The sequence below is a fragment of the Cricetulus griseus genome, chromosome 4 (assembly GCF_003668045.3).
Source record: "Cricetulus griseus strain 17A/GY chromosome 4, alternate assembly CriGri-PICRH-1.0, whole genome shotgun sequence".
Lineage (NCBI taxonomy): Eukaryota > Metazoa > Chordata > Mammalia > Rodentia > Cricetidae > Cricetulus > Cricetulus griseus.
Window position 1 is genome coordinate 131708787 of NC_048597.1, and position 70005 is coordinate 131778791.

At 39.7% G+C, this 70005-nt stretch overlaps 2 protein-coding genes and 1 pseudogene across 2 annotated transcripts; all 3 read left to right on the forward strand.

Annotated features, from left to right (window-relative positions):
- The first annotated feature begins 22954 nt into the window (after positions 1–22954).
- On the forward strand, positions 22955–23515 carry LOC107977389 (putative methyl-CpG-binding domain protein 3-like 3). Its single transcript, XM_027411620.1, has one exon. It carries the CDS (start codon positions 22955–22957, stop codon positions 23513–23515), a length of 561 nt encoding a protein of 186 aa, XP_027267421.1.
- A 31097-nt stretch (positions 23516–54612) lies between these two features.
- LOC100772718 (upstream-binding factor 1-like protein 1) lies at positions 54613–55602 on the forward strand. Its single transcript, XM_027411621.1, has one exon. It carries the CDS (start codon positions 54613–54615, stop codon positions 55600–55602), a length of 990 nt encoding a protein of 329 aa, XP_027267422.1.
- A 93-nt stretch (positions 55603–55695) lies between these two features.
- On the forward strand, positions 55696–60246 carry LOC100772427 (annotated as a pseudogene).
- Positions 60247–70005: the final 9759 nt, after the last annotated feature.

The window sequence follows — 70005 nt, forward strand, 5'->3', positions numbered from 1 at the left end:
TACATAAATTGTAAAACTTGTACATATTAATATAGTACTGGGAGATTTTTATAAATATTTACAGTGTATAATATTTAAGTCTGGGTAAATATGTGCATCTCTTCATATATATGTCATTTATTGCAGGGAAAATTTGCCAAAATAATTTCATTTTGAAATTTACAGTGCATTACGATTCTAATTATAATTTTAGTGAATAACTGTTTATGTGTTATTCCAAGAGAAAATTATTTTGGTGCATATTTTACAAAATTTACATTCTTGTACCAGTCTCTGATTTGCTTTTGTAAGCTTTTAAAGATGTTGCATCAAATGCAACAATATCAAAAGATAGTAGTGATAAATTTGTCTTTTTAAAAATTTTTAGATAACTTATAGGATATACTGCCATGAAACTCTGTGATATATGAATTTGAATTAAGTTGTAGCACGTTGCCAGAAATGGATATTTACTTATACAGTTAAACAACTTTAATGAATGATGTTTATTAATTTTATCTTATCTTTAATCATGTAGTGATGAAATTTTTAATAGTGTAATCCTCATAGATCTCTAGAGATACATGTAGAGTACTGTTACTGCTTCTACTTTTGGACCACACAATTGTACTATTTAGTCACCATCTTGTGTTTCAATTGTTCTTTGATCACCAATAAGGAAAGGAAAAATTGTGAACCACTAAAATAGAGAGATGAAAAGCCTGAATGATCCATTCCACATTTTTGTAGCAGACATTTGTGTAAAATAATTTGAATAAAATTTTTTTCTCAAACGAAAGTTGCTAATTCTTTTCATAGAATTAAGGTACCTTTGGTGCTAAAATTGGAAAATAAGTAGAGATGATTTAGAGTTTTGTAGATTTGGTTTAGGATATCTGAATTTATAGGAACAGTCATTGATAATATACCAATTCAGATTCAAGTTATCCTTGTCATGTGGTAGACTGATTGTAAGGGTCCGTGGGCCCAAAACTATGCGGCTTAAAGCCCACCTTTGTAAGACTTTTAATGACCTGTAAGTTTGCGGCTTAAAGCCAGCTTTGTGAGCCTCCTATAACCTGTAATTAGATACGGTTTGGCCAAGCGGAACTGCTAACTGCTTCTGTTCCGAGAAAGGGTCTGGAGCTTTTCTGTTCGCTGTTCCAAGAAAGACCACTAGATGTTCCAGTTGACAAGAAGAATGTTCCAGTCCCAGCAAATACCTGATGTTCCTTCTATTATTCCCCCCAATTCTATTGTTGCAGGGCTATTTAAGCCCACTCTAAGCCCCAGTAAATCGAGACCTTGACATTGCACAGACGGACTCTTGTCCTTTCTTGCGCCGCTTGGTCTCCATTTCTCTCTCACCCTCATGACCCCTTTAGGTGACAACCCCCTCGAGACCCACGAATAATCTGGCCTGCTGGACGGGTCAAGTGGCGCCAAACGTGAGGCTCGAGGTACGGTGGTCTCTGGACAGCGCCAAGAGAAGAAGAGGCTAGCCGACCCAAAGTGGAGATGCCCTGCATCTCTCGTGCACCGGTCTGTCTCGAGGTAAGTACTGCTGTCTCATTATCGTCATGGGCAAAACAGCCTCTAAGGAGGCCCTCTTTATCAGAGAAGTAAAGAGTAGTCTTAGGGAGAGAGGAATAAGAGTTAAAAAGAAAGATAAAAAGGAGTAAGAATTAAAAAGGAAAAGATAAAAAGAAATAAGACTTAAAAAGAAAGATTTAGTTCATTTTTTGTTTTATTAATAAAGCTTGTCTATGTTTGATTTTAATGCGACCAGACATAGCTCCCCAGACCTGGGAAAAGGTTGGGAGAGATTTAGGTAAGATGTATGAGTTAAACCCCCCCAAAAAAATATTCCTGTAGTTATTCTTAATTATTGGGCTCTTCTCAGGGATGTCATTCAGAGCCTTGAGCTCCTTGGTGAGAGGTCTTGCCTCTTGCTGACTGTTAAGGACTTCCTTCAGAAGTCGTGACCATTGTCATGTACAGAAGCCAATGACTGACCTTCCCCTATTCCCTCAGCCTGTGCTCACCCTCCTGGGGCTCTGCATACTTGCAGGCCACAGAGGACTCACTGGTCTGCTCGTTGCTGGTAGCATTTCTTAGAGGCGGTCAAGCTTGGGGCTGCAACTTACAGCCTTGGGAGATGCCACCATGATTGATGGCTAATTAATGTATATAAATGCTATTAATACAGCCAGACAGAAACTGTTTTTGAGACTTAAAGAAAAGAAAAGGCAACATATTTAAGCTTAGAATTGTTCAAATTTTGGATGCTCATATTTCAATGATTGACTATAAGCTACTATGTTAAAATTTTCAATTAGGATTTTTCTTTTCTACAAGCTGATCATAACCTAGGCAAAAGGAGAAATGTGAGACGTATGCAAGTTATGAATGAACGGTGTGGCCACACCTGGATGCATGATATAATTGTGAATTTATGAATGCAGATGAATGGAAATGCCTAAATTGCCTTGGATATGATTAGAGATATTTACATTGCCTTGGATATTGTTTAAAAAATATAAAAATCACTTTAATAGAGTAAAAAAGAGCATCCAGTTAATAAGTCAATGTCTTAACAGGAAAAATTATGATTTGAGCCCTAGGAGATAGTCAGTTAAAAAGTTAGCAAAAGTTTATAGCATTAGCTTGAAGATATGAGGAATCTATGATACTATAAAAAATTTGGCAGATGAGATGATGTAGGTCTTACTAAAATTTTATGGTTAAAAAAGGACATCTAGAAAATAAGGGTTAATGCATGACTTTGAGAAGGATTTATGAGAAGCCTCAAAAAGAGCCAACCTGTTAGATTTACAGCTTGGCAGGTCAGCTAACATGCAAGTGAGGTCTTATCAGCTTGTCAGCCTCAAAGATTAGGTTAAAAAAGGCTACTCAAAAACTCTAAATAAATCTAGAGAACTGTTAAAGACATATGTTATATTCTAAAGAAATTGGGGCTTAATAGATAACAATTAGAAAAGATAATTTAAAAATCTTTTAAATGAGTTTTTTAGAAATTGTTATAAAATATTCATTGATTAAGTATTTTTTTTTTGGACATCTAATGATGATTTAAATCCTTTGAGTAAAATTCTATAAGGAGATAATGATCCAGATATACCTAAACAACTAACTAGAAAGGTAGACAAGTTCATATCTCTCACTCCCTGATGGGGACGCTGGAGAGACAACAATTCCATGATTACTCTATGCTGCCCTAAAAGAGGAGTGCTGTTTCTATGTTAACCATTCTGGAGTTATTAGGGATTCCATGGCCAAGCTCAGAGAAAGACTCAACCATCGGTGAAAGGAACGGGAGTTCCAACAAGGCTGGTTTAAAGGAATCTCCACCCTCTTAGGACCCCTACTTATTCTTTTACTGCTGCTTACTTTTGGGCTATACATTCTTAATCACCTACTCCGATTTATTAAAGAATGCTTATCCATAACCCAAGCCCTAGTTCTTAATCAGCAATATCAGGCTCTCAGGCAATAAGCAGGACCATGGGTTTTAGGATTAAAACCTCACAAAAAAAGATGGGGGAATGAAATATTTTAGTTTGCTGAGAGAAAAAGTTTTAAAAGATTTTAGTTCACAGAGAGAAAAAGTTTCCCACAGGCCTTGGCCCATTACAAGGGGGTTGGCCCCAACCCCGGGCACGTCCTATGGTTTAGACGGGGGCAATCGCCAAAACAATCCTCTTTGGGTCACACCTGGCTGGCCAACAAACAATCAAGGACTTCCCAGGGTACATTCTATGGTTTTTCCTTTGTAGAAAAGCAAGTCACACCTGGGTGACCACTCTAACATGAGATCATACTTTGTAATCAATCACTTCATGTTCCTTGCCTGTATGCTGATCTGTGGTTTTTTCCTATATAAGGAGCCTGTAACCCTTGCTGGGGTATGCAGCTTCCCCGATATTGCTGACACCCGAATGCGCATTCGTTCAATGTTTTAGAAAGTATTTTAAAAGAGAACCAAGTATGATACATGTCTCCTACTCTAAGCAACAGTTTAATTGATGGTTTCAGAACAATGATTTATGGGCAATTGTCTTTGCTCAGTTTTCAGGAAGAATTAATAATCAGTTTCTAGCTCATGAACTGTTACAATTTGCACTAATGCATCTTTTGTATTTCCAAAATTATAAAAAGCATTCCTATAAAAATATGCTATGTTAATTTTTACCAATGGTTCTATTGGGAGAGTCACTTACATAGGTTATTAATAGAAAGAAATAGATAGAGCAGACAGCTCTGGTTTCAGCTCAAATAATTAAACTGCAAGCTGTTATAATGGTCTTTTAAATCCTGGTAAATAATTCATTTAATTTATATACTGACAGTCACTATGTCTTCAAGGATCTTATGGCAATAGAGACAATTCCATACATAGGATCCAATATTAGATTAATTTGAGCAAATTCAAAATGTTATTCACCTAAGAGAATTATCATGTTTATGGGTCACATTGGGAACCTATTAAATAGGCCTTTCACTGATTACTAGCCAAATGGAATGAATGAACTGATTAACATAATCAGTTGATTTGCCTCAAATAGAAAAAGCTTGACAGGCTTGTAACTTTCTTCATAATAGCAAAAGTCTAAGTAAGAAATTTGGCTTAACCAGAGAGACTGCTGGTCAAATCATCAAACAATTTAAAATAGGTCCACAATATGGCTATGGCTAATTTAAGGATGAATCCTCAAAGCCTGCTCCCCAACCATTTATGGCAAATGGATGTGACTCACATTACAGAGTTTGGCAAGTTAAAAATGTGCCACTCCACAAACAGGAGAAGCCACCAGGCATGTTATAAGTCACTGTTTAAGATGTTTTGCTTACATGGGAATGCCAAAAGTTATAAAAACAGATAATGGGTCTGGATATACTAACAAAGCTTTCCAGCAATTTTGTGCTTAATTCCTGAGACCGGTGCTACCGGGACAGCCCTTGTGGCCTAGTCCCGCCCAGCGTGCGTGGACCTGCCTGCCGAGCCTGTAGCAGCTCGGGATGGCTGGGCCTTTGGGGACGCAGCATGCCGCTGACTTGGGGGAGTGAAACGCCTGCCTCCGTGCTTCTGTAGCAGTGGCCAGACATGAGGCTAGCCCACAAGCCAGGCAGTGGTGGGGCATGCCTTAATCAGCCGAGGATAGCCTCTGGCATCCATCAATGGCTCAAAATTATACTCAAGCCTTATGGAAAGATCCCCTAACTTACAAATGGCACAGATCAGATCCAGTCCTCATTTGGGGAAAAGGACATGCATGGATTTTTGATACTCAGGCCAATAATGCTAGATGGTTGCCTAAATGCCTTTTAAAAATAAATAATCCACCCAGGGGAAGCCCCTGAGAAGCCTTCTAATTCTGCTTAATTCTAGATAAAAGATGCTGTCTTTTTGGCTACTTGTGTTTCCCACCTTCAATTGCCATTGCCGCTGAAAGCCCTTATCAGATCTACAACTACACCTGGATGATCCTCAACGAAGCCAGTGATGCTGCCAATGCTTCCACAACTATTACGACCACCCCCTCCTATTCCCCCTTGATAGTTGATTTATGTGCTTTAGCCCTAGGGGCCTTTCCAGACTAGGGAACCCCTGACCATTTTTACCTTATTCTGTCCTTAATTAACCCTACTGTTCAGGCCCTTCATCAAGCCAACTACTCTCTTATAGAGGACTGTTGGGTCTGTTATTCTTCCACCCCTCCCTTTATCAGGGAATTGCAGGCACTTACTAATTCCTACCTTGCCTGTTCTACTAGATTAACTACTTAAATTGTCGCCTCTACCTTTTCAAAAACTAACCAGATTCATTAAGTTTCAGATTGACGCCATAGCTCAAAAAACTGGTTTTGGTCCTCTACCATCTCCTAGAGGCATTAGATTCTGAGCTGCCTGATGACTATAAAAACCCCCACAGTCCTAAAGGACTGGAATTCTCAGGCCTTAAATCCATGGTAAATGCTTCTGCTTTAGCCTTACCCTTAATAATTCCCACTATCAAGAATGCTGGATTTGCTTTTCCCCTAGGCCGCCCTTCTATGAGGACATGCTAACTTTCAAAAATCTTCTCTTCACTAATGAGACTTCCTCACTAAGATGGCATTCCGTGAATCATGAGGGCTTGATCTTAAGTCAGGTCTCAGGCAAAGGCCTCTGTATTAGAGGACTGGAACTCCATTTCCCAGAACCCTTACAGCCAATGTACAGCCAAACTATCATTATTAGCCAGTCATCTACATATGTAGCTGCACCTGATGGAACTTATTTTGCTTGCTCTCAGGGACTAACCACCTTTTTTCCATCTTTCAGTTTCTAGAGAGTAAAGATTATTACGTTTTGATACAGCTTTTGCCCCGCCTAACAGCACAGGCCCCGGAGGAGCTGCTCCCTAACTTGGAGGAGAGGCCCTGTCACAAGAGAGAGTCCATTTCAGCCATCACCTTAGCTGTCATGCTGGGCTTAGGGGCAGCTGGAGCCGGAACAGGAATAGCTTCCCTAATAACTTCCAAACAGCAATATGCACATTTGACTCAATTGTCCCAAGCAGTAGATAAAGATATAAAAGAACTACAAACAGGACTCCAAAAATCTAAAGGACCCTCTGGTCTCCCTGTCAGAAGTGGTACTGCAAAACAGGAGAGGACTGGATTTAATTTTCCTCAAAGAAGGTGGACTCTGTGCAGCTCTCAAGGAAGAGTGCTGTTTTTACAAAGATAACTGGTTAGTACAAGATAGTATAGAAAAAATAAAGAAAAATTGACCCGTCCAGCAGGCCAGGTTATTCGCGGGTCTCGAGGGGGTTGTCACCTAAAGGGGTCATGAGGGCGAGAAAGGAATGGAGACCAAGCGGCACAAGAAAGGACAAGAGTCCGTCTGTGCAATGTCAAGGTCTCGTTTATTGAAAGGTAAAGCTTGCTTATATGCAGGGGATTTTTACTCAGGGCGGGGTAAGGGAGCAGGAGGAATGGAAAATTTTCAAGAGGAAATAGAGGCAAGGTAAATCTTAGCCCATGGTCCCATGGTTAGCGAACCGCAGCTATTTCTGAGAAAAAGGGAGAACATTTTGCAACATGTATTGTGCAGCTTATCCGGAAAAAACATCTTGTAGTCGCAGCGGTTCTGGTCATCTAACAATGATTAACTCTTGACTCAGTATGAGGCCCCTTTTGGCCCTCGACAAAAAATCTAGAGGAGAGAAAGAAACAAAGAGAGCAACAAGAGTCCTAGTATAAAAATTGGTTTTCAACCTCCCCCTGGCTTTCTACTTTGCTACCATCTCTCCTGGGACCTCTTATAGGACTATTGCTGCTGATTTCTTTTGGCCCGTGAGCTCTCCAAAGAATGACTCGCTTTATAAAAAGTCAGATAGATTCACTTCTCCCTAAAGATTTTGTCTCCATACAGTATCACTGGATCCAGAACCCAGGTGATGAGCAGCGTGACGAGCAGAGCGAACCAGGCAACCCCTTGGGCCATCAAGAGAGGCTTAATTTTTCTAAACTGTTAAAGGTCTAGTCACAGGCTTTAGAGCCATACTTGCCATCCCTAGGCATGCAACACTGGTAGCCCCGGGTACAAATGGCCGCCTCAACAACGGGCAACTTCCTTCCCTCCTTGACTAACCTAAGACATGGGACCCCCTGGATGGCGGAATTTTATCACCCGAAGACGGGTAAAGTCAGTGAGGTGGCAAGGTCGAACTAACCTAAGACAGAGACGGTCATGAACAAAGACCCCCTAAGAATGCTACCTGTGGCCTAGTCCTCACCTCCCTCCTTTGTAAAGTAAAAAATAAGGGGGAGATGTAAGGGGCCGTGGGCCCAAAACTATGCGGCTTAAAGCCCACCTTTGTAAGACTTTTAATGACCTGTAAGTTTGCGGCTTAAAGCCAGCTCTGTGAGCCTCCTGTAACCTGTAATTAGATACGGTTTGGCCAAGCGGAACTGCTAACTGCTTCTGTTCCGAGAAAGGGTCTGGAGCTTTTCTGTTCGCTGTTCCAAGAAAGACCACTAGATGTTCCAGTTGACAAGAAGAATGTTCCAGTCCCAGCAAATACCTGATGTTCCTTCTATTATTCCCCCCAATTCTATTGTTGCAGGGCTATTTAAGCCCACTCTAAGCCCCAGTAAATCGAGACCTTGACATTGCACAGACCGACTCTTGTCCTTTCTTGCGCTGCTTAGTCTCCATTTCTCTCTCGCCCTCATGACCCCTTTAGGTGACAACCCCCTCGAGACCCGAGAATAACCTGGCCTGCTGGACGGGTCAACTGATTTCCCTATTTGAATTGATTAGTGGCCAATAAATGGGAGGACACTGGGAATTTTAAAGTATTGGTAGAGCAACAACTGGATGTCCTAACCATTTGGGTGAGTCTAGTGTGCCCTGGTTTTAACCTTAAAGTACGCCTATGAACAGACCTCTGGAAGCACTTTTCCATCTCAGTTAACAAACAAACAAACAAACAAACAAACAAAAAACCAAACAAAAAACAGAAGTGATCTGGGTTTGGTAGCATAGACCTTTAGTCTCAGAATTTAGGAAGCAGAAGTGGGTGAATTTCTTTGATTACAATATCAGTTTGGTTTTCAGAGCAAGAACCAGGTTATCTTCCACACAGTTAAGACCCTCTATTAGGTAGGTTAGCTCCATACAGTAAAACTCTCTTTATTAGTCAGGATGCTCTAAAGGAACAGAAATGAGGGGATGAATTTAAATATTTTTAAAAGGAATTTATTTACCTACTTGGCTTTTAGAGACAATGTTTCTCTGTGTAGTACTGGATATCTTGAAATTTATTCTGTAAACAAGGGTGGTTTCCAACAGATATCAACCTACCTCTGCCTCCTAAGTGATGGGATTAAACCACCATGTCCAGTTTAAGAAGGGATTTATTAGCATGGCTTACTGTCTGTCATCTTGCTAAGACAATAGCTGTCTGCTAACAGAAAGGCAAACAATACAGGAGTTGTTCAGCCCGTGAGGGTGAATACCTCAGCTGTTCATCAATATTTATTGCAATCATGAGAAGTAGGCTCTAACACCAGCTAAACATGCCTCATGAGGAGTGTAGATAAGCTTACCAAAGACAGTGAGGGAAAATTGGCAAAACGTTGAAGCTTTCTTCAAGATCCTTTTATGGATACTGCTACCAGAAAATGTAGTGCAGATGTAGGGTTGGTCTTACAACCTGAGATAACTCCATCAAGAACAATCGATCTAAGGGTAGAGGAAGCACATGCCTTTAATCCCAGCACTCTGGAGAAGAGGCAGGCAGATCTCTGAATTGGAGTCCAGCCTGAATTACACACAGAGAAGCCTTTCCTTCCTTCCTTCCTTCCTTCCTTCCTTCCTTCCTTCCTTCCTTCCTCCCTTCCTTCCTTCCTTCCCTCCTTCCTTCCCTTCCTTCCTTCCTTCCTTCCTTCCTTCCTTCCTTCCTTGCTTCCTTCCTTTTCTTTTTGTTTGTTTTTCAGCACAGGGTTTCTCTGTTGCTTTGGAGACTGTCCTGGAACATACTCTGTAGACCACACTCTGCCTTGAACTCACGGAGATCCACCTACCTCTGCCTCCCAGTGCTGGGATTAAAGGCGTGTGCCACCAAGGCCTGACAACAAACATTTTCTTGATAAGACCAAAAAATAAAACTAGTCCATCATAGTTGTGTCCTATGCTTCATTTTGGTTGATTCCAGATAAGGTCAAGTTTAGCCATCAGACCCTCTCTCTAAAAAGTAAAACAATGAAAGACTAGGAAGGATAGTTTCTTAGCAATGCTTTTTGGTATAACATGAGAGCCACTAAAATAAAATATATGGCTAACAATACTAAGCCATAACTGACTTTTTCCTGAAAAGCCCACACACTTACTTGGATGTATTTTTTTTTCCCTTAGCATCTCTGTTTCTCTTAAGTTCTGTTCTTAAATATCAGTTAAACACAATACTAAAAAGATGTTTGGGGGCATGCTCTGATCTGTCGGAGCTAACAGCTGCTTGGCTGGCCTCCAAGGCCAGAAACACACCCCAGCTGAGCAAATATGGTGAGCTGGAACAGTGCCATCTAAGTGACCATGTGTGATGCCCTCTTCATTGGATGTTTCATCTACTTTGACCGTAAAAGGCAGAGTGACCCCATCTTCAAGAACAGGCTTTGAGAACGAAGAAAGAAACAGGAACTTGCTAAGGAAAAAGCTGGGTTTTCCAAGTTACCTGGAGTAAAAGATGCTGAAGCTATACAAAAATTCTTCCTTGAAGATATACGGCTTGGTGAAGAGTTGCTAGCACAAGGTGGATATGAGAAGGGTGTAGATACCCTAAAAGACAGAATGACTGATTGGCCTACAACAGTGCTGTACACATATCTCACTTTGGCTTTGAACTCCTTTGGCTGGTCCATTAATGGTGTATGGGACGGAGTGGGGTTGGGTCCTACTGGAAGCAGAAAAGTCCATTTAGCCCATTTCAAGCTACAGTACTTTGGCTAAGGAGGGACAAGCTAGCTCTCTTGGAAGCTTGCCATCTTACTACCTAGTCATACCCTCTCTTTCTGTCTGCCTGCCTCTTAGGGTGTCTAACTCAAGTCCTTCTTTACTGGAACCTAACAGGAAAGCAGCCAAAAAATGGGCTAAGACTCTTAGTTCATGAAGAGCTAGAGAGTCGTTGGTGATAGCATTTACCTCCCTAGGATGTAAATATTGTTTTCTGTTTTTTCCTTTACATTTGTCATATTTTTATTAGTTTTTAAAATCTTTGACAATTTCATACAGGTATACAAAGTATTATGCAATGTATTATGATCATAGCAGTCCTGTTACCCTCAGATCTCCCTATCACGCCTTCTAGCCCCTTCTTCCTAATGATTTCTCCTCCTGCTCTGGGAGTGTCTCTGTGTGTGTGCAAGATTTGTGCAAGTAACCACAGGTGTTGTGTGTGTGTGTGTGTGTGTGTGTGTGTGTGTGTGTGTGTGTATGTGTGTGTGTTCATGGTTGCAAACACCATGTCAACAGTTGCTAATTGTCAGCATTTTGCCTCTTTTTTTTTTGTTACAGGGCCTCACTGTGTAGCCCTGGCTGGCTTGAAACTCAATCTGTAGACCAAGCTGGCCTTGAACTCATAGAGATCGACCTGCCTCTGACTCCTGAGTGCTGGGATTAAAGGTGTGCACCACTAACCTGGATTAATGTCAGCACATTTAACTAATTATGAGAGTTCCTGCTTTACCGTGCACTGCACTACAAACACAGGCTTCTCTGATTGAGACCAAGAAAAGCACCACTTAAAAAAATTGTCTCTGTTATCCCAGAAGACATCTCTTGTAAATATTGTTTTCTAATGATAGCCATAAGCTCAATGAGCAATTTCCTGACATTGTGTCAGGCATGGATGTCGAAGTTTGAGCCATGTATTCTACTGCTGAGCCATATCAGTCCTCTTTTGAAGATACTAATAGTTATGTGGTGGCTAATAGGCAGGAACTGAGTGGGAAATGGCAAGGATAAGGCAAGACTAATGGCTAGAGCTCTGGTCACTGGCTGCCAATGGACACCTCAGGACTCTGAGGGTTACCTTTGCTCCTCAACCATGACTGAGAACCAAACTTCACAACCACAACCTCTGCCTCCATTTTCCTTAAGCTGCTGTTCCTACTTGAGTGTATTTTTTAATTAATTGTTTGTTTGATTATTTATTTTACATCCAAACTTCAGTTTCCTCTACCCACTCTCTTCTTAGACCCCTCACCCCTCTGCCCCTCACCCAATCCTCCCCTGTTTCTATTCAGAAATATTTTGATATACTTATACATTGGTGCTAGCCCAGTAGTCATCAGAGAGGCTTCATCCAGCAACTGGTGGAAAGAGATGCAGAGACCCTCAGTCCAACATTAGGCCAAGCTTGGGGAAACCTGCTGAAAATTTCTTTTTATGTAAGTAAGTTTTCTTTCATGGTGTTTTGAAATCCTTTGATTTAAACGATCAGCCCCTTATCATGGCAAACTTAGAGACATGGCCTGGGAGAATGGCTTAGTCATTGTCTATTGCTGTGAAAAGGCAGTCTGACCAAAGTAACTTACAGACGTGTTTAATAAAAGGCTTGTTTACAATCTTTATTATCATGGCTGGGACCAGGGCAGCAGGCATGGTATAGGAGAAGTAGTTGAGAGCTTTACATACTGATTTGCAGGCAGGAGTCTAAGAAAAAGACTTTGAGCCCAGTGTGGCTTCTTAAACCTCCCAGTGATATGCCTCCTGCAACTAGAACATGCCTCCTAATCTTTCCCCAATAGTTCTACTCCGGGATGACAAAGCATCCAGAAACATGGACCACAGGAGTGAGGATGTGTTTGTTCTTCGAACAGGAGAACCCAAGTTCGATCCCTAGAAACCACATTTAAAAGTCCAGGTGCTGTAATAAATGACATTAGTTTGAGTTCTGAAGGTTCAGAGACAGGAGATTCAATGCTGTTTATTGGCTAGCTAGTCAACCCGTCCTCACTGCTGAGCTCCAGACATATGATAGACCTTGTCTCAAAGGAAGTGATAAGGCATTCATGTGATGACCTAGATGTACATATACACATATATGGACATACACATGCACCCATATTTTCAAAATGAAGCTGGAAATGAGGCTCAGAGTGTTTTCCCATGATGTCCTGGATTCCTCTGTTGGCACCACATGAAGTGAGCTGAAATCCCAGGGTGTTTGAGGTGTCAATGGAAGAATCAAGAAATTAAAGGTTATGTTCAGGTACCTAGCAATTTAGATGCTAGATGAAGTTACAAGAGACAACGTCTCAACAATCAATCAAACATAAAAACACAGTTTACCAAAAATACTTACCCTCACTAAGGAAGGAAGATGCTCCATAAATTATAACCTCAAGATAATACAGGCCAGTGTCAGAAGGGTCAGTGCTCAAGATAGACAGCTCTACCATCTTCATCACATCTTGCAAAGTTACATAGATAACAGCCATAGAAAGAATGTCTGGATAGCCTGAAGTCACAAGTCAAGAAGTCAAGGGGACTAAAAGCTGGTCACAAATCCTATAGCCTCATTCTAATGCAAAGCAACTGTCTCAGGCATTAATTGGCTTTCAGCAACTCTAGTACAAAGTAAAGCAGAGAAAGGCTGGGTCCTGGAGCCAGGTACATCATCCAGTGTCTAAGGGAAAAAATTCTAGGCATTTTCTCACCTGTGAAATGAGGCATTTGAGATAATGTTGTGTGATACACTATGAACCCACAACCTCTACATGTTCACAAGAGTCACATTCAGCCTGTGTTTCACAGGAGTTTCCAATTAAAGACTCACATGTGTGCTTCTACATGGAGGAACACATTTTCCACTGTCTTTTTTTTTGTTTTTGTTTTTGTTTTTGTCTTCTGAGACAAGGATCCTTTGTAGCTTTGGAGGCTGTCTTGGAACTTGTGCAGTAGACCAGGCTGGCCTTGAATTCAGAGAGATCCACTTGTCTCTCCCTCCTGAGTGCCTGCATTAAAGGTGTAAAACTAGAAAAGAAACCATGTGATGGAACATAAACTATAGAGACCAATTAACCAGTTTATTACAGAGCAGGAGAGCTAGGGTGGGCAGAGATGAGATAGAGACAGAGAGTGAGAGAGCAAAGAGAGAGAGAGGAAGGAAAGAGAGAGAAGTGAGTAACAGTAAGAGGAATAAGAGAAGAGAGCATATGTGAGCAGGGATCTGTCTTTTAAAGGGGTCCTTTATACCTGCATGCAATTTAGTTCCCATGGAACTCAGCACTGACCAGGGTATTGCCTGAGTGGGTTATGCCAGGTAACTGGGACAGGCCAGCATAACACCTAAACCTTTCATTCCCACCATTTCTTATTATTAAAAATGTAGGGTGGAGATATGGCAAGTTAGGGAATGAGGACATCTAGTTGCCTTATTGAACACCATAATGTTGTTCTTCTGTAAGAGTTTAAAAATTAGAAAAGTAACCACAAGATGGAAACTGGTGTAGGCACGATGGAACATGAAATGTAGAGTACATTAACCATACAGTTTTATTCCGGGTGGGAGAGCAAGAGGGGAGAGAGAGAAATGGAAGAACAGAGCAGAGCAGAGAGAAAGAGAGAAGAGATAGGGGCTGACCACCGTAAACAGAGCGAGAACCCAGAGATGTGGGCACAGGCTTAAAACGGGGAGCTCTTTCATGCACAGAGTCACAGGCAGCCCTGTTGTGAGTGACATGGCTATGCAACACAAGGCTGTTTGAGATGCCTAGGTATCTTCCTGAACCTTTCAATAGGACCAAGGTTAAAGTCATAAAACCTAAAGGTCTAAGGCATGGCTACTTGTAGGATATTTGGTCTTAGTGGTGGATGTCTTATCGAAATAGCAATAGACTTGGTCTGAGGTGTGATTACAATTAACCATCAAGACCAGATAGTGAGAGATTTGGTCTAAGGCATGGTGACTAGATATTTGGAGAATTGAGGAAGAAAGACTTTTTCTTTTTTGTATCATGAGAAAAAAGTCTTTTGCCATTTTGCCCTTTTTGGTTGGGGAATATAGGAATGTTGAAGAATGTCACCTCAAGTCCAACACCAGCAGTCACTTCAAGTCCCACTTGAGTCACCTCAAGTCCAATACCAGCTGTCAACTGAATTCCAACACCAGCAGACACCTCATTCCAACACCAGCTGTAACCTCAAATGAATAACCAGCAGTCACCTCAAGTCCAAAAGCAGCAGTCACCTCATGTCCATCACCAGCAGTCATCCCAAGCCCATCACCAGCAGTCACCTCTAGTCCATCCCCAGTAGTCACCTCAAGTCCAGCTTCAGCTGTCACCTCAAATCCATCATCAGCTGTCACCTCAAGTCCATCATCAGCTGTCACCTCTAGTCCTACTTCATTTACCTGAAGTCAGACACCAGCAGTCACATCAAGTCCATTACCAGCAGTCACCTCAAATCCATCATCAGCTGTCACCTTGTCCATCACCAGCAGTCACCTCAAGTTCATTACCAGTGTTCACTTCCTGGTGGAATCAATGCCAGTTCATTCCAGAGTAAGGAGAATACACCACCAGAAGACCCTACAAGCATCCTGCCTGAAGCCCACATTTATACCAACTAAGTGATGCCCTCATTCCTATTCTGCCTATACCATGACCTTAAGTACTCCAAGTATTACCCTGAGGGCCATAAGTACAAATTTATTTTATCATTAAATTGAAACTAAGCTTCCGATGTGTATCTTAGCATGCCATCCTCTTGAGTATAAGAGCCTCCTAGAACAACAGGATGAGTAGGATCATCTAACTTGTCTTCAAACCTGAGACTTCAGCCTCTCTAGCCTGTGCCTCCATGCCAGCTGTATGTAATTCCGTCCCAGCTGCACCTATCTGATCTTATGGTCCAACGAGTTTCCACAGAATTTAGAGCATTCTATGTACAAAGATATAAGGCTATCTTCTTTGTTGTTAAATTGAAACCTTTTGGTACGTCTGTGTGGTGGTTTGATCAGAAATGCCATCCATTGGCTCATATTTGACTGTTTGGTCATTAGAGAGGCACTACTAAGAGGTGTGGCCTTTTCAGAGTAGGTGTGGGCTTGTTGGACAAACTGTGTTACAAGAGTTGCCATAGCAGGAGGGCCTAGGCCTTGCCCCAAATGACTTGACAGATTTTGATGGGAGGGAGAAGTAAATTAGATCATTTGTAATTTAAATGAAATGTATAAAATCATTCCTATTTCAATGAAATGTATAAAACTGATTCCAATTTAAATAAAATTTATGAAGAAAAAGAAAAAAAAGAATGTTCAGTATTCACTTTAGTGCCCTTTGATTCTATCCTGTGTTTCTGTCTTTTCCTTAGCATCTTTACCTGCCATTTCTCAATCCATACTCCCCCTCTCAGGTACAAACTGGATAAGTTGGCTGGATCCAACTGAAATCCAACAAAGGTGGGTTTCTATAGATGGCTAATACAGATTTGTGCCACAGTGTGTGGCTACTACAGGGACTACTATCACTCCTGCAAACACCATCTGCTGCTGCTGATTTCTCTCTGCTTTTGTCTGATCCAAAGGCATCCCCCTCCACCCCATCCCCTCTTGCTCCTCTGTATTAATTAATATCTTTGTGCTGAGAATTTGGTGTCTGAATGTGTCCTATATTGACTCCACTGGGCCACTCTCCCTTACAACATGAACTTCAGAGAATTCTGCCTACAGATATACACATAATTAAAAGAAATAAATATGAATACAAATATACTTAACGTGGCTTAAAACAAACAAACAAAAAGCAAACACCACAGTGTTTGGGATCTGGGTGGAGGTGGGAAGAGTCCTGGCCTAAGGCTCAGGGTTCTATCCTTAGCTCCTTGTAAAATGGATGTGCTGGCCTATGAATGAAATCTTAGCACTCAGGAGCTGGACAGGATAGGATCAGAAGAAATTCTGAGCCAACAGAGCAAGTAACAAGTAGCAAGTAGCAATGAGTCTGGCCCTGTCCAAAATGAATAGATAGATAATAAATAAATAAATAATAAATTGATTACAATAATAAGAGTATAAGAACCAGAGCTTGGTAAAGGGGGGATGAGAGGTTCAGAGGCAGCGAGAGAGTGGAATTGCTGGATCTTGTGGTAGACTGAATCCCATTTTCTTGAGGAGTTACCATACTGATTTCCAAAGTGGCTGTAAAACTTGGCACTCCCACCAGCATTGGAGAAGTGTTCCCCTTTCTCCACAGCTTCCCCACCATAAACTGTCATTGGTGTTTTTGATTTTAGCCATTCTGACAGGAGTAAGTGTGGTTTTGAATTTCATTTCCCTGATGACTAGGGATCTTGAACACTTTCTTATGTGTCTTTCAGCCATTTTACGTTCCTCTATTGAGAATTGTCTATTTAGTTCTGTACCCCACTTTTTAATTGGATTGTTTGGTGTTTTGGAGACTAACTTCCTGAGTTATTTATATACTTTGGAGATCAGGCTCTGGCAGATGTGGGGTTGGTGAATACCTTTTCCCAGTCTGTGGGCTGCTGTTTTCTCATGCTGACTGTATCCTTTGACTTACAGAAGTGTCTCAGTTTCAGGAGGTCCCATTTATCAATTGCGGCTCTCAGTGTCTGTGCTACTGGTGTAATGCTGTTGGATAGGCAAAATCAACATAGTAAAAATGGCAATCTTGCCAAAAGCAATCTACAGATTCAATGCAATCCACAACAAAATCCAAACACAATTATTCACTGACCTTGAAAGAACAATTCTCAACTTTATATGCAGAAACAAATGACCCAGGATACACAAAACAACCCTGTACAATAGAGGATCTTTTGGAGGCATCACCATCCCTGACTTCAAGCTGAATTACAGAGCTATAGTCCTGAAAACAGCTTGGTATTGGCACAAAAATAGACAGATAGACCAATGGAATACAGTTCAAAACCCTGATATTAACCCAAACACCTACAAAAACCTGATTTTTTGACAAACAATCCAAATATATATGCTGGAACAAAGAGAACATCTTCAACAAATTGTGCTGCTATAACTGGATGCAAACACGTAGAAGTCTACAGACAGACCCAAGCCTTTCATGCTGCACAAAACTTAAGTCAAAATGGATCAAAGACCTCAACATAAACCCAGCCACACTGAACCTATTAGAAGATAAAGTGGGAAATACCCTTGAATTAATTGGTACAGGAGACCACTTCCTGAACATAACACCAGTAGCACAGACACTGAGATCAACAATTAATAAATGAGACCTCCTTAAACTGAGAAGCTTCTATAAGGCAAAGAACGCAGTCAGGAAGACAAAACTGCATCCCACAGACTAGGAAAAGATATTCACCAACCCCACATCTAACAGAGGGCTGACACTGGATTTTTGTTTGTTTGTTTGTTTTTGTTTTTTGAGATAGGATTTCTCTGTTTAACAGTCCTAGAACTCACTCTGTATACTAGGGTGACCTTGAACTTACAGAGACCTGCCTGCATCTGCCTGGATTAAAGGCGTGTACCACAAGCACCCAGCAAGACACTGGTTTTTTATTTAGATTTTGAGGTGAAAACCTAGTCCCTTTAATTCAGATCTGGGCCACACCTTCTGCTGCAAGCCTATCAAGGGCAATGGATAAAAAAGGTTCATTCTCTGCCTGCTTGCCCTCCTCTTATCAGAATCTGCATTCTTTCACTGGCATTGGAGCCTACTTGTTTGTTATTCCAGCATATACAGAAGACCAGCTGAGACAAACCACATTGTGGGACTGAGTGAGTAACTACTGGGTTCTTAAATTTCCATTCACAGATAGCTATTGTTGGACTATAACCTGTAAGTTATTCCAGTAAATTCCTATGTATGTATATATCATATAGTCATATGTATTCATTCTATAAGTTTTGTGACTCTAGAGAACCCCAACATGGTATGTTAGGACTCTTCAAAGGCTCTCAGTAGTCTGACTGGCTGCTCTGGTTGCTAGTCACTCAATCAAGACAGCTGTGACTGCAGGAAATTGTTCAATGACTGTCAGTGAGGGAGTCAAATTATGGCAGCACCCACCATCTTATGAGGAACACATTGCATTAAACGGGGCCTTTAGAGTAAAGTCTTATCACACCATCAAAAGCAATTATTTAGTTCTGAGTACTATTTAACTCAGAATACAGCTAACCCAGGACCGCTAACAAGAGGTTATTCCCCTCTATCCTCTCCCAGGTAAAGTTTTTGTGTTTGCCCTATCATTAGTGTAAATGAGGTAGAAGTAGAGAGAAGGCAAAGTCAAGCGTGAAGAAAGATACTCCAGTGTGAAGGACCAGAAAAGAGAAACATGGACGGACCCCTGACCTTTGGAACATCTGCCCCCACTGCATGTTAGATGTTTCCTACTGCTTGTGTAAATTATGCTGTTTGAGGCTGTGTCCATTGCATATACTTCATTTTAAAAATTCAATCTCTTGTTCAGTATTTTTATTTAAACTATAGTTCACAGCTAGTATGATTCTAGTTTATAAGACCAAAGTAGAATAGAATGTGTACAGTGTTGATAGAGATGGTTCACTGTGTGCAGGGAACTATCATATTAGTTGTTTTCTTTTTTGAAGTTTTGAGATTGGATTTCAGTATTTAGTCTAGGGGAAATTAGAGTTTGCAACCTGCCTGCAACATCTTCCAGAGTGATGAGGTAACCATGCCTGGTACAGTTGACTTATATTGTGTATACAGCTTTTATAAATATTACTCAGGTGTTCTCAGGGTATATGGGCTAACTTCAACTCCCAAGAGCCTCATTTGAATGATCTTCTCAACACCTATGTTTGCTGTTTCCAATTTACCTACATTCTCTGTGTATAATAGTGTTTTGCTCTAACTTTTAGAACAATGTTCACCATGAATTAATGAAGTTGAACACTGACCATTTGTCTTAACTTCTTGTGATTAATGATTACCAAATTTCTCACCAGTTTTCAAAATGTTTCTAAGTATATAAGTTGATATAATTTAATGGATGTTTTGTTCTTCTGTAAAAGTTTAAAAATTAGAAAAATACAGTGTGAGATGGGGCTAGCCCTGGCTGGATGGAATATGAACTATAGAGATCACATTAACCAGTTTATTACAAGGCAGGAGAGATAAGAGGAGACAGTAAAGACAGACAGAGAGAGTGAGAGAGCAAGGAGAGAGAGGAAGGCAAGAGAGAGAAGTGTATAAGAGAGAACTAGTGTTCAGCCACTGGAAGAAGAGGGAGAGAGCAGACGCAAGAGGATGCAGGTTTCAAAGGGGGTTCCCTATGTAGTCCTGGAATTCACTCTCAATAAACGTTTCCACTTTAAAAACAAGTTCAGAGATACTTTTATGTGATGGTAATAGGATGCCAAAAAGATGTGGATGTGAAAGATGCCCGGAAGCTTAGGACCCCAGGATCTCGGCCCAGGACAGTCAACCCCTATCACTGGGCAGAGTCAAAAGCTTGATGCAAACAGCGTGAGGTTTTATTGCAGTCTTTTAACCAGCTAACTCAGTGTTAGCTCTGGCTATCATTGATCTGCCATGGCAGATGGCTAAAAAAAGACCTGGAGAAACGAAGGCATAGAGATCTGCCTGCCTCTAACTAACTAGTACTGGGTTAAAAAGCATGTGCCACCAACTGTTGACCTGAAGACATTTTCATGATAATGGCTCCTAACTTTACCACATTCTTCTTCTTCTTTTTTTTTTTTTTTTTTTAGTTTAAATTAGGAACAAGGTTGCTTCACATGTTAAACCTTACTTCCTCTTCCTCCATTCCACCCAAACTTGCCCCACCCCAGCCTCCCAACTCCTCTGACAACATCCAGCCTCATCGCCACATGGTGCATAGTGATTTTACCAAAGATCCCCAAAGTCCACCACATCATCCTGGGACGGGCCTAGGCCCTCCCCCATGTGGCCTGGCTGAGACCTGGGATGCGCTCTCAAAGTCCTTTCCTACTCCAAGATAAAACAGGAATCTAGTACCAGGGGACCACTAGAGTACAGAGACCGCCTCATTGACATCCATGTTCCGGGGTCTGGATCAGTACCGTGCTGACATGCCAGTAGGCAGTCTGGGGTCGATTTCCTCTCCTTAGTTCAGGCCACTCGTTTCTGTGGGTTTCACCAGCCTCATTACCCTGATTCATTTTGTTTTCAACAAGGTTGGTCTTTGTAGCTTTGAAAACTATCATGTCACTCACTCTGGACACCAGGCTGGCTTCGAACTCAGAGATCTGCCTGCCTCTGCCTCCCTAATGCTGGGATTAAAGGCCTGTGCCCCCAACACCTGGCTGAGAGAGAAACTATTTCTTGAAAAAACATAGACATATAATTCTAAATTGGATTAAAGAAAAAGAAACCGAAAGCCTCAGAAAGGATGTGATATAAGCATGATTAATCAGAAATGACATGGCTTTTTATTTACGAAATAAAAATTTCTGTTTTAATACCTATCTATTGTATTATAACATCTACTTGTGTTATTTCTATGAAGGACATAGTTTAACCATTGTATATTTACTAATAAATCATTTTAGTTTTCATTTTACTTTCCTTTTCATTCTTTTGGGAAAGCATCTAACTTTACAACTTTGGCTACCATAGAATGTACACTGTAGAACAAATGGCCTAATTTTAGAAATCTGCCTGTCTATGCTTTACAAGTGCTGGGAATAAAGGAGTGTACCACCTCACAGAGTCTTAATGAAGGAGTAAATAATCTACAATATTTTTTGTACAAAAGGTTTGATGCATGGGGCAGTGGTGGAACTTGCCTCAAAAGCACAGAGGCAGGCAGATCTCTTTGAGTATGATTCCAGCCTGGTCGATGAGAGCCGCCAAAGCCTAGAGAAACCCTGTCTTGGAAAACCAAAAAAAAAAAAAAAAAAAAGGAAAAAGAAATGAAAAAAAATATAGTTATTCTGGGTGTGGTGAAGCACACCTTGACTCCCAGCAAAGGAAGGCAGAGACTGAAGGTTCTTCCTTAGTTCCAGGGCAGCCTGATTTCTATATTGAGAACCTGTCATAAAAAAATATGTGAACATTAATCTATATAGAAACATCGAAAGTTTTTGGAAATAGGAAAGTATTGATTAAAAACAGGGATACATTTAACATGCTTCTATGAAAATCAAGGTAAGATTCAGGGTAAGCTTGTTATATAAGTGGTGTCTCCATACTCATACACAGATCAGAATATACAACTGTTTTTTATCCACAGGCTTCCGTTGTTTTTTTATTTTTTATTTTTTATTTTTTTGATACTGGCTTTATCTTTGTAAGAGTTTCATCTCTCATGGTACAGGCTGGACTCCAACTCACAGTGATCAGCCTGCCTCTGCCTTCCAAATAGGGGATTAAAGGGCTTAAAGGCGTGAGCTACCCCTCCCAGTTAATAAGGTGTTGAAAGGGTAAACTTTGATTTGATTATCCACCTCTTTTCCTATATAAAAGGAACTTTGGAAGAGAAAGACACTGCCATTTCCAGCAACCCAGGCCTTGACTGCATCTCTGTAGTGAAGCCATTAGGAGAATCTCTACAATCATGCAAGGATCTTTGGGAAACTCATTTCCAAGCCAGCCTGTGCTAGTGAGTACTTAATTTATACTTGTTGTTTAATGTTCATCCCTCTCCCTTTTTTGTATATTTTTTTGAATTTTGAATTTCTTTTTACTTTAAGTAATGATCTATAAAAGTTGATTTGTGGTGCTATGAAATTTTTCCTCCATTTTGTAAATTTAAATTATCTTTATATTTAAATATCCTTAATTTTTGGCATAGTTCTACTGGGCATAATAAACTCATGTCCCATGGAAAGCTGCTAACTAAGTACTTGCTAAAATTTGCTGGAAGTAATTTAAAATGGACTTCATCGACCCATAATGTCAAGGCATTATTGGTGAAATGCATTGCTGGATGATTTTGGTCCTTGCAAGAATATCCAGAGTGTTCTTGTATGACATTAGATGGTGTATTTCTGTACTAGTCCTAAGTGTATGTCACTGAGGGTACTTTTGGAACATCAACATGCAGTGACCATAACAAAGAAAAGGAAACAATAGAAAAGAAAAGAGTATCACTCTTAAAGAAGATGGTGGGAATCTGCATAACTGGCTTAGTAGAGACCCTGGGCTTCCTATCCTTGATAGTCAAATGAGCTAGATGTCCCAGAACCCTGCTAACTAGAGCCTTTATACAGTAACATTGGGGATCTACTAAAATTCAAATTCTGGGCTCCAATCTACACATTTTTGAATTTTAGAAACTTTCACAGATGACTTAGCCCAGGCTCAGATTTGATACCTGTTTGTTCAGAGAAAATGGATGGTAGAAGTTCCATGAACAGAGACCATTCTGCAAAGCTAGTAGTAGATTCCATCCTCTGTTGTTTACATTTGGTTTGTTTTCAAAGGGAAGGCTCCGAAGAAGTATGATGCCCCAGCATTTACAGGACAAGAGGATCCAGCTTGCCCAGGAGAAGGTGAAGGCCAAACACCGCCGTCGTGCAACTCCTGTGTTTCCTCTGAGGATGACCAGTTGCATCTTCCCACGTCCTGTGACAAGAATAACTAGCCACGCGAAGAATATCATCAAATGCAGGAAGATGCTTGAAGAGATGGTGGAGAAACCCAGGCCGCTCTGTGCATTTAGGAGACTGCACCAATATCTCATGGAAGACAGTAAAGGGAAAATACAGGCTGAAGCCAAAGTTCAAAGTGGTCTTAGTAGTCTGCACACTTCCCCTCACTTCCCCTCGATCCCACCCTTGAGTTCGGAAAAGATGGCACAAGGGACAGTTGAGTTGTGTCCATCTTCCTTTAGTCAAGAGGTAACAAGTTCCGTCGCTCTTCAGTTGTTGCCATCTTTGAGCAGTCGAGTGGTAACTACTACAGACATCCGAAGACAGGCCCAGAAGGTAAATAGAGCCCGGAAGAGACTGGCTGCACTCTTAGAGGCAGATAGGCTTGCCGGGCAGGCTGAGAATATGTCATAATTGTGAAGACGACTATTCTGAAAACTGAAGGAAAACAAAAACAAGCTGGAAAATATGAGTGGTGTGAACTCTGCAAGTTGTCCATGAAGAAGTTAGTCCTGTGAGGCTCCTGTGTAGCTTCAATTTCATTAAGTATTGTTCAATTTCATTAAGTAATTAACTTGTGAAAACTTCTTAATCAAAGCTGCTATGTGTGCTGCAGTTTTAGACACCACTGTCATGGACTTATCTTTTTTGATTTTGTGGAAATCTCTGTAATTCTAAACTATCAATAAAGGTTTCCATTTTAAATACAAGTTCAGAGATTCTTTTATGTGCCGGTAATTAGTTGCCAAAAATGACATTATTATAGATGTGCTTGTGAAAGACAACTCAGGAAGCTCAGGCCGCCAGTTCTCCTACCAGGAACCAGGCAACCCTAATCTCCAGGTAGAATCATAAGCTTGATGCAAACAGCATGAGGCTTTATTGCAGTCATTTAACCAGCTAACTGCATAATAACCCTGGCTTCATCCCTCTACCATGTTGGATGGCTACGAAAGACCCTGAGAAACCAAGGCATGGATATCTTTTAAGTCAGCATAAGGGGATTGTCTGGGGTAGGCTTAGGCTCAGGATGGGTGTGACTCCAGGCTTGCCCTGTGTTGATTGGTCAACTGGTTGTTATTGCCCCTAGACGCTCCCAGGGCAATTGCAATGCTCTGCACATCATTGCTGTGCACTTGTACATAAAGCTACCTGTGCTGCAGCTTTAGACACATGTGTCTTGGATTTCTCTTGTTTTTTTTTTTGTTATGTTTTGTTTTGTGGAAATCTCTGTAATCCTAAATTATCATTAAATGGTTTCCATTTTAAATACAAGTTCAGAGATTCTTTTTTGTGCCAGTAAATTAATGCCATAAAGATACTCTTATAGAAGTGGTTGTATCTATCATTTATCTATCCCTCTATACTAGCTATCTACGATGAGCTACACCAATTTCAAAATAAATTAATTATTTTTACTATATAAAGTTACATAACGCAATTTACACTTGAGAATATATTGCTGCTCTGCATGCTAGCACACATCTTATATTCCCTCTGAGGCAAACTGTTTATTTTTTTGGAGGCAGGATTTCTCTATATAGTTCTGGAACTCACTCTATTCCAAGTGTTCTTGGAACTCAGAAATCTGGCTGCCTCTGACTCTCTAGTGCTGGGATAAAATGCAATTGTAACCACCTTTTGACCTGAAGACATAATCTTGATAATGGCTCCTATTGTTACCTGATTCTTAACCATTTCACTAGGTGAAGTATCAGTTCCCATAAAGATGGATACACTCCATTTGTACTAAAGGTGAGAAAATTCAAAACTGTCGTTACATCTATAAACCTAAGATTGGCTGCTTTAAGATGTTTGGCCTTGGGCAGTTTATGTCTTTATGTAAATTATAGTAGACTGGGGCTCAGATGTGTTTCCTCTGACCCTGAAGCCTGGATTGCAGGTGCGGCTACCAAATACCTGGAAGATTAAGGAAGTAATTCTGTTTATCACTTATACATTATAATAGAAGTCTTCTACCATTGTCCCCTCTTTGGGTTCTGTACTTAAGTATGTTGAAGAATAATCTTGGAGCATTCAGTATGGGTGGAATGGCTCTCCTGAAACTTAGTCTGTGTCTCTGATTTGTCCTTACCTCCTTTAGCTACCCCCTCTTTATCCACATTTCCCCTTTCTGGTATGAACCCTGGGCTAGTAAAATGGCTTCAATAGCAGCTCCACAAAATCAGCTTCACACAGTAAACATGTCTTACTCATACAATGCAAGCCCAACATTTTGGCATTGTGATATTATTGTCTATACAGTTCATGCTGAGTTTTTTCAGTGCACAAAAAATCTTTTAAGTAAGTTTAAATTTTTGTATTGGCCTGAAATTATAACTATCCTAGCTACATGTGCCTGTATATTGCTCTTGGACCATAAGTTTGGCACTAATGTCAGTGATTATACTCTGTTTCCATGATGCTCTGCCACACCCCAGCCCAGAAACTGAGATGTAATTATAGACTGAAACTTATGAAAGTGATCAAAAAGAAAAAGTAAAAATCTTCCTTCCATTGACCCATATAAAATGTATATTTGTCATAGTAATAAACTCTAACTCATAGAGTAGGTATGAAAGAAGACAGAATTTTTGAACTAACCTGAAGGTCTTTGAAATAGGTGTTAGCAATGGTGACTTTGGTAAACCTGATTTATGGTGGGTCAAATAGTGAATGTGAATGAAGAATACCTATGTCTTATACCTCTTAAAACTAGTTTTGGGTTACCTTAGATAGTTCCTTACCAGGTCCATTGGTTTGAAGGAGGGATTACTCCATGGACTTAGTATATAGTGGTTCTCTTCGGTATCTGCTGTGGCTGTGTAGTCCCTTCCCTTTCTCCTTGTAGTGTAGGCAAGTCTAGTCCTCTAATGGTCAGCCAAAGGATAAATGTAGTTTTAACTAGTCCCTTCCTGTCTGACTCCTAGCATACAGGCTGTTAAGTGGTATGGAGATTCACCCCATAAAGCTGTAAGAGCAATTAATCTACGGAGTTCCTTCTCAATTACCTATTGTAACTCTCCAAATTAAACACAATTCATCTGGAAAGCAATGTATCTCAGCTTTCTATGGACAAATGAAAAAACAAAGAAACAAAACACTCCAAACATGATTGACTGCTATACTTGATTTTCACCATCACTTCGGAAAAGAATATCCAAAGACACACTGTTTTGGGAACAAGTAACAAGCACCTTGTCCTAAGCACTGCCATTTTGGCTTCTGATCCCATTACACCAGTAGGGTGAAACAAAGGTCAGGTTCTCAAACCTAAAGGCATATAAGAACCTTCCAATTACTGACCCACCTCCTCGTGAAACCAGAGAAATAGTCTTTATGCATCTTTAGTTCTCTAGAAACATCATGGCTGTTCTAACAACCACAGGAAAAGTTAATCTAACAGTTTGGATTGAAAAGCTTGTATGTTGATTGGCAATGATGGAACAATTTAGGAAAGCCCCAAATCTTTGAAGTCTGATTGGTGAAAATTTGTGCCTGTAGCTTAGCTACAAATGCTTGTGATTTTTTTTTTTCTTAAATACTTGCTTCAACAGACTTTCCGGTCATAGTTCAGTTTCTCAGTCTGTTTTGTGTCCCTGATCAGTCAGCAGACGACCCCCCTCCCCAACACTTCTTTTGTGCTGCTTTGTATTGAATCTTGCTTTGGCAAAACCTAGTGTATCTACCTGAGTTGATTTGGGCCCTGAATCACAACATTTTATCATGTGAGTGCTAAATGCTTTCCTCTCTTTGTTCAAGTAAAAGATTCTGTACAGGACAAATTGCCCATGCCAGCAATGCTTCTTTATAGTTCCATGATGTTATTACTTGTGGTACATGTTTTATCTATAGGAACACAGGGATTTAGGTTAGTTTGCATATTCTGACTAACCTGAAGATCTTTGAATCTTTGAATAGTTTTGCTCCCACTGCCACTTTTACACAAAAATCACAAGTGGAAACACTTCCTAGGAATCAAGTGGGACTGTCAATACTTGGGCATCAACCAAGGCAGTTAGGGTCCTGGGAAAGAATATGAACTCAGCATTTCCATGAAAGATACCATTAGACAAGATTCAAAAACAAAAGGATACCACTTCAGAGTCTCCCATCTGCCTAGTGGTATTGGGTTAGATCACAGGTGCTGCTATCTGACAGATGTGGAAAAACACCAAGCCGCCTCTTTATCCCCATACTTGGATGGGACTCCATTCAATTTCTCCTTTCAGGTTTCTCAGTAAGATTTATGAGACTACTTTCTTTTTTTCTTTCTTTCTTTCTTTTTTCTTTTTCCTTTTTTCTTTCTTTTTCTTTCTTTCTCTATTTCTCTCTCTGTCTCTCTCTCTCTTTTCTCTCTTCCCTTTTAAAAATCAAAGGTTATTAAGTTTCTTACCCCAATGAAAGTAATAAGCCCCACAAGGACTAGTTTTCCAGAACCTCCCCTTTCCATCAATTAGCCAATTGTATCAGATTATGAAGCTGATTTCCATCAATGGGATAAGATGCTGTCAGCACCTTCATTAGTGTAAACAGCAGAATCCATCCAAATGCCAAAACTGTAATAATGTTAATCCATAGTCACAGTGGAAGACTACTATGACTCTACCACAAAGTATTTTAAAAGAAAAAAATTTGTACATACCATTAAAATAATGTGTTAATGTGCACATATCCTATATCAATATATAAGAATAAATATTACTCTCAAAGAAATATGGATGTTATTGGATGAATAGGATTATTAGTTTGATGATGCTTTAAGCGGGAACTTTGTCTCACCTCAAAAACAACCAGTAAATCATGTTGGCTTTAACCAGAAAGGTGTTACTTTCAATCAAAGCATGAATTTTTAAAAAGCATATCTAGAACTAATGTACTCAGTCAGAGATTTTTGAGGAAACTAAGTCACTGTTACTGTTCCACTGTTTATGTCATCTCAATCAAAACAAAACAAAACAAAACAATTCTTCTGACTCCATATCTTGCCACTTGCCAGGAAATTGTGAGAGGAACAGCAAATAAATGAGATTTCAGGCTTTCCCGTCAATCTCCAAATTTCAAGGTGTCAGTCTTTAGGCTTCAAGAAATCCTGGCATGCTATTTTTTTAATGATTGATTTCTTTTCATTCGCATTGGTGTTTTAGGTGCATATGTCTATATGAGGATGTAGGATCCTCTGGAACTGGAGTTACAGGTAGTTATGAGCTGCCATGTGGATGCTGGGACTTGAACTCCTCGGGTCCTCTGGAAGAGAAGCCAGTGATGCTCTTAGCGGCTGAGCCATCTGTCCAGACCCCCTGGCATTTATTTTAATACATGTTGAAATTAAAATAATATTAATAATATTAAAATAATTATTATTAAATAATATTAATAATATTAATAATATTAATTTTTGTTGATGCACTGAGGTGTGGATGTCACAGGATCACTCATGTGAGTCGGCTATCACTGTTTGGGTTCTGGGGATTGAACTCATGTGATGCTTGTTGGCAAACACCATCATTCACCATCATTCACTGTGCCATCTTGTTGGCCCTAAGTAGGAAAAAATAGACATTAGGTACTTTCAGGACAGAAAGAAGAAAAAGGATCAGTATCCAAAAGAACTATACTCTGACAAAAATATTATGTGACCTAGTTCCATCTTCCATTAAATTCACAATCCACCCTTTGAGTCTCACACACCACTGCTAGGATTAGTGGTGTGTGCCACCCCACCCAGCCCTTCAGAAGATAAGCTGTAAATACATTGGGTTGGAATTTAGGAAAAGGAAGGGCTGTGGGTATTTCTTTTTGGGGTGGTGGTGAAGGGGTGGCATTATACATATTGACATACATGTTTATAAAACAAAGATTGCAAATCAGTAATTTAGTAACTGAATTCACAAATACTATCTACTAGTACAGCTAACCACACTAATCCATTTCATGTCCAGCACTAATCCATTTCATGTCCAGCATAAATTTTATTACACAGTTACTCAGTGGAAAGCTGATGCTGAAGCATCCTGGAATGTATTTCTTCACTTTTCTAAGGTGTCCCTCAAATTTATGTGCTTAAGAGGAATCATTGCCAATTTTTTCCTGCATCACAAGAATCCTGAATGCTTGCCAATGTGTTATACTAAAGGGGGCATATCAAAATGCATTCTCATACCTCTTTTAGAAAGGAAACATATAACAATTCCCCATTATCACAGCAGATCACCTCATTATCTGTGGTGAGTAATATGAACACTTTGTTGTATAATTTCCTGAATTTCTTTTGTTCCTCAGTTGTGTGATTACTCACAAGAAAGACTAAAAGGACTGACATTACTGAAGACCATTACCAGTACATGTCCAGTACTCTACTAACCAGGTTTTGTCCAACACATCATCTTTGAAGCATATTACGATAAGTACTAACTACATTATCACACAGATGTCTTTGCAGAGAGATTTAACAATTTACTGAATGTCATTCCATACTGATTAAAAGGATGAATGTCTATTGAAGACTTCATTTAATTTCATGACAAGTTTCTCAGGTGGTACTCAGAGGACTGTCTGCTGATCCTCAGATATTCTGTAGGTTTCTCCCATGTTGTATCAAGGCCGGTCTGTGGTTGATGAGTAGAACAGAGAAGATGTGAATCTATACCTTTTGAAGACAAGGTCATAAATGATACTTAATTTTTTTAATTGGGTTTACTTGGAAAACTTGGGGGAAGGATTATTCTTTTGCCATATTATAAAGAAATGTAATCATGTGGAGAGGCCTACATGGTAAGTCAGTGAAGGTCTTCTGTCAATAGCCAAGTGTAAATTCCCAAGCATGTGATGAGCCATCCTAGAAGTGACTCCTTTAATAACAACCTTACAAGATGCAGCTCTGCTTGCTGTAAGATCATGAGAAGACTTGAGGAAGAACTACACAGCTAAGGTGGTCTCATATCCTGATCTATAGAATGTGAGGTATTTGTTTAAAGCCACAAAGTTTGGGATGAGCATTTATTATGCTGCAATGGATAATTTGTATACCTGATGTAAATTCTCTCAAGTTCTCTTAGGACTGACAAAGCTTTCTCTCAGTAATTTCTCACCACCATGCATATCCACTTGTTATGTACTCTATTGTGCACAGAGAAGTGGGAGTTACTGGTGAAAGATTTCCCACAATCCTTACTTCCATAGAGTTTTTGCCCAGTATGGGTCAATAAGTGCTTCTTCACAGATGAGACATTATTAAAAGCTTTTCCACAATAACTGCATTTCTACATTTTTTCTCTAGTATGTCTTCTCTTGTGCACAGTTAGAGAGAAACTACTGCTGAAACACTTCTCACAATCATTGCAATGATAGGGTTTCTCTCCAGTGTGAGTTCTTAGGTTTTGGGTTAGATAGGAGCTCTTCCTGAAGCTTTTCCCACAATCCTGGCTTTCAAAGGCTTTTTCTTCAGTATGAATGCTATTATATCCAATGAGAGTGGACCTTGTACTGAAGGCCTTTCCACACTGAGTACACTCATGGTGATTCTCACCCCCGTATTCATTCTCTTATGGATTTTGAGGTTACAACTGGTATGGAAGACATGAAAACATTGGTTAGACTCATAGGGCTTTTCCCTAGTGTGAATTCTTATGTGAAGTCTAAGGGATGAGGGGTCAGTACTTGCTTTCCCACAGTGATTGCACTCAAATGGTTTCTCCCCATTATGGATTCTTCTGTGAACAGTAAGATAAGATTTACTGCGGCAAATTTTCCACACTGACTACAGTCATAGGGCTTTTCTCCACTATGAAGTCGCTTGTGCTGAGTAAGGTTCGATTTCCTGCTGAAGACTTTAAAACATTGATTGCATTCATTGACTTTCTTTCCATGATAATCTCTTTCCTGTTAATTATGACATAAATTGTAACTGTAATTTATAATGTTCATAATATATCATGCTAAAATAAGAGGCTCTTTCCAGAAAATCTATGACATAAATCAATTTGGCTCTTTTCACTACTTACATATGACTTCTGCTTAGTTAGAGCTTGTTCAAATGCACAGCCATTTGCCTGCAAATCCTTATATCCAAAAACATGTTCTGATAAATTTAGGGACTCTTATGTTTCAAATCCCTAGTGATGGGAGAGCTTGTAGTTTCAAGATGCCTTTTTTCAGATGAATACCAGCCAAATACAAAACTGATAGTGACAGGGGCAGCTGAGCAGTGAGTTCAAGGAGAAGAAAGAGAAGGGGCTTCCATGTGCTCTCTGTATGTTAAGAACCTATGCCACATCATTCTGACCTCACCTGATCAACCTTAACAGGCGTGATCAGTAACAACTGTAGCCAGTCTCTAACAGGCATGACTTACTGTCCCCTACAATTCCCCTTTCAGTCTAAAAGAGGATTAAAAGTTAACAATGTAAAGTATCCCAAATTAACAATCATAAAGATGAAAACCAAGAAATCTCCTATTGCACATCCTAGCTATGTCTATTTCAGCTAAACCATAAAGTCATCTGAAAGAGGTGTCCAATCTTGAAAACCTCCTTCCAATCCCAACCCTCAACAGTAGGAAAGTTATTCCTAATTGAGCTTAAACTACCCTCATAGACAATAATGGGGAACAGGGGTGTAGCATCCTCCAAGTTACTTCCTGCTGAAATGGGACGATGGTAGCCTTGTGGGGTCCTGTGGGAAGAAATGTTAGCATAGTGAATGTCTCTAATGGATTATATCCAGTCCATGTTAGATGGGATTTGCTTGACTGAAGATCTAGGTTGAAATCCTCCACTTGATTGAAGTCAGTAATCTAACCTCTGGTCAGAGTGTCAGTTCAAATGGAGTAATGGACCCAGTGCTGCCAAGGAGGTATGGCCCAATTCCTTTTCTGGAGTGTCCAGGGATTGTTCTCAGGCAGGTCTTCATTGGCTGTGTGGGACTCAAACACAAGTGTTAGCCTAGACATGTTTGCTTGTATATGTATGCAAGCTGGAAAAGGCAATCGTGGAAAGATAATTATTGTAAGATGGTACACACCTTGAAGGATAAGATCCAATAAAGGCAAAGACAGTCCCCAAATTCTTTTTTCGTTCTGTATTACATCAATTGGCTTCTTGATATAATACAGAAACTCTAAAGTTTAGTTAAATAATGTGCTTTGATTTTAGGGGATGAAAGCCAAATCCAACTCTAAATCCAGGATTGATTTACTTGAATAGGGACTAGGAAATAAAGAGAAATAGAGTTATTTGAGAGACAACTGTAAAATTTATGGTATGGCACCTTCCCTTTGTTTGATTGTTATAGCTACCTTCTCTTCTTAAGCATCTACCCAGGTAGTGTTCTTGGAATTTTGGAGATGAGTTTTCCTGTGAAGATAGAAACAAACTCTTCCCTTTTCTTTGGGAGGTTTCTATTTAGTTTATGAGATATACCTCAGTAAATACCTGACAGTCATCCTTGTCGAGAGGTTTGTCTTTTACGACTCAAATTTTGATCAACTTTGACGGTATCCTAAGTTTTTCTTCTTCTGTGGATACAAATGCAAAACCCCTACCCCAACATAACACATGTCCAGGCTTCCATACTGATGTCAATACTTTGTAGTATACTGGTTGATTCATTTCAGCAGTTTTTTCCATAGTCCAGTGTCTTTCTGTAGCTGTTTGTCCCTTGTCATTGGCATTAAGAATGTTTAGTGTGAAGAAAGCATTATGTAACCTATGTTTGGGGGTTTTGATTTATGATCTTGTCTATGGAGCATCTCCTTAAGTTCTTATTAGATCTTTTAACAAATGCTTGCCCTATAGGATTGTGTGGTATACCAGTGATATGCTTTATGTTATAATATTTGAAGAACTGTTCCATTATTGTGGAGACATATGTGGGAGAATTGTCAGTTTTTATCTGTGTAAGTATACCCATAACTGCCTTCACCTCTAGCAGGTTTGTAATAACAGAATCAGCTTTTTCAGAGTTGTGAGTAGTAGCCAATTGGAAAACTGAGAATGTGTCAATAGTATGATGCACATATTTCAAATTTCCAAATTCTGTAAAGTGAAAGACATCCATCTGCCAGATCTGATTCCTCTGAATGCCTTTAGGATTACAGCCTGCTGGCAGTGAAGTTTAGTTATAAAGGAACATGTAGGACAGTTTCTCACTATCTTCTTGGTTGTTGCCAATTGATGGAGAAGTCCTTTTTTTAAACCGTTGCTATTTACATGATTTTTTAATGAAATTCTGAGGCTTCTAGCACAATACCAATTAATAAACGATCAATCTCACCATTGCCTTGTGCTAGTGGGCCTGGCAGGCCCGACTGGGACCTGATATGCACAATGTATAGAGGATTGCTTATGTTTCTTATTGTTTCCTGTAATTGTAAAAACAATGAGGTTAATTCCTTATTATCAGGAACAAATTCTTCAGTCTCAATGTGTAACATGACTCTCTCTGCATATTGGGAATCAGTAACCATGTTAAGTGGTTCTGAAAAATCCATGAGTACCATGAGAATTGCATATAATTCTGCCTTATGTACATATATATATATGGACTTTGAACTACTTTATTTACCTCATATGCTTTAAAACCAGCCTTACCTGATTTGTTAACTTCAGTTTAAAAGGTAATAACTCTAGAAATGGGAATTTGTTTTACAATAAGTGGAAGAATATGGACAGTCTTTTTTATAAATTTAATTCTGTCGGTCTGGGGAAAGGTGTTGCTAATTTTCCCCAAAAAGTCAATAAGAGTTATTTGCCAATATTCATTAACCTTCCATAAGGAGGAAATTTCTTCTTAGTTAAAGGTAATATAATTTCTGTTGGATCTTTTCCAGTCAGTTGACAAAGTCTTAATTTTCTACTTTAAAATCAAATCAGAAATCTTTTTATATATATATAATATATATATATATAATATATATATATCTTTAACTTTTTATCCTGTTTTCATGGCAGAAATTTCCAATCCAATCCAATTTAATGTCTTCTCTCTGCATCAGAATTGCAGGAAGATATTCTCTGGATGGCACAATGACCAGAATACAGTCTAAATCAAGGTTTATCTGATATATATGCACATCCAATATTCTGTTTTCTACCCATTGTTGTTCTTTTTTGCCTTGGCGGATAATATTCATGGACTGTTTACGTCCTTATCACCTTTAAGAGCCATTTTTATACATTTTAAGTCATGACCTTCTACCCCAATAATCATCTGTAATTGAGAAATTTCTCCTATCAGTTTCTGAAGACTATTAATATTTGATAACGATCCCTTCTAATTTGCACCTTCTGTGGCCTGATTCTTTGTAAGTCTATCTTATAACCAAAATAGTTAAAAGAATCTCCTCTTTTTCAGAGCAATCTGTAACCCCCATCTAGGCAGAAATTCCTTCACCATGACAAACATATGTTCCAAACTTTCCTTACTGGAATCTGATAAATGAATATCATCCATGTAATGATAAATGAGGGATTGTGGAAGTTTTTTTATGAATTTTTTGCAAACGTTGTTGTACAAAGTGTTGACATAAAGTAGGACTATTTAGTATCTCCTGAGATAAAACCTTCCACTGATATCTCTGAACTGGCTGTGAGTTATTAAGAGTTGGTACAGTAAATGCAAATTTCTCTCTACCATTTCTTGAAGTGGTATAGTGAAAAAACAGTCATTCAGGTCAATTACTATCATCAGCCCTCCTTTGGGTATTAAGGAAGGCAATAGCATTCCAGGCTGTAGAGAGCCCACAGGCTGAATTACGTTATTTGTGGCTCTCAGGTCTGTCAACATTCTCCAGTTACCTGACTTCTTTTTGATAACAAATACAGGAGAATTCCAAGGGCTGGTAGAAACCTCTATGTGTCCAGCTTCTATCTGTTCTTGCACTAACTTTTCTAGAGCCTCTAGCTTCTCAGAGGTCAAAGGCCATAGCCCTATCCAGACAGGTTCATCTGTAAGTTATTTTAACAGTAGGGCCTTTGGTTAATCTCAAGGTTTCTCCTTTGTATTTAATTTCTGTACAGCCTGAATGGTTGGTAACCATTTCCCATAGTGTCTTACCCGATCCTTTCTACTATTCATCAATTGTACATAATTCGTATCTGACACTGTATGGATGTTAATTTGAGTTTTCCATTGCTATAAGAGATCAGACCCCAGAGGTTTATAGCTATATTTGACACGTAAGGTTTTAGTCTCCCTTTCTGTCCTTCTGATCCAATGCAGACCACCGAGTGAACACGCTGTTGTACTCTAGATAGTGTTTCAATACCCAAAAACTGTACATTTGCTTCCCTGAGTGGCAATTCCTTCGGCCAGGACTTTTGGGTACTAATACTGATGTCAGCTCCAGTGTCTACTATACTGTTAGTAATTTTATCATTAATTTGTACCCTTAAGTGAGGTTATTTGTCTTTGATTGAGGTCTGCAAAATATGTGCTTTTTGTCCTGTCCAGTTTTATCTCATTCTTCATTGATAGCCAAACTTCCATCTATGGCATTGTCATCTTTCACAATAGTAGAAGTATCTATTTATCCTGTGAGAGGTTGTCTTCTACTTTTATTGGAAACGCCCTGATGTTTTTTGCATTGCAGACATTCTCAAGGCCCCCTTTGCAGTTTCCCGGCTTAACTTGTTCCCTTGCATATCCCCTATTGGTCTACACTCATTAGTCCATTGCCTGCCCTTACCACTGCATCTCCTACACATTCCAGAAGTCAGTGGCCTTTCGAGTGAGGGATCCTTAGAATTTCTTTGCCTACAAGTTCTCCTCATATGTCCAATTCTACCACAGCTGAAACATCTATTTTCCTGATGCTTCCATGGACTCCTGGAGTGGACTCTTCCTACCCGAGGATCTGATTCATAGTAGCAATGAACCCTGTCCTCTTGGTACCTATAGCAATACCTGTAAGTTGTTTCTCTTCCCAAGCCCTTGTGTCATCATCTCTGGGAAACGTAATCTCCTGCTGACTTTTGAAACCTCTTGGGATAGCTTCTCCTTCCCAGATTCCAGCATTTTGCAATGGTAGTCAATATGGGCATTATGCAAAAACCCATTCTTTTAGTGGCGCTGATCTGGTCTTTAAAGGCCAAAGTATTCTTTTGCATATTGGGTTTGCATTGTCAGAAGCTATTGGATACACAATCAAATGTCTTATTGCTGGATCTGTTACTTGTAAGTCTACTGCTCTGGTCAACTGGTCTAAGAAGTCCTTGAATAATTCTATTGATCCCTGTTCTATTCTGGTATAAGCTTCCAGTCATTCCCCTGGCTCTCATACCTTATCCCATGCAATTAGTGCTGCTTTCCTGCATAGGGGCAGCATATGGTCGTCCTATTCAGGCTGAACCTGTGGGTCAGAATAAATACCTTCACCCAGGATTTTTTCAAGAGTCCCTCATGACCGTCCCTAATGGCTTGAGGTTCAAGAAGCTTTCCTGCTTCCCTGATTAACACCTTCCTTTTGATTTGAGAAGAATTCTCAAGTACGGCTGACAGGAGTCCTAGCCAATCTGTGGGCATCACCCTATTAAAGGTGGCCCATGAATGTAAAAGCTGTTTTAAATATGGGCTATAAAGACCATATGAGACAACTGAATCCTTAATATGCTTAAGATCTTTCAACTCTATAGGCTGCCAAATATAAGCCACCTGTCCCTGGGAGTGTCTTTTAGTTGGTGGCTTTTCTACCAATGTTGCTGAAACCAATTAAAAAGAAAAATAAGTCAACAGAAGAAAAAGAAAAAATGGTGAGGTGCATACATCATTTAAGGAAGACTTTGAGAGATCACAATAATTGGTAAAGACTGGAAGTGGGTTCTGGAAATTTTAGGAGTTATAGAAAACTGACATATACTGAGATTCATAAGAAATAGACAAAATAAATAATCAGGAATGGGAATTGTGACTTAAAATTTACTCTTAAAAATTTTAATTAGGTTTCTGTATGCTTGTATATACTGATGTGTGTCATAAACAGAGAGGTTGGATCCCCAGGAGCTGGAATTATACGCAGGTGTGAGTCTTCCTATGTGGATGCTGGTAACTAAACTCTGGGTCTCTGCAAGGGCAGCTATGTGTTCCTAACTTTGAAGCCATCTCTCCAGCCTATGACTTAAAATTTAAAACACAAAGAACTGCATCTTTGTTTTTCTTTCACAGGCCCACGTGTGAGATGACAAAGGCAGAGTTGAGAGAAAGTAAAAATAGTGATAGCTCATACCCAACATTCATGTCTACCTTTGTCAGAGGAAAAGAATACTTTTCACTCTTGCACCCTAGGCCAGAGTGACTTCTCAGAAGAGCCCTGATAAACTTGTGCTCACCTGGAGAGATGCCTGGAACACTTCATTTGTCCTCTATTATAGCCTTGTCTTCCTGTTCCAACTGGGATATCAGATTTGTGTTGTCAAGGTAATACCCTATTTATGGAGAAAGTAATTGTAAAGTTAGTGAAATTATTCATGGGCTATGTAAATCTGTAGATGGAGGTTTCTGTCCCACTTGGTTCCACAGTCCCTTAGTCACAAATAAACACACAGATGATTATATTAATTATAAACTGTTTGGCTGATGTCTCAGGCTTCTTATTGGCTAGCTCTCTCTTAATTATCAACCCATTTCTATTAAACAAGGTATTAACACAAGGCTATGGCTTCCCTGTAATGCTCCATCATGTTACTCCAAGTTCCTTCTCCCAGCCTTCTCCTTGGCAAGCCACACGGTTATAGAACTGTCTTTTGATTATAAATGGCTTCCAGAAGCCTGAGCACCCAGATGGAACAACATGTCCCAGATGTCAATCATTTATTCCAACCACAGACCTACTTACCTAGGCAACCCTCCCTCAGCCCACCACCCATGAAATTTTTACCCTGCCAATATTCTCCTTCTATAGTTTTCTGACATCCTGCTTAAACTATCACCAGGTTCTTGGCCTCTTCTCCCCCTCTCCTTTACCCCACTCTACTGACTATATATGCTAGCCTGGGAAAAATAAAATTTGCCACTTGATCAGAACCTGTCTTGTCGTCATATTCTCTGGGTCTCTTTTCCCCATTTCCCTCACTGGATTTCTTGCCCTAAGTTGCTGTCCCATGGGTTGGGACAACTACACACCATAACCAGACAATAAAACCTTATCCCTGAAGACAACACTCACTTTGGTGAGTGATCAGGAACCTCTTTGTTTGATGACTAGGTTGTGTAATGCCTGAACTTGCTATTTAGGCAGCTGATGGCAAAGAGACCCCTCTGCCAGATCAATCCTAACCCTCTTGTCCTCACTTGTTATAACTCAATCTCTGCCCTCAGGCAGGCCTATTCAAATGCTTAGTTCTGTAGACATGCAAAGAAGGGGACATTCTCCACTGAGGCCCTGCTATTGAAGAGCAAATAAGTTTGCATCTGCAATTCAATGCAGACCTGAGCCCCTGTTTATTGGAACCCTGGAACTATAGGTTTGGACCTTCAGAAATTCCCTAATGGAATTTTCCTGGCTCCTGACAACTCCCCTCTCTTAAATTAAGAAAAGGAAACCTGTACTTCTGCAGTGGGACAGATGGCTGTGGCTGGCTTAGGTGGCTCCCTTCAACCTAACGGGGGAGGGGAGGGGGGGAGCTATCATGGAACCAAGCATTCTGTCATGCGTGTTCTGTCTTTGGATTCCCTGTAGGCAAGGAAAACTGAACCCATCTATGGCTGAAATTAGTCTCTGTAAAACAAATGATGTTAATGGGAATTGGGCCTGGTCCAACTCCAAGAGTTCCTGAATCAGAAAAAATCCACCGGGAGGTATCACCTTAGCTCTTGCATTCTCCAGTGGGATGGAGACATACAAAAGTTAAAACGGCATTTTTAAAATTAGAATGGGAATGCCCTCCATTGCCTTTGGTACAGACCCTACTTAAGTTTGCTCTCTTAAATACACTTCTATCCTAAGGCTTGTAAGTTACACGTTACATTCCTATTAGAATGAAATCTGACTTCTAGTTTCTAATAACAGTTACATAACACATATAGCAAGGTTACAGACATTAACTATTTCATCATGAACATACATTAGGTTGAGTTACCATACACTCAAAAGACAATAAGTTATTCTCATGATCTGTGGGGTGTGAACAATTTCACAATTCTAAACTGTTTTCATTTATTCCTTGCCTGGAGTTCAATGCCCTTTAAAACTTTCTATTTCTTGCTTAAAATCCACAGTTCTGAAATCTGTAAAGTTCTGAAATCAGGTTTGTAATATCATACATAGTCTTTGAATGATAACTGAAAAGTCTTTTATCAATGTCCTGTTTAAGCATTATAAAGGGATTTCTGCCACTCATTCTGGTTTAAACCAGTATCCCACTGTCCTACATGGTTCCTTTTTCCCAATGGAAAAACTGGCAAAACAGTTTTGTGTGCCTGAAAATTTCAAATTTCATTGTTTTGTTTCACCACTGAGTAGTACTCCATTGTGTAAATGTCCCATATTTTCTCCATCCATTCTTCAGTGGAGGGGCATCTATGTTGTTTCCATGTTATGGTTATCAAACAATGCTGCTATGAACATAGCTGAACAGATGTCCTTGCTGTATGAATGTGCATCCTTTAGGTATATGCAAAAGAGAGGAATTGGCAAACTGATTTCCAAAGTGGCCATACAAATACTCCCACCAGCAGTGGAGAAGTAGTCCCCTTTTCCACATCTTCTCCAGCATAACTGTCATTGATATCTTTGGTTTTAGCCATTGTGCCCAGTGTAAGATGGTATCTCAGAGTTGTTTTTATTCTCATGTCCCTGATGGCTAAGGATATTGAACATTTTCTTTTTTGTCTTTCAGTCATTTTAGATTCCTCTATTGAGAATTGCCTATTTAGTTTTTAACCCCACTGTTTCATTGAATTGTTTTGTGTTTTGGTGACTAGCTTCTTGAATTTTTTGTATATATTGAAATAAGTCTTCAGTCAGATGTGGGGTTGGTAATATCTTCTCCCATTCCATGGGCTGCTGTTTGTCTTGTTGACTGTGTCCTTTGCGTTACAGAAGCTTCTTAATTTCAAGAGGTCCCATTTATTAATTGTCCATCTCAGTGTCTGTGCTAGTATGGTTATGTAAATGAAGTAATCTCTTATTCCTATTCAATCAAGGGTACCTCCCTCTTTTTCAACTATGAGGTCCGGTGTGGCTGGATTTATGGTGAGGTCTTTGATCCATTTGCACTTAAGTTTTTTGCCTAGTGAGAGGTATAGATGTATCTGCAGTCTTCTACTTGTCAACATCCAATCATGCCAAAACCATCTCTTGAAGATGCTTTCTTTTTTCCATTGTATAATTTTACATTCTTTGTAGAAAATCAGGAGTTTTTAATATGTGGGTTAGTATCTAGATCATCAATTTGATTCCATTGGTCTTCATGTCTATTTTTGTGCCAATACCAAGCTGTTTGTAAGACTTTGGCTCTATTATAGAGCTAGAAGTCAGGGATGGTGAAGCTTGCATAAGTTCCTTTATTGTATAGAGTTGTTTTGATTATCCTGTGGTTTTTGTTTTTCCATACAAAGTTGAGTATTGTTCAATCAGCTTATGTGAAGAATTGTACTGGTGTTTTGAAGGGATTGAATTGAATCTGCAGATTGATTTTGACAAGATTGCCATTTTTACTATGCTTAATCTACCTATCCAACAACTTGGGAGATCTTTCCATTTTCTGGTATCTTCTTTAATTTCTTTTTTTAAAGACTCAAAGTTCTAGTTATACAAGTCTTTCACTTGTTTGGTTAGCTTTACCCCAAGATATTGTGTGTTGTTTGTGGCTATTGTATAGGGTTATATTTCTCCGACTTCTTTCTCAGCCTAGTTATCACCTGTATATAGTACGACTATTGTTTTTTTTTTAGTTAATCTTGTATCCTGCCACTGTGCTGAAGGTGTTTATCAGTGGTAGGAGTTCCTTGGTGGCATTTTTGGGGTGACTGTGTAAACTACCATATCGTCTGCAAATAGTGAAAAGTTGACTTCTTCCTTTACATTTTGTATCCCCTTGATCTCCTTTTGTAGTCTTATTGCTCTAGCTAGAACATCAAGTACAATATTGAAGGGATACAGAGAGTGCAGACAACCTTGTCTTGTTCCCAATTTTAGAAGAATCATGTTGAGTTTCTCTCCATTCAGTTAGATTTTGGTTGTTGGTTTACTGTATATTACTTTCATTATGTTTATGTTTCATTATGTTATCCCTGAGCTCTCCAATGCCTTTTTCATGAAGGTGTGTTGGATTTTTTCAAAGACCTTCTCAGCATCTAGTAGGATGAAAATGTGGTTTTTCTTTTTCAGTCTGTTTAAATGGTGGATTACAAGGATGGATTTTCATATGTTGAACCATGTCTGCATCACTGGGATGAATCCTATTTGATCATGGTGGATGATTTTTCAGATGTGGTCTTGGATTCATTATAGGGAAAGGGCATTTAGGTTAGCCTCTCCACAATTACCTAGATTGTCAGTTTGTGTCATTCTTGTAGATCTCTGGAAATCTCCCTAGTGCTAGATCTCTCCTTGGACCTATATTAGCATCCTCTAATATGGTATCTCTCTTCTGGCGCTCCTCTATTCTTCTCCTTACTCAATATTTCAGCTCTTCCATTTCTTCCCCTGCTCTCTTCTTCTTCTCCTCTCACTCTGGCTGCTCCCTCTCCCCTACCCTCATGCTCCCAATTAGCTCAGGAGTTCCTGGCTCTTCCTATTCCTGGGGACCATGCATTTTCCCCTTAGAGTCATTCTTTTTTCTTGGTTTCTTTGGTGAAGAGGATTGTAGGCTAGTAATCCTTTGCTATATGTCTAAAATTCATATATGAATGAGTACATAACATGTTTGTATTTTTGTGTCTGGGTTACCACACACAGGATGGTTACTTTTAGTTCCATCCATTTACCTGTGAATTTCAAGATTCCATTGCTTTTATCTGCTGAGTAGGACTCCATTGTATAAATGTACCACATATCCTTGATCTGTTCTTCAGTTGAGGGGCATCTAGGTTGCTTTCAGGTTCTTGCTATTACAAACAATACTGCTATGAAAATGGTTGTACATATGTCCTTGCTGTATGGACATGAATTATTTGGGTATATGCCCAAGAGAGGAATTGCTGTATCTTGAGGTAGACTGATTCCCATTTTTCTGAGCAACCGATTTACTGATATCCAAAGTTGTCTTACAAGTTTGCACTCCCTCCAGCAATAGAGGAGTGTTCCTGTTTCTCCACATCCTCTCCAGCCTAGACTGTCATTGGTGTTTTTGATTTTAGACATTCTGACAGGAGTGAGGTGGTATCTCAGAGTTGTTTTGAGTTGGATTTCTCTCATGGCCAAAGATTTTGAACACTTTCTTAAGAGTCTTTCAGAGATTTTAGATTCCTCTGTTGAGAAATCCCTATTTAATTTTTCACCCCACGTTTTAATTTCATTTTTTGGTGTTTTGGTGGCTAGCTTCTTGAGTTCATTGTATATTTTGGAAATCAGCCCTCAGACTGATGTGGGTTTGGTGAAGATTTTTTCCATTCTATGGGCTGTTGATTTGTCTTACTGACTGTGTCCTTTGCATTACAGAAGCTTCTCAGCTTCATGAGATCCCATTTATTAATTGAAGACCTCAGTGTCTACGTTACTGGTGTAATGTTCAGGAAACAGTCTCCAGTTCCAATTCCTTCAATGTTATCCTCCACTCTCTCTTCTAGAAGATTCAGTGTGGCTGGATTTATATTGACATCTTTGATTCATTTGCACTTATGTTTTGTGCATGGTGACAGATATGGATCTATCTGCAATCTTCTGCATGTCCGAATCCAGTTGTGCCAGCACCATTTGTTGAAGATGCTATCTTTCTTCCATTGTATAGAAGTAAAATCTTTGTCAAAAAAAAGTGTTCATAAGTGTGTGGGTTAATATCAGGTTTTTCTATTCGATTCCATTGGTCTATCTGTCTATTTTTGTGCCAATACCAAGCGGTTTGTATGACTATGGCTCTATAATAGAGCTTGAAGTCAGGGATGGTGATGCCTGCAGAGGTTCCTTTATTGTATAGAGTTGTTTTGGCTATCCTGGGTTTTTTGTTTGTCCATATAAACTTGAGTATTTTACTTTCAAGGTCTGTGAAGAACTGTGTTGGGATTTTGATGGGGATTTCATTGAATCTGTAGATCCCTTTTGGCAAGATTGCCATTTTTACTATGTTGACTCTACCTATCTATGAGCATGGGAGATTTTGGCAGTTTCTGGTATCTTCTTTTCTTTCTTTCTTTAAAGTCTCAAAGTTCTTATTGTACAGGTCTTTCACTTTTTTGGTTAGTGTTTCCCCAAGATATTTTATGTTGCTTGTGGATATTGTGAAACGTGATGTTTCCCTGATTTCTTTCTCATTGCATTCATTATCTGTATATAGTAGGGCCACTAATTTGTTTTGAGTTATTTTTGTATCCTGCTACTTTGCTGAAAGTGTTGATCAGCTGTAGGTGTTCCCTGGTAGAGTTTTTCGGGGCACTTATGTAGACTATCAAATCATCTGCAAACAGTAAAAGTTTGACTTCTTCCTTTCCAATTTGTATCCCTTTGATCTCCTTTTCTTGTCTAATTGCTCTAGCTAGAACTTCACATACAATATTGAAGAGCTATGGAGAAAGTGGACAGCCTTGTCTTGTTCCTGATTTTAGAGGAACTGCTTTGAGTTTCTCTCCATTTAGTTTGACTGTTGGTTTAGTGTATATTGCTTTTATCATGTTTAGATATGTTCCTGTTATTCCTGTTCTCTCCAAGATCTTTATCATGAAGGGATGTTGGATTTTGTCAAAGGCTTTTTTAGCATCTAGTGAGATGATCATGTGGTTTTCCTTTTTCAGTTTGTTTATATGGAGGATTACATTGATGGGTTTTCAAATGTTGAACCATCCTTGCATCACTGGGATGAAGCCTACTTGATCATAGTGGATGATTTTTCTGATGTGTTCTTGGAATCGATTCGCCAATATTTTGTTGATTATTTTTGCATCAATGTTCATGAGGGATATTAGTCTGTAGTTTTCTTTTTTAGTTGTATCTTTCTTTGGCTTGGGTATCAAAGAGTGTATAGCCTCATAAAAAGAGTTTGGCAATGTCCCCTCTGCTTCTATTGTGTGGAACAATTTGAGGAATTCTGGTATTAACTGTTCATTGAATTTTGGTAGAATTCTGGAGTGAAGCCATCTGGCCTTGGGCTTTTTTTGGTTAGGATGTTTTTGATGACTGCTTATATTTCATTAGGGGTTATAGGGTGATTTAAACTGCTTATCTGGGTATGTGAGTACATACCATATTTGTCTTTTTGTGACTGGGTTACCTCACTCAGGATGGTTTCTTCTAGTTCCATCCATTTGCCTACAAATTTCAGGATGCTGTTGTTTTTTTTCTGGTGAGTAATATACCATTGTATAAATGTACCACATTTTCTCTATCCATTCATTCTGTCAATTCTTTAGAGTGATTATTCCACAGTTTCTTCATGTGGGCACTTAGTGCTATGAACTGTTTTAGACTGTCCCATAAGTTTTGGTATGTTGTGTCTATATTCTCATTAAATACTAGGAAGTCTTTAATTTCTTTTTATTTATTTCTTCGTCAACCCAGGAATGTTACAATTCAGTGTTATTCAATTTCCAGAAGTTTGTAGGTTTTCTGCAAGTTGTAGAAATTGCTGTTGAATTCTAACCTTAAAGCATGGTGATCTGATAAGATACAGGGGGTTATCTCAATTCTTTTGTAACTGTGGAGGTTTGCTTTGTTGACAAATATGTGGTCAATTTTAGAGAAGGTTCCATGTGGCGGTGAGAACAAGGTAAGCTCTTTTGTGTTTGGATGGAATATTCTATAGATATCTGTTAAATCCAGTTGGGTCATAACATCTGTTAGATCCTTTGTTTCTTTCTTAAGTTTCTGTCTGGTAGTCTTGTCTATTGGTGAAAGCGGGGTTTTGAAGCTCCTACTGTTAGTGTGTGTGGTTTTATGTGTGGTTTGAGCTTTAGTAATGTTTCTTTTACAAATGTGGGTGTCTTTGTATTTGGGTCATATATGTTCAGGATTGAGACTTCATCTTGTTGGTCTTTTCCTGTGATGAGTATGAAAAGAGTATGGCAATAGTTCATTGTTGTTTTACATTCTACTGGAGACAGATACTATTTTTGCAATTAGAAAAAAATCAGTGTATTTCTTTAAATGGAGATGGAGGATTAATCATGAGCTTCTGCTTCTCATCTTCTAGAGGGCTTAATGAAATGACACACAGGAGTGGAAAAAAGAAAACCAGACTGTAACATTTGAGTTTCCTTTGGTGATCCAAATTGAGTAGTAATCTGCTAATGTTCAAACAAGGTAAAAACAAGAACATTATTGCCTCTTGCATTTTTTATTCCATAGGGGAAAACACCTTTAGTTAAGGTTCTCTCAACTTCCGTGTAGCTGGGGTGCATGGCACATTCCTTCTTAGCCTAAGGGCCAGAGAATTAGAATTTTCAGGATCTAACAGAATGTGTGTCGTTTGTTTAGGGTAATATATCTGCAAAATCTCTGAAATAAGAAGGCTTGGAAGGGGCGTAGTTTATGTAAATTATAATTCAACAAAGCTAATTCATTAATGGTACTCTTTTTGTGGGAGCCTTAGAACCATAACTGTTTTAGTGACTGCCTTGAAAAGGAAGTTGAAAGGTTTACACTGTGTTTCCTATTTTCATGTTGCTCTGTGTTTGAGTAAAACAAAATGAGAAAAATATTTAAGGCAACCAAAATCAGAAATACTGATCTACTTTCTAAGTCACTGAGCTGCCAGTGTCCCACCTCTTCCTAAAAATGTTGTGAAGATGGGGATGGAGAGATAAGATTTTTCTCATTAAATCAAGTATACTGATTAATTCCATGCACAAGGCACATTCAGGCAGCCAGGGCTGTTTCATAGAGAAACTCTGTCTCAGAAAAAAAAAAACAAACAAAAAATCGTATTCAGTTGCAGTTCAAGATTATATGAAGATAAAATGTCACTAGATACACCAACTAGACTCTTTTCTCTTGGATGAAGTTATAGGTGAGAAAAGGCTCCTCTGTAACAAGCCACGGGTTTCATCTAGAGTTCTTTAGAGTTTTAAAAGTCAGTGAGCAAATGAGCAATTTATCTGTCCAAGTTTTAATACATTTGTTCCTGCAAGAAATACTACTTCTAAGAAAAAATGCAAAACAACTTACTAAAGAAATGATCTCATGCTTTCAGCTTTCATGTCAGATAAGAGTTTCCACTGCATTCTTTGATGGTAAAGTGCTGAAGATGTTGTTTCTTTGAGATGCTTAATAAACCAGCCTGGGGGTAGCATGGAAATACAGTTACACACAATGAACACACAGAGATGCACAAACGTATAAAGACACATAGACACAAAGACACTGATTGCTTCTATTAGAAACCAAATAAATTTAAAAATAAAAACCTATATTTAACTAACAGATCAAGGTCAGCTTTTGAGATTAGAAACATGCTAAGTGCAAAAAGCTTTTAAACTTCTCATACAAATGTAACTCTCGGTTGCTTAGCAAGGCTTTACTTGAAAACTGCTCTTTTACTTCTCTTGTGCTATGAATATATGAGGATGACCACTCTCTTGACATCTAGTTCATCAGCAGTCCCCGACACTCAGGAAGCACTGTAAAATCAGCCAAGGAAAAAATGGTTTCAGACAGGCATTGGTATAGTATGCATTTAATCTCAGCACTAGGGAGCCAGAGGCAGGTGGAGCTCTGTAAGTTTAAGACCAGGTCTACAAGAGCTGGTTCCAAGACAACCTCCAAAAGCCACAGAAAAACCTTGTCTCGAAAAAACAAAACAAAACAAAACAAAACAAAAAAAAAAAAAACAAAAAAAAGGATTCAATTCATAATTACTTAGAAATAGTCATCTTTTATCCATCCACATAGATAGCAACAGCTGAGTTATCTTCCCAGCATCCCACAGCAGTAATCTTCACTCAATAGAAACTTAGTAAAGTTAAATCCCTACAGAAATGCTTTCTATTTGCTCTTTATTTTACTGTATTCTTTAAAGAACCCAACAGAGCACAACCACAGCCCACTCTGTGTGTCTCCTCCCTCCTATGAGATCTCCTTACCCCAGCTTTCAAACTTAACCATAAAAATCCAGCAAGGAAGGACTCTAGCACCTCAGCAATGTAAATCCACAGACCCCTGAGAGGCATAGGCCTTGCCATGCTCTCCTGGGCCAGGCAGAGCCAAGGACTGCAACCACATGGCTGGGGGCTGCAGATGTAAGGTGAACTTGAGCAGGGGACTTTGCAAAGAACAGGAGACTAACTGAAACTGCAAGGAAACTGGAAGCACTGCTGGGTGTAGGCTGCTGCCTGCTCAGTCTGATGACAGTGAAAGGCAGGGCAGCGGGGTGGGGGTGGGAGTTAGATTTCAGGGCAGGGTTGCTTCAAAGAGCTCCAATATTAACTGAAGAGACCAACCAGAGCCTTTGCCAACTGCATTTCAAGAAGGGCTTTTCCACTGAAAATCTCACTGAGGACTTCCTTACTCAGCTTTTAGGACATAGTGTGTCCTGGGCTGCAAACTGGAGCCTCAACCCTGTAACACCAAATCCCAGACAATGAGACTTAATTCTTCCTGCTCCCCTGCCACCAACTCTCCCCCACATGCCAATCTGAACAGAACTCCACATTCTTGTGCTTCTATAGCAGATGTTTTAATACACCTCACTACAATATCATAGCTACAAATGCACAAAATTCACCATTGCAAGGGCCTTCCAGTTTAACTGGCAGTAAATTCTAAATGCCATTTCTGTCTTTATCCCATTAAACTTTTTGTTGTTGCTATTTTGTTTTTTGTTTTTGTTGTTGTTGTTGGAAGATGTGGGTCTCTCTGTATAGCTCTGTGTATACATGAAACTCTCTCTAGCCCAAACTGGCTTTGAATTCACAGAAACCTACCTACTTTGGCCTCCCTAGTGCTGGGATTAAAGGCATATACCACCACCGCCTGGTCCTGTTAAATTTCAAAAGCATTTCCCTTCAAAAGTGTTTAGAAAGTTCACAAAATAGCTGGTGTTACAAATAGAATACCTGTCTCCATCTCACTCTAACATCTAACAAGTAATAGTTGACTTTTCATCCCTAGCTAGAAAAACATTTGTAGCCAAATCAAATTTCCTACTGGATGCTGAAGGCAATGACATCTCTGGGATATGCCAGGCCTTTGTCCACATCCTGGACACTACTAATGTAAGACCCCCAAAAGCTCAGGCATCCAAGATCTCAGCCCAGGACCGTGGCCATCCCCATCACCATGTGGAGGCAGAAACTTGATGCAAACTACATGAGGCTTTATTATAGTTGTTTAATGAGCTAACCCCATGGTAGCTCGGGTCTTTCATCCACCCATCATGGAGGATGTCTAGAAAGATACTACAAAGCCACTGCATAGAGATCTTACAGGGAAGCCTAAGGGGAGTACCTAGGGGTATGCACAGGCTCCAGGCTTGGAGGGTTTGGCCAGTGTTGATTAGTCAACTGGTTGTTATGGCCCATAGGCCCTCCCAGGGTGGTTGCTATGCTCTGTGCGCCATTGCTGTGTACTTGTCCTTAAAGCATACCCAGAGCTGTAAAGCATAGAACCACCAACTAACTTCTGAATTGTCTCTTGCCAGGAGGTAGGCATCTGACTTCCTAGTGACCAAGGCAAGGTAGGCAAGCACGTGTTCGGCTGTTATGGCTGCCGAAACAGACAGGCATCTGACTTTAGTGACTAAGAGAAGGTCAGACAAGCATGTGTTTGGCTGTTATGGCTGCCAAAATGGGGAGCTGGTCCCTTCACATCCTGGAATAGGCAATAAATTCCAAGCTAGCCTGTAATTCATAGGCCCTATTTTTAACACAAAACAAATAAGACCAATGGGAAATGTGAACTTATAAAATAATATATATATATATATATATATATATATTATATTTCTTAATAGTATTTTAATAATTACATGTTAAAAGGGTTTAATGATTTGATATTGGTTACACCCACATTATCAATAGTGGCTATATCAGAAATTCCATCCTTTATGGCCTTATTGTAGATGCTGCCTTTAAGAATACAGGCAGTAAGCCATTAAAGATGTCACAAGGTAGCACTACTACAGAAATGGTCATAGGATACACAATATGTTCACTGAGACAGCAATGCTTACTTTGCAAAAAGCAAATGTTGAGTATCTTGAGTATTGTGATTTATCAGAAGAGAGGCATTCCAGGTGAACATTTCTAAGATTCTGGGCACAATTCTGATTACAGGTATAAATTAAGATGATATAGTGTTAGGATACTGATGAATATACAGAAACCTGTTGGACAGATGAGAGATGAAATAAAGGTAGTGAGAAAAGACGAGCATAGAGGAGAAGAAATTTAGAGAAAAAGCAGAAACCATGATTGGATGGTTTTCTTCTGATGCCACAATTACTCTATTCAACAATAAATGTAGAAATTAGGGAAGAGCCACCTATTTCAAGTAAACTTGGAGGTCCCCTGCCTCATGGCTCCTGTCAAGCAGATATTCCAGTTAGAAACAGAATACTGGTAAGTTACATACACTGGCTTTTAGCCCTGATCTTCCTACTTAGCATTGTTCCTCTCTTACAATTAACATAAACATTCAACATATTGCCATCATACTTTGCCAGAATTAAGCATCCTGGTGTCTTTTCTTTCTGTGTTCTCAACATTCCTTTGGGAAACTTTGAGCCTCAATGCCTCTAAATCCTCTCTAACAGTCTTTTCTCCTGATACCTATTTTTATTTGATAATACCATTTCCCAAAAGCTAGCTAACCAGCCATTTTCTCTCCCTGAAATCCTTCATCATTGGTCAGAAGTGAAAAAGACTTTTGGTCTGCTACCTTGCTCTGCTCTGCAGTCTCTTTTGAAGTATCTTTTTTATCTCTGCTTCATGTTTGTATCCTTCTTGCCAGCTGAGCATGCATTGCCCTTTCTGCTGGTGGTAATGACTGTCCTTTCAATTTTGTATTCACCTCATCATTGAACTCAGTTTTTCATTTTACTCCTCATTTTCATTCACATCCCATATCCAAAACTTCACAAGACTGTAATGATTCTGCAAGGCAAACACAGCTGCTTTCCACCTTCACCAGCATTCTCCTACATAATGTCTTTGAAATATGTTTATATGTATTCTCTAAAGACAATGTTCTTCTTAAGGCAACAGTCAGATCACTCCAAAGCTTCCCATTAAACTTACAAACAGAATTCAGACTTGTACCACATTATCTAGTTTTAAACTTCACCTTCCTTCATGGGAAAATTTCATCTAGGAGATAGATGTAAACCAACTTGTAGACTAGGCAACCCCATGTCATCAGATCACTAGCAACTCAAAAGAGCAAGTGAAGGACCAGTGGTGCCATGTTGTCCTGGTGATGGTGACAGTCTGCATGTCTTCAGGTGAAGGAGACAGTGAGACATGGTAAATGGTCAAGAGAACCCCCAGCCTATATTTAACAGTATTTTCCTTGGATCCCCAAACAAAAGACAAAATACAAAGAAAGATAGTAGCTAACAATTTTATAATGGAGATGAATATCAGAAAAGTAAAAGAATCCTGTACTTTTATTCCTATGAATTAAAAAATCTTTATGAAATAGTAATTGTCCGTGAACAACTAAGTCTGGCTGGGAACAGCCTTCTTCCTTTAATAAGTGTATAAACCTTGTACTCCCAGACACAAGAATCATACCCTATATTCTAAAATTGCATTGCCATTTATAATATTCAGTGTTAAACCCAGGCATTGGTGGCACACACCTTTCATCCCAGCACTTGGGAGGCAGAGGCAGATTGAACTCTGTAAGTAGGAGACCCACCTAATGTATAAGAGCAAGGTCCAGGACTGCCTCCAAAGCTACAGAGAAACCTTGTCCTGAAAAACCAAAACCAAAACCAAAACAAAACAAAAGATTCAGTGTTAATTCCATGCTTAAGCCATAAGCTACCTGAGAAAGACATCCAGAGACTTGCTAGTCCTTTTCAGTGCATACCTACTGTGAAGAATAATTACTTTTTTGGATGATTAGATGATAAAGCTATAACAACAGACTCTGGGTTTGACTTTGAAAAGTAGGTGACAACGTCAAGGGAAGAAAGAGACAGAGTAGGAGGTTCATGGTGGAGTTCAACAAACTGGGCTGTAGCTATTTCAAACAATGTTTTCTAACCTTTACAAAAAAAATCTGTTCCAAGATATTTATCCTAAGCTCCAAAATACATAAACTATCTCCAAGAAAACTAAATACATATGTTTAAAATTTGTATATTCTAAATATAGAAGAATAGATTTCATTGTGATATTTGAAATCATGGATTAGTCAGGGTCTATAAAGGAAAAGGACAGATAAACTGACTGTACTATTATCGGATCTTACTAGATTGTTTTATAAGATGTGGTCTGAGTAGCCTGACATTTGCTATCTCACAACCAGAAGCCTGAGAATCTAATAGCTGTTCAATCCATGAGGCTGGATATCTCTGCAGTCCACATACGGCCCTGCAGTCCGGGAAGATTCCTGGAAAGCTGCTTTTCTTCAATCTATGTGGGAATCCTTAATGAGTTAGATTTAATATTGGCTACAGCAATAAGATAGACAAAATTTCCAGCATGAGTGAGGCCAAGTAAGCAAAAACCAAAAGTTTCTTCTATATCCTTTTATGTGGCTCAGATTTAGAGTGAATTTTCCTTCTCCAAATTATCTGACTGGGAAAATTTCTTACTGAACAAGGAATGGTGACACATGCCTTTAATGCCAGCACAAGGGAGGTAGAGGCATGTAGATCTCTGCAAATTGGAGGTCAGCCTGTTCTATATAGTAAGTTCCAAGACAGCCAGAGCTACATAACAGAGAGACTCTCTTTCAGAGAAGGAGAGAGAGAGAGAGAGAGAGAGAGAGACAGAGACAGAGACAGAGACAGAGACACAGAGACAGAAATAGGCAGAATTCCTTATTGGAGTGTCTAGGAACTTAGATATTAAATGAACCAAGATTTGAATTTATTAACATGCCATCAATGCAAATGTCAATGATGAGCCCTGCATCAGACATAACACAATAGCAAAACAGCCATGAGCGATAAAACAGCACTCCAGTTTTATCCAGTGCACTAAGGAAGAAGATTATATAAGTTAATTAAATCAGGCTAACACTTAAACAATCCACTTTAGGGTGGGGCTTCCAGCTCTCTAATATAAAGGGTTTTTTTGTTTTGTTTTGTTTTTTCGAGACAGGGTTTGTCTGGGTAGCTTTGCAGCCTATCCTGGCACTTGTGCTGCAGACCAGGCGGGCCTGGAACTCACAGAGAGATCCGCCTGCCTCTGCCTCCCGAGTGCTGGGATTAAAGGCGTGTGCCACCAACTCCTGGCTATATAAACTGCAAGAATTGCTCAGTTCAGAGTTCCTTGGAGGTGGTTACACTGTGGTTGGTTAACTTCGAGAAGCACAGCCACTGTGCAGAAAGTCGAGAAGACAAAGCCATAGAATTGCTGAAACAAAGGACAGAATTTCCTGCAAGCATTGATAAGATCAGAGAATCTTGGAGGTAAATTGAAATCCTGAGTACATGACTTTATAATTTTCTCTGATTTCAAGTAGTCTCAAATAGATCTGATAGTCATGGTTAATGGACATAATGTCATTATTTTCAGTTTCCTGTTAAGCAACAGAGTTTTAATCTATCGTGATTTTAAAATTTAAAATTAATGTGGTTTTTCCTTTTATTTTATATTCCTTGTGAACCTAACAGTTGAATGTATTGAGCTATCACGTAGTTCTATTTTTAGCTTGGGATCTAAACTGAGTATGTATCTGGAATTCAAAAAAAAAAAAAAGGGCTATGTATATAAAGCCTTCGTGTCTAGGCCCTGCTCCAAAGATATAACAGATTTTGAAGTTCCCCAATGGAAGGCTCCACCCTCCCTGGGGAGCTGAAATGGGACAGGTTAGGTAGTTGATGGAAAGCAGGGGAGGAGGAGGGAGTGGGACCTGGGATTGACTTGCAAAACAAGCTTGTTTCTAGTTAAAATTTTGAAAATTTACTTAAAAATAGGCCTTCTGCATTATGAGAATCTACAGGCTTGAGTCTTAAATACATTTTAAAGCTTTATTGTTTCTCTGTGTAACAGCTTCTGCTGTCCTGGAACTGGCTTTATAAACCAGGCTGGTCTCAAACTCAGAGAGATTTACCTGTCTCTGCCTCCGGAGGGCTGGGATTATAGGTGTGCACCCCCACTGTGTGGCTATTTTTAAAGCTTACATAAGGTTCAGAGGACATTTTTGGAAAAGTAATGAGAATATTCAGAGTGATCTGTTGAGCCACATTCCAGAGAAAGTATAATATTGTTTCAAGAATAAAAACGCTCATAGATGTTGCTATATGTTCAAGTTTAGGTTCCAGATGTTTTAAAGACTGTTTATGAGGCAGGCAATACCTTTACTGAGGCTTGTGTGTGTAGAAACAGTAGCCCAACAAAGTGCAAATGTGGTACTGACATGGTTGTTTGAAACGGATGAAAGACGATTCAGCACTTCCAGTGCAGAGTCCTAGTGAACCATGTAAAGCCATTTTTTATTACAGTTAAGTGCCCAAACCATGAGAATGCCACAGCTGTATATCTAGGGAGTTCAGTGTCTTGTCTCCTGTTTTCTCTCATTTAAATGAAAGTGATGAATATCTTGGCTCTATCCAGAGATCAGCCACACTTAGGACTCTGCAGTGGGGAAGTCTTTTTTTTTTTGTCAGTCTCTTTTTATTTTGTCTTTTTATCCCATTCCCCAAGAGACATTGTCTGTCTTCCTTCCTTCCTTCCTTCCTTCCTTCCTTCCTTCCTTCCTTCCTTCCTTTCTTTCCTTTCTCTCCCTCTCTCTGTCTTTCCATGTCTCTCTCTCTTTCTGCATTTAAGCATGTCCTGCTTGGTGCTTATTTCATAACACACACACACACACACACACACACACTGGTGTCGTAGAATTTGATACATATACCAGGCTGCCCTTGAATTTAGGGAGATCTGTCTCCCTGTTTGTGGGGAATAAAGATGTCATGGCTCACTTTTTTCCCTCATTTTTCATGTAAGCTCTGGTAATGCTTGGAAAAGGAGGCTGAAACTTATTATATATAAGGCAAAAACCTTTTATTTCAAAAGAAGAAATTCTCCGTATACATGGTTAATAGTAAATCTTTTGTGTAAGAAACATATTCCAGGTGATTCCTGATATGTTTTTGTAAATTCCAATACTGAAGCCTAGCATTCTTTTTATTTCTCTACAGAACTACAGATTCTCACAAAGGGTGGAATTCAGATACTATCTACTAAGATGTATGAGTTAGTCTAAGCAGTTTGAGCTACTGTTGAGTTGTTTTGTTGGCACAGAACCTAAGCTAGGAATGGCCTCATTTGATAAACAACATCATTGGTCCGAAAGAGACATTCTGAAGTTACTGGAATGTATGAAAAATAATATCCCCTCAGACGACTCCGGAGCAATCATAAAAACCCCAGATGTTCTAGACTGGGACAAAGTGGCTTTTAAAGATTTTTCCGGAGAAGTGTGCAAACAGAAGTGGATGCAGATTTCTCATAATTTGAGCAAGTCCGGCACACTCTCAGAATTAGTGCTGGAAGCCTCTGAACTCATTAAAGAACCTCGCAAAACTAAGACAGTCAAGAAACATCCTGATTTCCCCAAAAGACCCCTGACTGCCTATCTGCGTTTTTACAAGGAGCAGCGGGCCAAGTACAGTAAGATGTATCCTAAGTACAACAACGTGCAGCTGACCAAATTCCTGGCTGAGAAATACAAGCAGCTGCCAGAAGAGATCAAGGAGAAATATATTCAGGACTTCCAGAAAGAGAAGCAAGACTTTCAGGAAAAACTGATTAAACCTAGGGAAAATCACCCCAGTGTAGAGCGTTCTAAGAAATCTGTGGTGCACAGGAACCACCATACCGCCATCCCTAAGAAATCTCAAGGAGATACGAAACATGTAAAGACCCCTCTAAAAACAGAAATTCCCAAAACATTTCCCCCAGTGGTGAAATTTCGGGGAGAACCCAAGAAACCCCCTATGAATGGATATCACAAATTTCACCAAGATTCATGGTCAAGTCAGGAGCTGCACCATCTACCCCTTCGGCAGCGCTGGGTTGAGATTAGTAGAAGATGGCAGCGAATCTCACAGAACATGAGAGAACTGTATAACATTCAGGCTGAAGCGCTACAGAAACAATACTGGGTGGAGATGGACCTCTGGCTCAAGGGATTGTCACCAGAGGAATACGGTGCATACAAAGAGACACGAGCCAACTATGGTAAGGGAAAGAACTTTGCCAAGTCCAGAGACATAAGCGCCAACGGTCAACCAACACATCAGTAGTCCACCTCAGCAAAAGAGCTGCAAGTCGGGTGTGAAGAAATGTAAAGGCTGCTGGCTCCTAGAGGAGATTCCCGAAAGACTTTATTCAGGACCATGATGGTGACTCCCAGGCAATCAGGAAGAATGATGGACGACTCCAGCAGCTCCTCAGACTCCAGCAGCTCCTCAGACTCCAGCAGCTCCTCAGACTCTAGTAGCTCCTCAGACTCTAGCAGCTACTCAGACTCTAGCAGCTACTCAGACTCTAGCAGTACAGATGAAGGTGAAGATAATGGACATCTTCTTTAGAGGAACGCTCACATTGAGACTCCATTTTGCTCCCTTTCATATCCTAAATTGTCGTTAAAAGCCCCTGCACTCCTGGGAGCCTCTGGAGGTGGACTGGCGTTTTGCCCTAGTGGGTGGGAGGGACTTCGAGAGCCCATCCCACTTGAAGGGATTCGCTCTGTCTCTGAACACATGGGGAGGGGCCTAGGCCCAGCACAGGAAGATTTGGTGGACTTGGTGGAGCCCTGGTTGGGGGCCCTACCCTGCCTGGGGAGTGGCGGGTGGATGGGGTGGGGGGTAGGTTGGAGGTGGGGGAGAAGGAATGGGGGTGGGGGAGGGAGAGGGAGAGGGAAAGTACATGTGAAAATATTAATAATTTAATAAAAAAAATATCCAGGAAAAAAAAAAAAAGAGTCTGCCAGCAAATGAAAAAAAAAAAAAAAAAAAAAAACCAGAGCATCCCTGACAGAGATGGACCTGTCTTCTCTGTGCTGTTGTACTCCCTTGTTTATTCCTCCTGCATCCTGCCTTTGCTTACTAAATACAATGGACTACAGTTTGGGGAGAAGGGAGTTTGCCATAGTATTGCCTTTATCAGGCTCATAGCTTTACTAAGACGCACCTGAGACAGTCCCTAGAAGCTATTTACATTTTATTCAAACTATAGAACAAGTTTTACAAAGTTAGGCACTGTGTATACAAGTGGTATCAGACAATTCTAGGAAGGATCTCTTAGACCTTGTTGTTTTAAACAGTGAATCTCACCTCTGATATTCAGAATAAGCAGAAACACAACCAGATCCATACAGATATTCTATTCTCTGGCCTTATCTAATGTGTTTAATACATTCATCAGCACCAGAGTACTGTAATTACTTTGCTTAGTGGCAATTTAAATGTATTTAATGTTTGCTACCATTTTGCTTTAGTTTATGTTCTTTGCATGAATATTATCTTTATAGAAATCCTTTAAAAACATTGAAATTATTTATTTATGCATAGATATTCATTTTAGTTTTCTTGGCTCATACATAAATTGTAAAACTTGTTCGTGTTAATAGAGTACTGGAAGATTTTTATAAATATTTACAGTATATAATATTTAAGTCCAGTTAAATATGTGCATCTCTTCATATATATATCATTTATTGCAGGGAAAATTTTCCAAAATAATTTAACTTTGAAATTTTTTTTCTCTTTTTTTGGGTTTTCGAGACAGGGTTTCTCTGTGTAGCTTTGGAGCCTAGGCTGGCACTCGCTCTGGAGACCAGGCTGGCCTCGAACTCACAGAGATCCACCTGCCTCTGCCTCCGGAGTGATGGGATTAAAGGCGAGCACCATCAACGCCCTGCTTCACTTTGAAATTTACAGTGCATTATGATTCTAATTTTAGTGAATAACTGCTTATGTGTTATTCCAAGGGAAAATTATCTTGGTGCGTATTTTGCAAAATTTACAATCTTGTACCAGTCTCTGATTTGCTTTTGTAAGCTTTTAAAGATGTTGCATCAAATGCAACAATATGAAAAGACAGTAGTGATAAATTTGTTTTTTTAAAAATTTTTAGCTAACTTATGGGCTTTATTGCCATGAAACTGTGTTAATATATGAATTTGAATTAAGTTGTTGCATGTTGACACAAGTGGATATTTACTTATACAAATAAACAACTTCAATGAATGATGTTTATTAATTTTATCTTATCTTTAAACATGTAGTGATAAAATTTTTTATAGTGTAATCCTCAGAGTTCTCTAGAATACATGGAGAATAATGTTACTGCATCTATGTTTGGACCACAAATTTGTACTATTTAGTCACCATCTTGTGTTTCGATTGTTCTTGGATCTCCAATTAGGAAAGGAAAAATTGTGAACCACTAAAATAGAGAGATGAAAAGCCTGCATGATCCATTCCACATTTTTGTAGCAGACATTTGTGTAAAATAATTTGAATAAATTTTTTTTCTCAAACAAAAGTTGCTAATTCTTTTCATAGAATTAAGATACCTATGGTGCTAAATTGGAAAAAAGTAGAGATGGTTTAGAGTTTTGTAGATTTGGTTTAGGATATCTGAATCTATAGGAAGAGTCAGTGATAATGTACCAATCCAGATTCATGTTATCCTTGTCATATGGTTGACAGATTTCCCTATTTGAATTCATTAGTGGCCAATAAATGGGAGTCATTGGGACATTTTAAAGTATTGGTAGAGTGACAACTGGATGTCCTAACTACTTGGGTGAGTCTAGTGGGCCCTGGTTTTAACCTTAATGTACTCCCATGAACAGAACCTCTGGAAGCACTTTGCCATCAGTTACAAAACAAACAAACAAACAAACAAACAAAAAAGGGATCTGGGTTTGCTAGCACAGACCTTTAATCTCAGAATTTAGGAAGCAGAAATGGGTGAATTTCTTTGAGTTCAAGATCAGCTTGGTTTTCAGAGCAAGAACCAGGTTATCTTCCACACAGTTAAGACCCTCTATTAGGTAGCCTAGCTCCACACAGTAAGACTCTCTTTATTAGTCAGGTATGTCTAAAGGAACAGAAATGAGAGGATGAATCTAAATATTTTTAAAAGGAATTTATTTACCTACTTGGCTTTTAGAGACAAGGTTTCTCTGTGTAGTCCTGGCTGCCTTGAAATTCATTCTGTAAACCAGGGTGGTCTCCAACATAGATCAACCTGCTTCTGCCACTTAAGTAATGGGATTAAAGGTGTGTACCACCATGTCCAATTTAAAAGGGGATTTATTAGCAAGGCTTACTGTCTGTGGTCTGGCTAAGACAATAGCGGTCTGCTAACAGAAAGGGCAAGAATACAGGAGTTGTTCAGCCCCTGAGGGTAAATACCTCAGCTGGTCATCAGTTTCATTACAATCCTGAGAAGTAGGCTCTAACACCAGCTAAACATGCCTCAGCAGGAGTATAGATAAGCTTGCCAATGACAGTGAGAGAAAACTGGCAAAACGTTCAAGCTTTCTTCAACGTCCTTTTATCATTTATCCAGAAGTTGTGGTGCAGATCTAGGGTTGGTCTTACAACCTCAGATAATTCCATCAAGAAAAATCAATCTCTGGGCAGTGGAAGCACATGCCTTTAATGCCAGAACTCTGGGGAAGAGGCAGGGAGATCTCTGAATTGGAGTCCAGCCTGGGCTACACACAGAGAAACCTTCCTTCCTTTCTTCCTTCCTTCCTTCCTTCCTTCCTTCCTTCCTTCCTTCCTTCCTTTCTTCCTTCCTTCCTTTCCTTTTGTTTTTTTGTTAGTTTTTTCAGACAGAGTTTCTCTGTTGCTTTGGAGACTGTCCTGGAACACACTCTGTAGACCAGGCTCTGCCTTGAACTCACAGAGATCGACCAACCTCTGCCTCCCAGTGCTGGGATTAAGGCGTATGCCACCACTGCCAGACAAGAAAACTTTTTTTGATAACACCAAAAATTAAAATAAGTCCATCGTAGTTATGTCCTATGCTTGGGTTTTGGTTGATTCCAGAGGTCAAGGTTAGCCATCAGACCCTCTCTCTAAATAGTAAAACATTGAAAGACTAAGAAGGACAGTTTCTTAGCAATGCTTTTTGGTATAACTTGATAGCCACTAAAATACATTATATGGTTAACAATACTGAGCCATAACTGACTTTCACCTGAAAAGCCCACACCCTTACTTGGATGTATATATTTTTCCCTTAGCATCTCTCTTTCTCTTATGCTCTGTTCTTAAAAATGAGTTAAACATAACATTAAAAAGATATTTAGGGGCATGCTATGATCTGTCGGAGTAAACTGCTGCTTGGCTGGCCTCCAAGGCCTGAAACACACCCCCGCTGAGCAAAGAAGGTGAGCTGGAAAGGTGCCATCTAAGCGGGCCTGTGCAGTGACCTCTTCATTGAATACTGCATCTACCCTGACAGTGAAAGGCAGAGTGACCCCAACTTCAAAAGCAGGCTTTGAGAACGAAGAAACAGCAGCTTGCTAAGAAAAAGCTGTGTTTTCCAAGTTACCCGAAATAAAAGATGCTGAAGTTATACAAAAATTATTCCTTGAAGATATAAGGCTTGGTGAAGAGTTGCTAGTACAATGTGGATATGAGAAGGGTGTAGACCACAGACAAATGCAACTGCTGTGTGCACAACTTCAGCGGCTGCTGCAAGTGGTACAGCAGACTTCCACCACCAGATTTCCAGAAGCGTGTGACCAAACTTCCAACCATTAGAGAATTGTAAGTGCTCAGAGATTGGCTGTACATGATGTGGAAAGAGCAAGATATCAACAGGATATAATCTCAGTTAAAAATGATTTAACCATCAGCTTGGAAGGTGATCAGCTCTGGGGAAATAAGGGCAAACATGATTGTGATAAACTCGTACACTGAAGTCTACCAAAGAGAATGTGTACTTTGAGTAGACCCATTGTCTGTTCTATTAATTTTGTCCAATGAAATGTATTTTGATACAACTTTTCACTTTATAAATACACCGAGTTAACCAAAATATCATGTATTTCCTTTACTCTTCAGATATGTAATTCAGATGTAAATACAGCAGATACTACTTAGGTAAAAACTCCCAGTGATTAATTTTAAAAGATTGGAAAAGAGTATGAAGGATAGTTGAATATGCCCATTTTTAACACGAGTACATTTTATTATAAATCATAAAATTGGATAGAAACTTGTTCGTTAAAACTGAGCATTAAAATCTTGCAGAGAAAAAAAAAACTCTTTGGAACATGCCTTTAATCCCAGCACTCAGCATGCAGAAGCCGGTTGCTCTGTGTGAGTTCAAGGACAGGCAGGTCTACAAAATGTGTTCCAGGACCATTGGGATTACAGAGGGAGCCACTGCTCTAAAAGAAAGGAAAGGAGAAAATGTTCTCCTTCCTAGGCAATCCCACATCCCTGCTCTGGGGTGTGTGTCATACTTTGGTCTGTAACAGCACACTCTCTCTCTTTAACACAATGCTTGAAACCCATATTAAATAACTCCTGTGCTTGAAAATTATGATAAAACCCATTTTAGTGAAGTGCACCTCTGCTTCATTCTAGCTTGTCCTGAAAATACCTTCTGAACTAAGCCCAGTGAGAGAATTGGTCTTAACAGATAGCAGCAGAAGAATCTCAAACATGCCACACATAGTCAGTCACTAAAGAATTGCTTTTCTTAGAGATAAGGAGACACACACATAGCTGGGTACACAGACAGAAATGCTTTCCACAAAGCAGAGTGTGGACTAAGGAGCCTAAACTTCTGTCTCTGGCATGGCTAGGTTTTTCAAAATCTTAAGAATCTGCCTCCCCTAAAAGACAGAATGACTGATTGGCCTACAACAGTGCTGTCCACATATCCTACTTTGGCCTTGAACTCCTCTGGCTGGTCCATTAAAGTTGTGTGGGAGGAAGTGGGGTTCGTTCCCCCTGGAAGCAGAAAAGTCCATTTAGCCCATTTCAAGCTACAGTACTTTGGCTGAGGAGGGACATGCTAGCTATCTTGGAAGCTTGCCATCTTTACTACCTAGTCATACCCTCTCTTTCTATCTGCTTGTTTCTCAGGGAGTCTAACTCCTAGTCCTTCTCAACTGGAACCTAGGAGGAGAGCAGCCAAAATTTGGGCTAAGACTCTCAGTTCATCAAGAGCTAGAGTGTCGTTGGTGATAGCGTTTACCTCCCTGGGACGTAAATATTGTTTTCTAATGATAGCCATATGCTCAATGAGCAATTACCTGACATTGTGTCTGGCATGGATACAGAAGTTTGAGCCATATATTTTGCTGCTTAGCCATATCAGTGTTCTTTTGAAGGTACTAATATTTAGGTGGTGGATAATAGGCAGGACTAAGTGGGAAAAGGCAAGGGATAAGGCAAGACTAATGGCTAGAGCTCTGGTCCCTGGCCGCCAATTGGACCCCTCAGTACCCTGAGGGTTACCAGTGCTCCTCACCCATGCCTGAGAACCAAACTTCTCAACCACAGCCTATACCTCCATTTTCCTTCTGCTACTGTACCTACTTGAGTGTATTTTTTAATTAAATATTTGTTTGTTTGATTATTTATTTTACATTCAAACTTCAGTTTCCCCTCCCTCCTCTCTTCTCAGTCCCTTCACCCCACTCCCCTCTGCCCTTCACCCAATCCTCCCTTGTTTCTATTCAGAAAAAATTCTGCTATACTTATAGATTGGTACTAGCCCAGTAGCCATCAGAGAAGCTTCATCCAGCAACTGGTGGAAAGAGATGCAGAGACCCTCAGTCCAAAATCAGGCCAAGCATGAGGAAACGTGCTGAAAATTTCTTTTTATCTAAGTAAGTTTTCTTTCATGGGTTTTTAGAATCCTAACATTCTAACCATTGCATATAGGATCACCTGATGGCCCTTAGCCTGGCACATCCATCACATCCCGTTTTCCAAGAAACCTCTAGACAAATGTCAGCCAATCAGGGTCTTAAACCCTGAAAAATCCCTTCACTCCAAATGTCTACTATGATAAAAAACAAAAAAAAACTACCATGCCTGGGATGGGCGCTCTGCTCTCAACTGCTGTGACAGAGAGATGGAGATCCAATCTGGAGCTTAAATAAAGGCTCTTTCCTTTTACATAACAGAATTTTGGTCTCCTCATTGGTTTTGGGTTGACTTCGAGATCTGGGCATAGCAGTTATCAGAAAATTGGAAACCTATATACAAGTAAGGTAAGCTATTCTTAATGTTCTAGAGCATCTGGTACTTGTTTGTCTCAATTCTGATTGGTCCTCACCCAGCAGAGTAGAGTTTGTGGCTTTTCCTGGTTATTGTATATATGATGCCAAATCGAGCACCATTTCCTGAGGCCTGTCTCAGTATTGTTAGTCTCTAAACTGTCATGAATACACTGATGTTAAATTAGGCCTCTTCAGGTCCAGACCTCAGCTGACAGGTGTACTAACACCTTGAGCTTTGTTTTAAGACAAGAGAAAATAAAATGTGTAAGAATAAATAGGGATCTTGGATCCCATTTTTGGAGTCAAGGAGGATTCTGGGAAATGTAGTAAAGAAGTGGTGATCCAGGCAGGAAGTGACATAACAGGGATACTCAGATATAAGCAAGGGCAAGAAGGAAGTCATCCCTTCTCTCTTCCCCCTGGTCTCTGCTCTGTAGTTGCCATGTGATCTGCCAGCAAGATAGGGAATCAGGGGAAAGTGTCCTCTATAAGATATGTCTTATAAAATATATAGATTTATGATATTTAAGACTGAGCTAGCAGATGAGATATCGTAGTTATTGTCCAGGCATCATTTGTACCAAAAATGAATTTTATATCCCTTCACAGAAAGATGAGATAAACAGGACATCCCAGAAAATTTTATATAGACAAATAGGGTGCATATGTGTGTGTTGGGGGGAGACTAACATGAAGTAACATCCATGTGGCTATAAAAAGGTCTCATGCATCCTGAATATTTTTCAGTGTGATTGATGGTGAATCACCAACCGTGCCACAAGGAACTCCTTACAAGTTCTCTTAAGGAGACTCAATGAACTCATTGATTCCTTAGAATGAACTTCGGTGAAATTGAGCTTTGGTTTGCTATTGATACCTTATGAAGTAGGGACAGACATTGTTTAGTGTCCCCTTCCCTGAGGGAGAACATTCTCATGACTGCTAGTAAATTCATTTTATAGGGAAGTCTGAAGATAAAAGTGTTTTCCCTCTTCCCCTTTTATTCTTATGCCAGTATATTAATGAATATTAATTAAGGCTTTCACTATAACATAGCATGGTAGAATAGGGCCCCATGCAGCTTGGAGATCATGATAGTGACAGGCTTAGAATATCATCTTCCTGCACTCTGACCATGCTCTGTGTTTGCATAAAAATAATCTTTACTTAGCCAAGAATGGTGGCCCCACTAAACAAGTAGGGAAACAAAAGGTGATGTTTCTGTGACCTCTGTGACCTCATGTGCTTGTCCTGAGAGAAAGAGGATGTACATACCAGATTTGGAGTGCCACCTTGTGGAAGTGAAACTTTAGCGCAGCTAAAGTTTCCCCTGATTCCCTATCTTGCTGGCAGATCACATGGCAACTACATGGAGGCTTCTGCCATAGTTCTCTTGGTCCTTTCCAAAACTGAGAGTGGTGATAGAGCTGAGTGAACGTCTCCACAAGCATGATTTCTCTCTCAAACAGAAACCCAAACCCTAGTCATAAAGAAAAAGAGCACTCACTCTGCAGTGAGATCCACGTTCACCCCTAACCTGGCCAAAGTCCAAAGGGCTCTCAGATATTATGATATGGCTAGGGAACCTCAGGGGACTGAATGACATTGGATAACTCTGGCTTGTGTCTTCTGTCCAGTCCAATGGGCATGGGCCTCCAAATACCTGGATAAATGCTATTATGGTACAAGCGGTGTCAGTTGTTATGGTAGAATTTGCCGCTTTCCTTAATCTCATAAATAACTGTCATATTTTATAATGATTCAATAGGCACGTAATCATTTGTGCATGTAGGGCACTAAGAAGCAATTGCTTGGTATGGTGGTGTCCGGCTTTAATCCTAGTACTCAAGGAGGGATTGGTGTTGGGCAGAAGGGCTCACAGATCCCTGGAAGTTTAAGATGAATAGTCCATGAATATTTCCAGACTAGCCATAGCAAGACAGTGTCTCAACAACAGAAATACAAACAGAGGAAACTCTTTCTGTTTCAGGATGTTTTGCAGAAAGTCATACCTAGTACATTTGTCATTGCAGATATTATAAAGAATATAAGATCAAATTTTATTGTGCCAAGAGAACTTACAGGACAAATTCAGAAATTTAGCAACAAGCATACTGCAGATAAAACAGTTGAATATAACATTAATATAAAAGGTAACCTTCTAAGAAACTAATGGTTTTATATACAATAGTTTTGAGCCATATTAAGTGAATTCATAATAACATTAGGCAGTATTTACATACATCCCAGTACTACTTCATATAATGATACAAACTGTTCATATTAACTAAAGACTCCAAAGCGTTCTTTTCTGTACAATTTTGTTTTGTTTTTCGCTTTGTTTTTCTTTCGTGAGGCAAAAGTTGTAGACCAGGAGGACTTCTAGCAAAGATCTAAACCTACAGCATCCCAAAGGTTTATCCTACTGCACAAGAAACAAAACCTATTGTTTGGTTCCATGGTTATCCATTTAGGAATCCTCTTGGGGTTAGGGTGATTGAATTTGTGTATTGTAGATTATTGCGTGCTGCGTGCTCTCAAAAATAATCTGTATTCTGTAAGGCTTAGATTTCTTTATTCAGATAAACGCCAGCCAAAACGCAAGCCAGAGCATGCCAGGGGCAGCAAGGCAGCCAGGCCAGAGAGAAGGGGCTTTTCCCATAAGTGTGGTCCCTTAAGAACCTCCCATGAGTCATCCTGAACACCCCTTAACCATGCCCGGAGAGGCGTCAATTTCCCTTTAAGTCTAAAAGAGTATTAAATCTTAATAGTGTAAAATAGTCAAAATTAACAATGATAAAGGTGAAATACAAGAAGATACAATAATCTGCTCTTGTACATCTTAACTATGTCTATTCCAGCTAAGCCCTAATGTCATGTGGGAAGGGTCTCTCACCGGAAGACCTCCTTCCTATCCCAACACTAAAAAAATAAGAAAGTTATTCCTAACTAGGCTTACACTACCCTAATAAATGTTAAGGGGAACAGGGATGTAGCATCTACTAAGTTACTTCCTGCTGAAATGGGATGATGATAGCCTCATGGGGTCCTGTGGGATAGAAATGTTAGTACAAGAAACGTCTCTAATGGGATATCTCCAGTCCATGTTAGATGGGATTTGCTTGATTGAATTTCTAGGATGAAATTCTCCACTTGATTGAAGTCAGTTCTCCAGGCTCTATTCGGAGTTTCAGTCAAAATGCAGTAAGTTGAATCCAGTGCAGTCGAAGTATTATGGCCAATTCATTTTCTGGAGCATCTACGGATGTCTACAAGCGGGTCTTCATTGGCTGTATGGGACTCAAACATAAGTGTCAGCAGAGAAATATTTGCTTGCACATGTATGTGTACTGGGAAAGGCAACCATTGAAAAACGACAATTATGAGAGGGTATAGGCCTTGAAAGAAAGAGGCAAGAAAAGACAAAAGATAGTCCTCAAATTCTTCATTTATTCTGTATTACATCATTGGCTTCTTGACATAACAAAGAAACTTTAAAATTTAGTTAAATAACATGCTTGGACTTTAGGGGAGGAAAGCCAAATACAACTCTAAATCCAGCTTTGATTTAATTGAATAGGGACTAGGAAATGAAGAGAAATAGAGTTATTTGAGAGACAGCTGTGAAGTTTACTGTATGGCACATTTCTTTTGTTTGATGGTTATAGCTACCTTCTTTCCTTAAGTATTGAACAAATCCTGTGTTTTGTTTTTGAGAACACAATTCTTGTTATGTCTATAAACATTTCTATAATAACAGGTTGCAAGTAATTTTGATTAGCTGCACAAATCTGCCATTCTATTTACTAAAGGGGCAACCCATGTTTTGGTCTCTGGAATGCTTTTTGGAGCTTGGTTAAAACTAGGACTTACGCCCCATCTATTTTATCACTCTATTGTTGTGGGATAAACTTTCTTACACTGTGAAGATGTGTCTCTATGAAGGCCCCTTCTGATTGGTTTAATAAAGATCTGAATGACCAATAGCAATGAAGGAGATGATAGGCAGAACTACTGGGGAAAGAAAGGAACTCAGGGGAAGAATCTCAGAGGGAGGATTTGCCAACCAGACACAGAGGAAGTAGGACATATGGCACTGAGGAGAGGCAACAAGCCATGTGGTAGAACATAGATTAATATAAATGATTAATTTAAGTTTTAAGAGCTAGGAGGAGGGATAGAGAGATGCCTAAGAGGTTAACAGCACTGACTGCTCTTACAGACGTCCTGATTCCAATTCCCAGGAACTACATGGAGGCTCACAAACATCTATAATGAGATCCCTAAAAGCAACACCCTAATATCAGCACGAAGCAGCCAGAAAAATGACACTCAGTTATGCAATACCCAGCAATTTAATAATGAAACAAAAAGGTGGGAATGAAAGCCTCTCTAATAGCCCTGAGCGTGACAAACATGGTGTCAACAAGTTTTACCCTTTAACCTCCTCTTTCCCTGGCTAAAAACTGCTAGATTACAATCCTAAAGCTAGTCCTTTATGTCTAGTCCCTTATTAGGCCACTGACTTATTCCTTAAACGAAACACCAAAGTGCAACTATCTAAGTTCATTATTTGGCCAACATGTCCAATCACAACTTTCCACATCATTCTAACACACACTATCCCTTTTTCTCCTTAAAAATCCACTCCTGTATCAGGGCCCACAGAGATGGCTCCACTTCATTGTGGCTTAAGGTCAGAGAGTGCAAAACTATCCTTACTCTTCCAAGGTTAAAGTCATAAGACCGAAAGGTCTAAGGCATGGCTTCTGGTAGGATATTTGGTCTTAGTGGTGGATGTCTTATCTAAATAACAATAGACTTGGTCTGAGGTGTGATTACAATTAACCCTCAAGACCAGACAGTGAGAGATTTGGTCTAAGGCATGGTGACTAGATATTTGGAGAATTGAGGAAGAAAGTCTGTTTCTTCTTTGTATCATGATAAAGAAGTCTTTTGCCATTTTGCCCTTTTTGGTTGGGGTATATAAGAATGTTGAAGAATGTCACCTCAAGTCCAACACCAGAAGTCACCTGAAGTCCATCACCAGTATTCATCTCAAGTCCAACACCAGCTGTCACCTCATTCCAACAACAGTTGTCACCTCAAGTCCAATAGTAGCAGTTACCTCAATGCAAACACCAGCAGTCACCTCAAGAACATCACCAGAAGTCACCTCAGGTTCAACACCAGCAATCACCTCAAGTCCCACTTGAGTCACCTTAAGTCCAACATCAGCTGTCACCTGAATTCTAACACCAGCAGTCACCTGAATTCTAACACCAGCAGTCACCTCAGTCCAACACTAGCTGTCACCTCAAATGCATAACCATAACCAGCAGTCCAACCTCAAGTCCAACAGCAGCATTAACCTAGTGTCCATCACCAGCTGTCACCTCAAGTCCATCATCAGCTGTCACCTCTAGTCCTACTTCATTTACCTGAAGTCACACAACAGCAGTCACATCAAGTCCATTACCAGCAGTCACCTCAAATCCATTATCAGCTCTCACCTTGTCCATCACCAGCAGTCACCTCAAGTTCATTACCAGTGTTCACTTCATGGTGGAGTCAATGCCAGTCCATCCCAGATTAAGGAGAATACACCACAGAAGGCCCTACAAGCATTCTGCCTGAAGCCCACATTCATACCAACATTCCAATTCTGCCTATATCCTGACCATAAGTATTCACCTGAGGGCCATAAGTACTTATTTATTTTATTATTGAACTGAAACTAAGCTTCCTATGTGTACTTTAGGATGCCATCCTCTTGAGTATAAGAGCCTCCTAGAACAATGGGATGAGTAGGATCATCTAACTTGACTGCAAACCTGAGACTTTAGCCACTCTAGCCTGTGCCTCCATGCCAGCTGTATGTAATTCTGCCCCAGCTGCACCTATCTGATCTTATGGTCAAAGGAGTTTCCACAGAATTTAGAGCATTCCATGTACAAAGATATAAGGCTGTCTTCTTTGTTGTTAAATTGAAACCTTATGGTATGTCTGTGTGGTGGTATGATCAGAAATGGCCTCCATTGGCTCATATTTGACTGTTTGGTCATAAGAGAGGCACTACTAAGAGGTGTGGCCTTTTCAGAGTAGGTGTGGGCTTGTTGGACAAACTGTGTTACAAGAGTTGCCATAGCAGGAGGGCCTAGGCCCTGCCCCAAATGACTAGACAGATTTTTATGGGAGGAAGAAGGAAATTAGATCGTTTGTAATTTAAATGAAATGTATAAAATCATTTCTATTTAAATAAAATGTATAAAACTGTTACCAATTTAAATAAAATTTATAAAGAAAAAGAAAATAGAATGTTGAATAATAAACTTGGTGCATTCAGTATTCACTGAATTGCCCTCTAATTCTATCCTGTGTCTCTGTCTTTTCTTTAGCATCTTTACCTGCCATTTCTCAATCCATACTCCTCCTCTCAGCTACAAACTGGACAAGTTGGCTGGATCCAACTGAAGCCCCACAAAGATGGGTTACTACAGATGGCTAATACAGATTTGTGTCACAATGTGGGGCCACTACAGGGGATACTAACACTCCTGCAAAAGCCATCTGCTGCTGCTGATTTCTCTCTGCTTTTGTCTGATCCAAAGGCATCCCCCTCCACCCCATCCCCTCTTGCTCCTCTGGAGTAATTAATATCTTTGTGCTGAGAATTTGGTGTCTGAATGTGTCCTGTACTGACTCCAGGGGGCTACTCCCCCTTACAACATGCAAATCAGAGAATTCTGCTTACAGATAGGCACATAATTAAAAGAAATAAATATGAATACAAATATAATTAACTTGGCTTAAAACAAACAAACAAAATGCAAACACCATAGTGTTTGCTATCTGGGTGGAGGTGGGAGGAGCCCTGGCCGAAGGCTCAGGGTTCTATCCTTAGCTCTTTGTAAAATGAATGTGCTGGCCTATGATTGTAGAATGTCTGAGCCAACAGAGCAAGTAGCAATGAGCCTGGCCCTGTCCAAAATGAATAGATAGATAAATAAATAATAAATTGATTACAATAATAAAAGTGACAAAGAACTAGAGCTGGGTAGAGAGGGGAGGAGAGTTTCAGAGCAAGAAAGAGACACAGAGAAACACACACACACACACACACAGAGAGAGAGAGAGAGATTTTGAGAGAGAGATTTTGAGAGAGAGATTTTGAGAGAGAGACAAAGAGAGAGAGACAGAAAGACAAAGAGTGTCAGAGAGGAGAGAGCAGATTTTGGAGGCCAGAAGATACTTTGGAACTCTGGGACCCAGAGCCACATTTGGCAGATGCCTGAAGTAGGTGCTCAGCCTGCACTCTAGATCTCTGGAAAAACAGAAAGCATTCTTACCTGCTGTTCCATCTCTTCAGTTACCCCTTTCCTGTTTCTGATATTGTATTTTATTTTTATAAGTCATATTTAATATTATTCCTTACTGA

Excerpts from the sequence above, each read along its gene's own strand:
- LOC107977389 (XM_027411620.1), top strand. The coding sequence starts at position 22,955 with ATGCCCCAGCATTTACAGGACAAGAGGATCCAGCTTGCCCAGGAGAAG.
- LOC100772718 (XM_027411621.1), top strand. The coding sequence starts at position 54,613 with ATGGCCTCATTTGATAAACAACATCATTGGTCCGAAAGAGACATTCTG.